Source organism: Metopolophium dirhodum, chromosome 2, assembly GCF_019925205.1.
Source record: "Metopolophium dirhodum isolate CAU chromosome 2, ASM1992520v1, whole genome shotgun sequence".
In the NCBI taxonomy this organism is placed as follows: Eukaryota; Metazoa; Arthropoda; class Insecta; order Hemiptera; family Aphididae; genus Metopolophium; species Metopolophium dirhodum.
The window spans coordinates 15,621,749-15,693,837 of record NC_083561.1 but is presented as its reverse complement, the minus strand read 5'-3'; the positions used below and the strand labels follow the sequence as shown (position 1 = coordinate 15,693,837).

At 32.4% G+C, this 72,089-nt stretch overlaps 3 protein-coding genes across 11 annotated transcripts in view; 1 reads left to right on the top strand and 2 right to left on the bottom strand.

Annotated features, from left to right (window-relative positions):
- The window catches only part of LOC132938256 (uncharacterized), an 11,738-nt gene extending 5,769 nt beyond the window's left edge, over nucleotides 1-5,969 (bottom strand). Inside the window, exons 1-3 of one of the 4 annotated variants that reach the window (XM_061004983.1) lie at nucleotides 5,807-5,969; nucleotides 5,367-5,649; nucleotides 4,641-4,845 (exon numbers count right to left, since the gene is read on the bottom strand). In XM_061004983.1, coding sequence (XP_060860966.1) covers nucleotides 4,641-4,845; nucleotides 5,367-5,623 — 462 coding nt within the window. In that variant the 5' untranslated portion in view covers nucleotides 5,624-5,649; nucleotides 5,807-5,969. Of the gene's footprint in view, nucleotides 1-4,640; nucleotides 4,846-4,915; nucleotides 4,939-5,366; nucleotides 5,650-5,806 lie in introns of those variants that run through there. The other 3 variants (XM_061004982.1, XM_061004985.1, XM_061004984.1) reach the window with 3 other exon arrangements.
- Nucleotides 5,970-9,152: 3,183 nt separating this feature from the next.
- LOC132939305 (uncharacterized protein KIAA1143 homolog) lies at nucleotides 9,153-12,245 on the top strand. 2 transcript variants are annotated; one of them, XM_061006395.1, is made up of 5 exons: nucleotides 9,153-9,266; nucleotides 9,486-9,732; nucleotides 10,440-10,566; nucleotides 10,771-10,946; nucleotides 11,871-12,245. In XM_061006395.1, exons 2-4 carry the CDS (start codon nucleotides 9,625-9,627, stop codon nucleotides 10,926-10,928), a joined length of 393 nt encoding a protein of 130 aa, XP_060862378.1. In that variant the 5' UTR covers nucleotides 9,153-9,266; nucleotides 9,486-9,624; the 3' UTR covers nucleotides 10,929-10,946; nucleotides 11,871-12,245. The 2 variants fall into 2 exon arrangements, with proteins under 2 accessions (XP_060862378.1, XP_060862379.1); XM_061006396.1 differs by having other exon boundaries at nucleotides 9,181-9,732; nucleotides 10,771-10,933.
- Nucleotides 12,246-20,830: 8,585 nt separating this feature from the next.
- On the bottom strand, nucleotides 20,831-71,683 carry LOC132938646 (uncharacterized). 5 transcript variants are annotated; one of them, XM_061005595.1, is made up of 7 exons: nucleotides 71,457-71,683; nucleotides 51,671-51,702; nucleotides 31,305-31,456; nucleotides 23,651-24,917; nucleotides 23,102-23,559; nucleotides 21,922-22,066; nucleotides 20,831-21,067 (listed from the first exon to the last, which is right to left on the bottom strand). In XM_061005595.1, exons 3-7 carry the CDS (start codon nucleotides 31,450-31,452, stop codon nucleotides 20,998-21,000), a joined length of 2,088 nt encoding a protein of 695 aa, XP_060861578.1. In that variant the 5' UTR covers nucleotides 31,453-31,456; nucleotides 51,671-51,702; nucleotides 71,457-71,683; the 3' UTR covers nucleotides 20,831-20,997. The 5 variants fall into 5 exon arrangements, 4 of the variants coding, with proteins under 4 accessions (XP_060861578.1, XP_060861577.1, XP_060861575.1 ...); XM_061005594.1 differs by lacking the exon at nucleotides 51,671-51,702 and adding an exon at nucleotides 46,909-47,084; XR_009663925.1 differs by lacking the exon at nucleotides 51,671-51,702 and having other exon boundaries at nucleotides 21,851-22,066.
- Nucleotides 71,684-72,089: the final 406 nt, after the last annotated feature.

Sequence of the window (72,089 nt, the reverse complement as noted above, 5' to 3'; positions counted from 1 at the left end):
TCAAAATGGCTTGAAAAAAATCGATAAACCCGAATATGATATTAAAATTACGGGTTGCCATTTAAAAAAATATAAGTTTTATTGCGCATGCGCAAGATACATGAGTTAAAAACATTGTAAGTCATAGAAATTTACGATCCATTAGTTTAGTTTAATGTCCCGCAAACAGAATTGAAAAATATTTACATGGTAATGAGTGGTAAAGTGGCCCCTGATTTTTGGGACACACGGTATATAGATGATGAAAGCATTCTAGATAAAAATTAAAAGTTAATTTGTTTAAAATAATCTAGAGGTAATAAATATAAAATAAAATTAATTTTGTTACATTATGGACAGTATCAGCACAATAAATAGCTTTTTTGAATACAAAACAAATTATTTTGAATCATTTTCAGAGTTTAAAATTAAATATAATATTGTACAAGAACGATTCCTAAATATTTTGAGTTGTAATATTAGAAGTATAAATGCAAATGTAGATGAATTATTACTTTTACTTGAAAGTGAAAAAAATATTTTTAAACGAGATATTATAGTATTAACTGAAACCTGGCATGATACAAATTCTTGTAATATATTTTTACCAGAATATGACATGTTTTTTTCTAAAAAAAAAAGAAACCAAAATGATGGTGTTATAATTTTATACAAAAATAATTTATGTTTAGATTGTATTGAGTTTGATGTAACAGAGGCAAATATTGTAAATAGTATTATAATTTTTTTCTGTATCTATAGATCACCGGCTATGGATAGCTATGACTTTTTGACCACTTTTAAAAATATATTATTAAATGAAAAAAATGTAAATAGTTCATCTACAGTAGTTCTGGGTGATATGAATATAAATATAGTGGGAACGCTTTCAGTAGATAATGATTACTTGGATATGTTATCTATGCGTGGTTTCAAATCTTATATTAATGTATACACAAGAACTCCTTTAAATTCTAGACATTCATGTTTAGATCATATTTTCGTAAAAAATAATAAGTTAGTAGAAAATATTGAAGCTGGTGTAATTCAAACAACTATAACGGATCATCACTCTACGATACTAGCAATTCCATTAGTACAACAAAATAACTTTAAATCCCAATATAATCTTGAATCAATTAATTTTGATAAAATAGCCAACAATTTGAAAAATTAACAATGGATAGATCTATACAACAGCAAAAATGTAAATAAATGTTGTGATATTTTTTATAACAAATTAAAAAATAGTATATCCTTGGCAACGGAAGTTTAAAATATAAGTTCTAAGTACAAAAGAATAAAACAATGGATGACTGCAGGGCTACTGTGTTCAGCACAAAATATATTTATAAACAGAAAATTGCAATGAAAGTTAAAAAACATCCAAATAATACAAATTTACTAAAGTATTATATCAATTATAAAAATAATTTTACAAACATTTTAAGACTCACCAAAATAAATTTTTTTAAAACAAAATTTAAAAATGTTGCATCAAGTCCAAAATTGACATGGAAATTAATTAAGGAAATTACAAACACTGAAGTAAACTCATTGAACGAAATAAAATCTATATTAATAGATAACAAAGTCGTAAATGCCTTAGATGAGCCATACGCTGTTTCAAATTTTTTTAATAGCTTTTTTACTGAAATAGGGAAAAATACATTAGATAATAACACAAATTTTAAAAATAACGAATTTTAAGATAATAAAAGTGATCTCTCATTTGATGAAATTTTTAGTACAACAATTACAGAATCAGAAGTCACAAATATAATTAAGAATTTAAAGGATGAAACAGCTGCTGGAATTGATAAAATAATGGTAAAACTAATTAAGTACATTGAATCAATTATTATAGGACCACTAACTTATTTATATAACTTAAGTATTGAAAAATGTACTTTTCCTGATAATTTCAAAATGGCAATAGTAACTCCTTTATACAAAGGTGGTGATCATAAATACATAAATAATTATAGGCCGATATCAATGTTAAATAACTTTTTGAAAATTCTTGAAAAAATAATCAAAAATTGACTCATTAATTACTTAGAAAAATATAAACTACTGTCTAAAAATCAATATGGTTTTAGACCTGGCTTAGGGACAGTAAATGCACTTTATAGCGCCACGAGTCACATATATAATGCCCTTGATCATGGTGAAAAAACCTTAGCTGTTTTCTTAGACCTAGCAAAGGCACGAAGAAGTAATAAAGACTCTACCTAGTTTTGGCATAAAAATAACTAGTTTAAATTGGTTTAGAAATTATCTAAAAGATAGGCAACAAATAGTTAAAATAAACAAAACATTAGGTCAAAAAAGGAAAATTATGTGCGGAGTTCCACAAGGTAGTGTTCTTGGTCCTTTATTTTTCATTTTATATATTAACTGTATATGTAATATAAATATAGATGGTAAAGTTGTAACATATGCGGATGACACTTGTCTACTCTTTACAGATAGCTCGTGGCCTTCTGTGCAACTTAAAGCAATATCTGAGCTCAAAAAAGTAGTTAATCTTTTTAACTCAAAGAAATTATCTTTGAATATAAAAAAAACCTATTTTATGACATTCAGTATTTACAATTCGGTTATTCCTTTTCAGGAACTAACAGCATTGATTATAAATACTAGTATTTGTAATGGTACATTATTGTAAAAATGTCGCTGAATATAATGATGATATGTGTAAAAAAATTTCAAGGGTCCAGTCCACCAGATATTTAGGTATAACATTTGACAGTAATTTTAAGTGGAACTTACATATAAATAATATAGTAATGAGGCTACATTCTTCACTCCACAAATTTTATAAATTAAAAAATATCTTGCCTGTAAATATATTGCGCAATATATATTTAGCTCTATATCAATCAGTGTTCCAATATGGATGTTTAGTGTGGGGTGGACTATCCGAAATTTATTTAAAGCCATTACAACTTCAACAAAACAAAATTATAAGAAACTGTTTAGATGCAAAAACTATGGTAGGCTCAACGAATCAAAATTATAAAGATTTTAAGGTTTTGCCTATTAGATCGGTTTACAAAAAAATTGTAATATTTTGGTTAGATACAAACAGAAATACATGGTTCAATACAGAGTTATACAAAAATAAAAGACAACACAGGGCATTAGACGCATTAGTTAAGTATGTAAAAACAATGTGTGGTCAAAAATTCATAGACTACCTTGGGCCTACTACATTCAATTCATTGGATTATGATATAAAACAGAAATTACTATACTATAAAAACAAAAATAAAAAAAATTAATGAATGGTTATTGTGCAATTTACCCTAAATCAAATTCTTTTTATTTTATAAGGTAAGAAAATAATTTTAATCTATATTAGTTTTATTTGTGTTTGATTATGTTTGTTTTTATAGTTTTCTTTTTATCATGTACAATTTCTAAAAAAAAAAAAAAAAAAATATTTGTATTTGTTTATTTAGTTTTATATGGATTTAAAATTTTAATTTAGTATAATTTCTTTTATTAATAATTGTATTACATAATTTAATAACTCTCTATCTCCAACACAAGCTTTGCTTAAAGGAGATAGATAATCGAAAATGTTATCTATAAGAATAATTTATGTAAATTCTTTCTTTTGATCAATAAAAAAAAAAAAAATTGGCTTTGATATTCCAGCATGAATTGTTGAACAACATAGGTATTTTTGAATATATGAAATAAAAATGTTTACTATGCAAATCCCAATTTCCATCAAATACCCAAACCCAAAATAAATCATTCAGGTACAAATCTTTGATCATCAACATAATATATGGTTTAATCTTCAATATATTATTATACAAATTATTAATAATAAAACATTCATAGATGACAGCAAGACACTAATAATTTTAAATTCAGATTTTCAAGCCCTGCACCGATAATTAAAGCATCTCAGAAGATTTTTAGTGACTGAATCTGAATCTAACCTTTGAATAAAAGGTGGTTTTTACTATCAGATACAGTAGTAATGTGTGGGTCTATGTGTAGAATAAATTAGACGCTATGGAAGAGCATAAATTATTTTTATTCAATGAGAGTTAAACGTTTAGATTTTAACAATTTTGTATGCAACATCACAAAAGGGTCCAAAACGATATCAAAAATGACATATTATACAATATTAGTTCATTTTTTTTCTTATATAATTTAATATATAATTACAGTTGTATATTTAATTATATCTAAACATAGGTAATAGGTATAGAAAAAAATTATAATATTTGATTAAATCTAGTTAGTCCTATTTAGAGTTATACTGGTCTTATTTTAGTTAGCTGATCGCATGGTTTTATACAGTTTTTTAATAGATAGCATAATAGTCTTTACATTTCATCAACACTAGATCATTTAAATTAATTATATTGACATATAAGTAAAATACTAATTGTTCAGTAATTACTTTTTAAAAATGTAAAAATAATTGGTGGGTTATGAATATTTAAAACATTTTATTATTTACCAGGTTATTTACATTGTATTAATAAGCTATACACTTTTTGTATGCATATATAATATATATAATGATACTGATAATGGTTATTGTTTATTATAATCATGAATGAAGAACTTACCTATTATAGGTTACCCTATATACTTTCATAATTTAACAATAAGTAATTCAAATTTACCTTTTCTGAATCAATTTTCAATGATAGTGCAATATAAGCATTGGTGGCACAAGCAATATGGTAGTAAGCATCAGAGTACTGTTCATTTGACTCGTCAAATTTACAGGTTTTCATAAATTTAAGAACGCTTTCAATTTCCAAATATGATTCCTGATAACTTTTGTTATTATAAAGTTCATAACTAGCTACTAATTGTAAATAAAACCTAAAAAATAAAATAGTTTCACTCTAGATATTTTATCTACATTTATATTTATAATTATGTAAGTGCATACAGTTGCATGGCGAACTTCAAATTTTTTAGAGGCAAGCTAATATACTACCCATCCACCAAAAATCCAATAAGGGCTCACAAGTCATTAATCTAAGACAAATAAAGAAGTTTATCATGAAAATAATATTTAGTTTACTATCATATTTTAGTCGTCTGTCATATACTCGCTTCTAATCACTCAGTAGCCACATCTCAATAACCCACTTCGCTATGCCACTGTGTGCTAACAGTTTGATTTATAAAATATTACGGTTTTTCTATGTTATATTCTTAAAATAAATCATTCACAGTTGTTTATAATAAAATTAATCTAAACCCAATGTGAACCCATCATAAAATAAATAAATTTTACTACCTATGTGTGAACCTAAATTGTATTCTGATACCTGAGTTTTTATATATTAATAAAACAGAGAAATGAAGTTTTACATAAATAAATCTCTGACAGTTACCTATTCAAATTGAATTCATCATCCTTGTCTATGATCATTTCTTGTTTTTCATGAACCTTATCAATAAGGGTCATCATAAGATTTTGACTGATACCTGTTAATTTTTGAATGTCCCAAGAGAAAATGGATTCAAATTCATTTTCGATTTTTCTTAACTGTGTCCGAATACTGTTGTCCAATCCGAGTTCATTCCAGTGGTCATTGTCGAAGGACAAAGTACCCATCGCATCAGACAACTGATCATCATAACCAGCCATTTTTAAGTGTAAAAAACACGAGTGTACTAAATTAATAACAACATAAATATTACTAGTGCATTCGTTCAACACAGGTATATAAAAATTATGACAATGGCTGTCATTAAACTCGAGATAAAATGATAAATATAACGTTTTCAACAATTTGAAACTACCAAATAGTTGGAAATTTGGAATGCTTACTCACAAGTTAGCCAATCATAGATGAAAAAACAAGAGCGCACAACAAAAACTTCAATGTATCTAAAAAATCATAAAACAAAAATAAGAAGGAGGTACAACCACAGAATGGAGTACAATGTTCAACCGCCGACCATTGCAGATTGCAGTCGGGAGTCGGGACAGTTCATATTATAAGTATTTTGTGGAACAAAAGTCCATTGGAACAAGTGTTTTGCGGAACAATATGAAATGTCCCATTTCAATCATGCTTCCATTATAGTTCTATCCATAGACCTATAAATTAAGTTGATAGGTCTATGGTTCTATCACAGAACAGTTAATATATACTTCTATATGACAATAATAACGAATAACAATACTATAATTATAATACGTATAATACTTAACGAAAAACGACATTAAAGAATTATTAATTATTTTTTTTTTTTATTGGGTAACCCGCGGCAACATAGGCCATTGGGTGGGGAGGGCACTGTAGGTTTTTATATTGGGTAGGTTGGTAGGTTGGGTAGGTTGGTACACGTGTGTGTTGTGTTTGGCAGAATTTCTAATGGGGCACCCGTAGGTTTCTGCCGTGCCCCGGGGTGGGGGGATGGCGGCACTTGTTCTCCGGACACCGTGACTTGCACGGAGAAAAATGCCGCCCAGTGGTCGAGGATCGAACTCGGACCGGCTGTGCTGAATCCGTCGCGTTAGACCGCTCGGCCACCTCGTCCCCTTATTAATTATTATACCACGTCATATAAATCTGTGAGATAAGGTGACTCCGCTCCGGTATCTTTCATTGATAGTATTGATACGATATTGACGCAAAAAATCACGGCATTTTGGTAGTTCAGAATTTATCACTAGAGTACGCCACCATTCGATGTTCTTCAATTAGTATCTTATTCACAATTTAAGAGAACGTTTCACCCACATTGGCCACATTTGTTGCTCTGTCTACACACGTACGGCATAGAAAAACTGTTTTGTGCGGGAAAGAACCGAGAAGGCTACAAATTACAATCATAACTAAGAAACGAAATTTTCACTACATAAAAAGGAGAACTTTGACTGTGCAATATCGTTTTTATTTGTTCGTTATCGGAACTTCAAAAAAGTTAAAAATAGTTTAAAAACCTAAATAATAATGGATTTTGAAACAATAAGAACTTTTTTCGTATAAGACATTAAGATATAAGTGATATCAAAAAAAATATACAGCCAAAGTTCTCCTTCATATATGTTGTGGAAATTTCGTTTCTTAGTTATGATTGTAGGCTTCTCGATTCTTTACTGCGTAAAACTATTTTTGCAATGCCGTACGTGTGTAAGACGGAGACCGGGAGACAACAAATGCGGGAGAAACGTCCTCTTAAGTCTTAAGATGTACCTTATACCTTAAATCGTGATCATGTTCGATGGGAAACTGGAAAAATGAATCTAGTTGATGCACTCGGGAGGTCAAAATGTTAAATCCCCAATAGTTTCAGTGTTGTTAAAATTCCTTTTATATAGGAATCCGTTCAATTCCTCGTTCCTTTATAGTATAAATAGGAATTTGTTCAGTTCCTCGTTCCTCGTGGTTCATGAATCATGAGTTATCAGTTATTATCATAATCACTAATCAGAACACAAAGTCAAATGATTTTGCTTTTTGTACACCTACGTGATTAAAAATTTTGAAATTGTTATAAAAAAATTGCATATTAAAAATAAAGAAACTCGTCTTTTTTCGTTTTAACGAAATTCTATGTCATCGATCCATAATCGTTACAAAACCCGCGTACAGTGACATAAGATACCTACACACTTTATACTATTACCTAATGATGAAATTATATATAAATCGGAGTTATGGACTTGTTTACGAGTTAATCTGTCTGACTCGAATTTTTGTTGACTATCTGTAATTAGCGCCGTTCTGTGCTAATTTTTTTTACGAATGTGCTGAGTATACATTCAATATACCTATGTATAATATCTGTCAGAATTTCTGAATGTATACTTATATCGTCGCTGATACTGCAACTAGTGCAACAACACGTATCTTAGTTTTCATGATTTTACAGTAAAGCTATAAGTTATGTTATTTTACACAGCGTTTGATACATGCTGCGCTATAAATTGTTTTGTTATTTATTGTTTAACCAGTTGTCTATAAGTAAAAAAAGTTTCAAATAAAATACTTCCGTACCCATACAGTGTTTATCTACCATTATCAACAAAAAAACTCATTTTGTCATTTTAATTTCGGTCGTCGCGCTCAAAAAATGTAACTTGAATTAATATTATACAAAAATATAATTAGTTATAATTACATGATATATAGCTACAAAATTGCTATGCAATAGAATGTCAATACAATTTTATTTGTTGGGTAAAAAAGCTTGAAAATGTAATACAAGGCTCCTAATATATTGTTACAATGACATTTGAAAAATATTAAAATCTATAGACAACATTTTTTTGTAAGCATTTAAAATTCAAATCTTGACGAATTACTTAAAAATTGCAAAAATGTGCAAATTATTTTTGAGTTAGAAATTTATAAATTTTTTTCTTTATAAATCTATGATTTGAAAATGTAATACAAGATTTCTCATAAGTTTGTCTACTTTTATATAAAAAAAAAAAATGACTAAGAACTTCAAACTTAATTTTTATGAGCGTTTGAAGTTAAAATGTTTACAACATTGCATGGACATTCACCACAGATAGGTGGTATATACTACTATACTATTTATAGTACTTATTATAGTATATTATATCTGTGATATTTACTTGATTTCTCTTATAGCAATTTTCATATTTTGACATTTTGTTGTAATCACAAATGTATTGGTAAAACAAGCTAACGGTACGCGCATAATCCTCAACTCGCATACTCGGAAATCGGAATATATAGGTATAAATTTATCGAAACTTGATACGCTTTTATAGCTAACTATGTATACGTTGGTAAGTACAATTTCTACTAATATTATCAAATACATTTAAATACACTACACTTAGGACAAAATGTATGCGAAATGCCGGGAAAATAAATACAATCTCCCGGACTCGACCATCAGTACGATAGGCGTCGACAGCGCTCCCAGTGTTAATTTATTTGCCAATAAAAATAATGGTATTTTTATATTAATCCGTAATCTGTGGTGGTTTTAATATCACAGAATAAAATGGTAATTATATACATGACAAATTAAATTAATTTGTCATGATTATATAGACTTAAAGAAAGTCTATGGATATAATATAAAAATTATTTTTTTCATTGAATATGATGGAAATATCTTTAATCGTGATAACAACCATGGACTTTGGTACTATAGATAATATTGTATCTATATCCGTGATAACAACTAAGAGCCTCCTTCATAAATAATTTAAGATTACTATATTATTATATATACATATTTATTATTTACTGCCTAATCAGATTTTCAGTTATTTTATTAATTTTTAGTTATTATAGGTACAGTAATTTATTTGTAATACAGTAGTTAATATTGTAAATGTCAGTGTGTTACACCATTGTTTTATTTACTATTATGGTTATGTACTTAAATTTTAATAAACAATTTTAGATAAAATATTTATTATTTAACTGTAACTTTTCATTATTTTAACTAGAGTAATAAATTATTGACAAAATATTTGTACCTACTTAATATTGTGTTCTGTACTTTGGTAGATCGTTGTTCTTGGTACATAATTTTTTACACGTTTTTGAATTGGAAAGTTCAATATATTTAGAAGCAATTTGTATTGAAGATAAGGAATTTGAATATCTACATCATATATTTTCTTGTATTAACAAAGTCAGTTTTGAAATGTCAAAAAGAAACAAGATTTCGTATATCAAACCACGAGAACCATCATTTTTGACAAAATTAAAACAAGAAGCCAACTATAAGGAAGGACCCTCAGTTGATACAAAAGTGGGTACCTGTTATTATTATTATTATTTATTACCTAAAATTTAATATTTTAAAGTTTATAATGAAGTGTATTTTTATATAACAATTTTTTATAGAATAAACCTTATTAATTGTATGAATAAATAGTTTTTATAAGTAATGCTTATGGTACGACTTCTCTCTTTCTCTTTCTCTCTTTTCTTAGGAAAATTCTCTCCTAAGTGAATATGCATCTATGTGCCTAAACGGCCACTAAACCTGAAAAAAAAATAAAAATACTATTAAGTAAAAATACCGTAAAATTGGTTAACTCCAAACAGAATTTACAATTTTTTTTCTGAATATTTCTGAAAATAATGAATAAAAAAAATTTCAATACAGCCATACATGCAAGAAAATAACAATAAGCTCCTCAAAATTATATTCAACGTTTTTTAGATTTTATATAAAGTTCAAGATTTATTGAAATAGATTGTATAGCTTATTGGTTGCTTTATATTTATTTGTTACTATTATTAATATAAATATGATGTACTTTATTCGTTTACTGTTTTTATGATAATATTATATTTAAGTATTTTTGATTTACTATAATTTATCTTTACTGTACTTGAGCCTTATAGGCGTTTATAACAATAAACAAATAAATAAATTACATAACAACTATTCAGTTAACATTATGTAAAACAACAAATATTTTAACAGTGTCATACTTTATTTATTTTTAGAAAATTGAACTTCCAACTTATGAAGACGATGAATCATATGATGATGACAACCCTACTGTGGTTGTATTAACTGAAGGTGATTTAACTTCTGAAGAAGCATCTAAAGAGACATTAGCCAAAGAAATAGGTATAAAATATTTAAAACATACAAAATGTATATTTTAAGTAGTTACTTATATCATTGATTAAAATATATACATATGTATAATAATATGTATGTTTGATCAATAGTTATAATATGGTTGATATATTATTTTTCATTTGGATATCTGCAAAATTTAAATATTAAATATTTAAAATTATTTAAATACATAATGGATATATTTTTCAGAAGAAAACAGTAAACCAGCAGATTTGTCTAAGCGTATAATCTTCAAACGCCCAGCTAAAACTACACCACAATCTGAAGAAAAGCATAGAGTGAATAAAAAGAAAAAACGAACAGAAAAATTAGTTCTATCTTTTGATGATGAAGAAGAGTATTCTTAAATCTGGTTTGCTTAAAATGTATTAATTTATTAATATTTGAAACTAGTTTTCATTAAGTCCATATGTAAAAATATGCTCCACATTTTTGGGGAGAAGCTATGATGTTTTGATGAAATCGGATAAATATCATATTTATGGTAAACATTTTACATCATCTTATCAGTTTTTCCGGGGGTTAAGAGCTTAACAATTTTTAGAAGTGCTGCTACTCACAGTCCTATTTGCACCTATGAAGTCTCCATTTATTTATTAGGATAGTAGTTAAATATTGATAATTTAACTTTAGATCAATTTAATTTATACCCAATTATAAAGTGGGTGGCAAAACCTTTTGATACCAATTTATTACTTGGCTTTCTAAATTAACAACTTACGTTTCTGAAATATTTTTTTCATCAGTAATTTCCTATATTAGTTCTTAAATAACTGATTTCTTAACAATCTTCACACTATACATACTCTGTTCAAGTTAAGAAAGTAGTTGGCGACGACCAGTTTTCTTTGGGCTGTAGTCAGGCAACACTCGTTTGTCACCCCCACCCAATAAATTATCTGTATACTTGAAATGTAGTATTACTACGCCCCTGTGCATAAGTCGGGCCGCCGACTACGTTTCTTAACTTGAACAGAGTATAGGTAGTGTCAGTCAATTACAGATCATCAGAAATAATTCAAATATTTTTTAGTTTAATTTAATTCTTAGTCTTTATTAAATAAATTATAAATACTAATTTTGGTAATTATGTTTTAAAGCACTTTATAGTATAACACAATACTTTTTAATAATTAATAAGGAGCTGAGTAAAATTCTTTGTTATTAAAGTATTTTCTGTCTTTTCAAATTGAAAATAGTAATGGTCATAATTATTTATTAATAATTTAATTTAATTATAGAACTAAATTATTTTAAATATTTATTAACATATATATTTTTTTTTTTAGGATACTACAAAATTACTTTTTGTTTATCAAGCCATGGTTGAGTGATAGCTGATTGCAATGGTAACTTTTTAAAATAAACATCTATTATTGTATATGATATAGATTTATTTTAATAAAGCATGTACATATATTATAATGTCATATACTTTTATAATAAAAATTACTTATTTGACTGCCACATTAATTTTGTAAACTTACATAGTCTCCAACATTTTTTGCCAAAATGCCAATTAGATTCAGTAAAATATTTAAGGTTAAATTTATTTTAAGTTTATTTAAATTTTGTATATAACTCGAAAAATGTTACCTAATTGACCATATTATTATAAAATCTATCCCAATTATTAATATAAATAAACAATATTATTTCTTTGGCTCGTGCATTTTTATTTTTAACTAGTGTTATAATTAATAATTATCAATTAATAATGAATACCTAATTACTTAAAACTTGTTTTAATATTTTTATAAAGTTTTACATTACATGTAATGATTGCCATTATTATTACATTTTATAATGACTAAAGTACCTACCTAATGAGTAAAAAAAATTAATTTAACCATTATTGAATTCATTTTCTCTTAAGTTTTATTAAAATTACAATAATGTTTATTTTTAGGGCTATGAATTTAATGCTTTAAAAAAACCTCAAAAACTGCACTTAAAATCTTGAAAAAATGCTGAATAATTATAATTTAATACTAATTAAGTATGACCTGGACTCAGAAAGTGTAAAATATTTATAAGACAAAAATTAAAAAAAAATTTATAAAATATGTAAAAAAAAGTTTTAATTGATGGAATTGTTAAAACAAATTAAAAAGGCCAAAAAAGACCTATTAAATTATGAATTCAAAAAATAGCAAAGTTAGTCTAAAAATTTATTAGTACCTAATTAAAATTTCGTGTTAAAGAATCTAAAAGAATTTACAGTATGCTAAAAAAAATAATGCACTTTTCTACAAATTCACAGCCCTATTTATTAAATAACCATTTTCTCTCAAAGTTTGTTTAAATTAAAAAAATATAATTTATTAAATGACCTTTATTTTTTTATATTATCGGTTTAATTTTAATTGACAATGATCGCAAAATAAACGTATTTTTTGAAACATTTCAAACAAATTGAAATGTATATAAGATATAACTATAAAAGTTGTATGTTGTGTTAAAGTGTTAAATTAGAAAATTTATAAATTTTTTATCATCTATGGTCAGGGGTGGATTTGAAGCTTGTTTAGGAGTAGGAATATTTTTTATAGTGATATATAAAGTACAATGAAAATTGTATTTCTTTATTAATTAATAATTGAGTTCATATGAGAATCCAAGTTCAGTTTGAATACTCTGGCACATTGATTAACAATTATTGTAATTAATAGATTAATTAAATAATCCTTGTTACAGTTTACAGATCTGACTTTTCTGAGTAAGTAGTAAGTACACAAAATTGTAAAGTACATACAATGTCCGTAATATTGTATTATATTGTAATATTATCATCGGTGACGATGAATATTGTATATATTAATATTAATTATATTAGCTATTAAGTACAACAACAATAATATTATGATAATTATTAATTATTAATGCTGTTGTGGTGCAAAATTATTGTTAAACAAAAGGCTCTGTTTTTGAAACGCCGACACGAAAGTTTTTGTACGTCGCGGCTGTCACATACAATACACGCATAATTAATTATTGGAACGAAGTTCCTTATCGCGGGTTGGCGAGGGGACCTAGTTATTATACGTACCAGTTAAACGCCCAAGTGTAAGGGTTATCGTTACCGGCGCCGCAATACAGTATAGTAATATTATTAGGTACGACGGATACGAACGGGCTGTGCGAAAAGCGTAATCCGTTTCGCGGAAACAGACTTGGCATTAAACGAGGTTGTTCAGCCGTGGCTCAGTCCGCGCCGGGCCACAGGAGTTATAAAAATAAACGTGGCGGCGGGGCCAATCGGCGCATGTATAGGTATCGCCGTCGTCGTCATTATTCGATATAGGTACATAACTACCTATAGGTATCGTTATATTATATTAATTTATCGTTGTATTGTCGTTATAATTTTAATTTTATTTTTAACGTTATAATGTCGTAATACGGTGCAATTGAACACAACATACCGGCCGCTGCAGCTATCGCGACCTGCCGCATTTGATCGTCGCTCACCGTTCGAACGATCATGATGGCTGACGCGCGGTGCCGATCCCACGGAAGTGATCATTATCGTCTGAAGACGACGTCGACGACCGCCACCTCCGCCGTTTTCATCGTCGCCGTCGTCGCATCGGTGGCCGTCGCGGCGGCACGCGCCACCATCACCTTCGAGAGTGGCGAGACGGCCACAGAACCGCCCGACGACACTGTGTACATGATCGAAGAGGTAGCCGCGTGGAACGCGACGGCCGCTGCCGCTGGTGATTACGATTACGATTACGATTCGTCCACCGCGGACGCCCTGCAGATGCCCCGTGGCCGCTATTCGTCAAAACCAGAAAAGACTGTTGCACCGCGCGTGGACGCCAGCACCGCGGTGCCTGCCGCCACCATCACCGTGCTGATGCCCGCCGCCACCGTCACGGAAGTACCCGTCACTTACGCCACTACAACTACCGCCACTACCGCCGCCACTGTCACATATACCGCCACTACCGCCGCCACTGTCACATCTACCGCCACTACCGTTGCCGATACGACGGCAGTCAATTCTACCACGACCATGGCGGTCCGGCCGTCCACGTCCGAGACCACGGTCCTTACAGCCACCGACGCCGCAACGTCCCGGACGGCCACCACCGAATCCGGGGTGTTGATGCAAATCGCCAGTCCACTGGGATATGGAGTGACGAACGTCACCACCGTCATCACTACTCCCGCACCGACGACTCCGAATTCTTCGGCGCCACTGCTGCAGTGTCGGCGGTGGACTGCAACCCTATTGCTATCGCTTGTCCTCGTCGCTACCGTTGCGTCATAACAACGACTACCACAGTACGGTTCGCGCGTAGTAAAACGCTATGACTTCATTTAATATCTAAGGTACGACCACTCCATAGGCGTAAATATGGTTAAAATTATTTAGGGGAAGGGATTAGAATTATAAACGAACGCGTATTTACATAGTTTATTATTCTCACGAGTTTGAGATAAGAAATATTTAGGGGGAAGAGCCAAGCTTCTCCCAAATGTACGCCTATGGACGACTCGTAACCTGCCTCGTACTAATCGTCTCGACTAGCGATTTAAAATAATATAGACGAAGCGTATATTTTCCGAACATTGTAAAGTCGGTATGTATTTTGAATACCTATTATTATAATTTATAAGGTTCGAACAGCCGTCTTTTAAAAGTTTCCGAATTCAATACACTTCTCGTTATGCCGATCGTAGGACTTTTTTGCTCGTATACAATATACTATACGTATACTTCATGCTCGAATTAGTAAATAATATTTTTCTTTTTCAAAAATCACAAATCCCAATTCGCAGTTTGTGCTAAACAATTAAACGCGTTGAGTCCATTATTATTATTACTTTACTTTCTGAAGTCATGAAAATAATTCACACTCTCAAGAACGACGATTTAACTTATCGAGATTTTTACTTTTTCATTACTTGTCGTACCTACGGGTTACGACCTACCTACAGTCGTATTTTTTCAATTTCGTGTTTTTAACACTGATTTAAATATCAAACCATTCAAGCTGCATCTGTTTTTTTGTAATTAATACATTATTTACTATTTTATGTAGATCGATGAACTGGGGATCAATTTTATTATTGCATTCACATGAACTAAAACCTACCTAATATTATATTTTGTATATTGCTGTACTGTCAATAGTTTTTCGATTACATTTCAAGAGTTCTGTCTTCGATTAAAAATCCGAATATAAAATGTATTTCACAATGTTATCATTCGATCTTTTTTTATATGCTTGGATTGCCTTTAGCCAAAACGTGAGACTTTTTTCACAATCTCTAGCCAAAAGTATTACAACACATTTTCGCGCGAATTCCTTTAGCTCGACCTGCAGATCTCCCCTCCTTCAAACCTTTCCCAGTACAGTAGTACACATATATAATTTATACGTATCTTTTGATTTTTTATAATTGGCATGGCATTCTTCGACGGAATTGAATTCTCACCAAAACGTCGATTTTGTTACCTATATTATAATTATTATAATAATTATGTAATTTATTTAACTGTAATATTTAATAATATAATAGTTGTTAAAAATGTGTTTTTGTAATGTGTGAACCAATGTATAAATAGTTGTAAAATAGACAATGATTATATGTTTTTTAAAATTTGCAGGTAAACTGAAAAAATGATTATTTTATTTAAAAAATTGAATCAGTTTATTCTTCAATATAGCTACAGCCTACACCATATTATACAACAAAATAATAATGTTCTTACGTTTAAACTTGACTGCTTTTTTCTATTGAACAAATTTAATCTGTACATTTGTTTACAGGCTGTGTGACATTCGTACTGATTATTTACAAAAATATTGTTTTCGTAGCATATCAATAATTTGCATAGTTATGTGAGCATCATAATTCATAGGTAGGTATGTTGATTAACAATTATTCTCACTCGAGAAATTCACCAAAAAAATTAATTTTTACAATATAATAATATGTACTTACATTTTAATTTTAAAACAAAAAAACATTTTATTTTCAAGTTTCAAGATTTATGGAGAACGAATAATTTGTTTTCTTTATTACATTGGAATAATAAGTAATAACACGGGCCATGGCTCATGCGTTTACGTTATTTTTAAATGGTGTTTTACCTACTTCAATTCTATTGAGTATTTTTTACGTAATTATTTACGTTAAAATTAAAACTTAAAAAACATTTTGGTTTCTTATTCTTTCATCACACAGTTTTCTTTAACGTAATGTTACTTATATAATATTCCACGGCTTCGTTTATTTCAATATAACTGGTGGCCAATCAAATGTAAGAAATAACCGAATAAATGCTTATTTTTCGAGTTTTTTGTTTAATGAAATAATAGGGAAATCTAATTAAAATTATGTAACTATATATATAGATACAATATATAATAATATCATTGTACGCTAAGAAAGCAACATTTTCTATTACTTGGTTTTGAAAAATCCAGTACTTACCTAAAAATACATTTTTATAAAACAATTTTGTGAAGGAAAAAAACAATTTTTGTTTAAAACTATATTCAGTATCATATTAATTTATTTTGAAACATGAGTATCTTATGTGTCTTAATCCATAACAAAAAAAAAAATTGTTTATGTAATGATGTCTCTAGCACGTGCATGACAAATTGTTTAAAATGTTTCGTTATTGAAGCGTTGGCAATAATTGACAACTACTCTAAACGAAGCACTTATATTTTAAACATAATAATAATAATATTGTGTTTCCATTATTATTTATCGTGCGCAGATATGAATTAATAAACATGAATATTTAGCGGAAAGACTAATAACAGTACCTAAATACGTAATATATTTATATCCCTTTCGAGACCGTACATATTTAAATTCTCTTATAATATTGGCTTCATGCTTAATCCGGCTCTGATAATTTGGTTGGAGTTCACACCCACGGTTCTCGAAGCCTATTAGAGACCTATGAACATTATAGAACATTAAATTACATTTTCTGTTTGAGGACAAACCTAACCTAACATATAACCAAACCTTTAGTGATAAAGCGACATTTCACGTCAGTGGCAAAGTCAATTTTTTCGATATAAGCAATAAGCATCATCATGATACCAATTTTTTTACTATATACGATTACTAACAACATGTACACGTGTATTGTACAAGGTACAAGCTTATACTATAATAAATAATAATATGAATTCACCGCTCTGCTAAAAATCTAAAATAACAAACATTTTATCTCATAAAGATATGGTAATATAGGTACGAGTGTACGACATTTATAATATTATGTAATATTATATTCTCTAAACGTTTATAATTTATTATTACTACCTAATAAGTTTTAACCATTGGTAGGTATATCGTATATTTTTTTTATCCTTATAGCGTGTACGTGACTACTACATTTTTAATTCGTATTTTTGTCATAGTCACCTAAATGAAATAAGGTTTTTATAAATTGTCTATTTTAATTTGAAAATTGCATCACATCATACTGCAATTACTCAAAATTCTAATTAATTCACATTGTCGCACTAGATAACTGTTTAAATTTGTAAACTGTTGTTATACGCGTATAAAACGTATACTTTACACGCTTTTAACATACTACCTACAATTCTTAAGTGTTAAACAAATGTATTGTTGTCATTAATGTGTACAATATTGTACATTTCAGCATTTGAATAATATATACATATAATAAATATATAGTAGAAATTAAAATGTAAATTTAATATTTAGTAAATTTTTTTTTTAAATGAAAACATTTTATTAGAATTTAATAAAGAAAAATATGGAAAAGAAGAAGACGAATTGTTGGAAATTGGAACGAGTGAATGTAAACTCGGCCGGTCAATTTATAGCAAGCAATAAAAAGGTCGCCATAGGACGTGGCTTAAATGCAATATATAATATTTAGCAAAATTCCGATAACTCAGCCTCTAAGTACCTACCTACTACCCGTATAATACACGATACCTGCCTACATAGTTCAAACGTTAGCAGAGGTACGACCATGTAAATCCCAACGGACAGCAGCAGCAGCGAAATATTAAATTTGCATACGAGGAAATTACGACGAACGTCAACGACCACTGCGCGTTGTGGTTATTTATTCATTATTTTTTCGACAAGATGTACCCAGACAATTAGCGACGGCTTCCGGAGACGTATAATAATATACATACCTATTACGTACTATAATACTCGTAGGTATAGGTATAAATGCTATTATATGAAGTCGCATCGTTAAGACGCGCGCGTCGTGTTTCCATCTAATGAATAGAGCGAGATACCGATCGTGCGAAATCCGGATTGATCTCATAGGTATAATATTATAATATAATAAAACAATGCGACTGCCCATACCTGCCTATAACTAATTTGAGAACGAAAAAAAAAAACCGGCAACATCGTCTCCATATATAAAATACAATAGGCTCATATTAAAAAATAATATACGCGCTTGTATACATTATCTTAGATGTGTGTGTGTGTGTGTGTGTGTGTGTGTGTGTGTGTGTGTGTGTCGTAAGTGAATATAACATGCACTACAGATTACCTGTACGCATTTAATTAAAACTGTTGTATAATGTAGGTACGTACCTACTATTGATTTCATTTTCAAGCGTACTTGCACCGAGACGACTTCGGGTAAATAAGTTGTGTGCACGAATATCGACGAATGAAAAATATAAAAATAATCGACGTCGCATTCGCGTACACGACTTATAATTATTACGTGTGCATTTCGCTTCACCTTGTGGCTTGTGTGCCCAACTATGTGGTATAGGTAGTGTGGTTTATTGTTTATACCTACACTCCTACACTGGTTACACTATTTTGTAACGGTGATCTATTACATTTTCGGGACAAACGAATCAATATAGTAGGAAATTCTTATGAGGCCTATAGTCCTACCACATTGCACACATTTACATTATAGATATCTACCTAAAATACTACTCGTCATTGCGCACATTTTTACGAACAATATAGTTACAGTTTAGACTAAATATTTTTTGTATACATTACCTGCAGGTACCTATACTAATACAAAATATTGATCTATAGTCGAAAATACACACGTACAGTTCCTATCAGAAACTCGCCTTACAAATAAATTGTAAATTGTATATAATACTTAAAACATAATTTAATTTTTTTTCCTTAAAATATTATTATTTGTTTTAATACTATAGGTATGTATAATGCATGAATATTTATAAAATGTATTGTCAAAGTATAGTTTGTTACTAATGTCCAAATGCCCAATGCCGTGGATAGTTTGTTTAATACAAAAAAAACATACGTCATGATTTATTTAACCCCTGAGCTCATGTACCTATTTAAAGTATTTGTAAAAAAAAATAAAAATATTGATTATATACTTATAAATGCGGATTACAATTTAATTATTAAAAATTATCTCATACGCCACCTAACATTTTCCCTTATTCTTTAAAACGCTTGGGACTTTCTGCAGTTTATAATCAGTAAAATCATATTTAAGTATAAGGTTGGATGGGTTGAGGAATGTGGGTATCTACTATAACCTTATATAGATAGATTGATCGACATTCTGTCATAATTATTATTTATAATCACTAGTCACACTAGCTTTACAACTTTTGTAAATTATATAGAATAAGGTCTTATTGATTACATATTTTATAGTAAATTACTCATTACAAATGTGTAGGTACTCGTGCGACTCGTCACATACATTTTTCTAACCTACTGCAGAAACTTATATAATATGTAACTCCCGGATAATATAACTCAAAATCTATCGGACATAAATTGGACGCGATTGGGGAACTAACATGTAAAGACTATAAATGTTTTTTTAAATATTTTCACGTGAGGTTTTCGACATTACATATTATAGAGACGTCAGACACTATATACCTATGTTCAAATCGTTACACACACATTATACATAGGTGGACTTGGGATTTTAAATTTTCAGGGAGGCTTTATACTCTCATACCATTTTAAACGTTTCAATCAGCTTCTTGTTTTCTAGTCTCGGGTTAGGGGGATCTGCTGACAAGGCAAAATAAGTTTACTGCAATGCTTGCGGATATTATACTGCCGTACTCAATAAATCGTTCAACTGAAATTCTCAGATTTGGGGGGGGGGGGGCGGGTGTTCATGCCACCTGCAACTCATACTTGCAAAGTCCGGCTACGTACCTACTTAGTTTAGGATAAATATGGTTACACATCATTATAATATACGAAACGCATACGTACAAATGTACAAATATCAAAAACAACATAATATATATAATATGTATGTACAGGTACAATGTAATATATTAGACTACAATTTGTCACATACAGTCGTGACAGTATAATATATAATATTTGAATATATAGGTATGTACACAACATTTTTAATAATAATAATAACAAAAAATACGCGCGAGGTCTTCAAAAGGTTTGAGTAGTGTTCGTCGTCGTCGCCACCGTTATCATGCCATTGTTGAAACTGCGATTGCCGCTGCAAAAAAAAAAACAAAAACGGAATTAGTCATCAGACATCACGTACTTACATATCACATACGTCACACAACAAATAATTGAGGCGCAAAGTGCCAGAACAGCTTAAGGCCTTTCACAAAAATAATTAGTCAGTTTTGTTTGAGAAAATGTTCTGTAGAATAATATACATTTTAAAACCAACATTTTCCCAACCATAGACACTTGTTTAGAAAATTTTCCCGCTAGACAATGCCACATAATTTATTGTTCTTGCATTTGTATTTAAATAACTATTTTCAGTGTTACACTACCACATATTATGCATAATTTGTTCGCGGGTTAAGCTATTCTAGTCTTCTGGCGCTTTATAAACAATGCACTATAGTACATATTATATGATGCATACACCATTTACATCATGTTCATGTATAACATGCTCTGGAGTACCGCGTTAACAAATTTTCCCATTGAGAAGGTAAATTTTATGATGCCATCCTTTATCCATATTAGCTAGCTTACCTATATCCACACATAGTTGTATTTTTTAATATTTGATTCACAGCTATATAATTATATTGTAATATTTAAACCTTTTTTTGTGGAAATAATTTTGTAAAACATAGTTTACTAATATAGGAAATTGCAAAAAAAAAAAAAAACCATCCAAAACATTTTTACCCTTACAAAAAAAATCCTATCTGTCCATGTCTGTCCCCGCCCCTTACATAATAACACGGCACTTCGCAGAGTCCTACTTTACGAAATATCACATATGACTAACATCGGTCGGCCGTATACCTACAATATTGTCATTCGGATTTCACTCGCGTACCCAAACAATGTTATAATACGGACGTCGTGCGCACAACTCACTTCGGTCCACAGGCGTCTGGAATTATTTTTCTCCGGCATACTTTTATCTCCAACGGGCCCTGGCGCACTTTTTTAAAACAATTTATGGCCAGCGCGTGCGTCATCCCGCTGACGGATTCGCCGTTCACACACAGTATCTCGTCACCTGCAAAACAATAACATACCATTAAACTAAAACGAATAATGTTTAATAATATAATATATTTATTATCATCATCACACAAGTGGAATGTGTCACGAGCACTGCAGCTCACTCACTACTGCAGTATATAGAGGGTGTATCGCGGAGATCTAATGCGTATTAATTCAACGCAAGACCGTCAGACATTTGTGGAACACCCTGTACAACCGTGACGGTGACTCGGGATTGTGTGGGGGGTTGACGAGTGCTTTCACGATTTCGAATTCCTCGTGTTCACTCTCGTATAATCTTTCTTCCCCCTCCCTCCATTGCTTCCTCGCTGCCTACCTACCTGACCTATGGTACCTATTTATATTATTATTCTTTGAAACAGTTTTCTTTCATATTGTGTTTGAACCATATAATATATTATACTTTATATATTATATACCCATTCATATTAATATAGAGTCTCAAACGAGTCGCTTCGCTGCCCCCCCCAAGTATATTATTATGGCGGTAGATTTACCACTTGTTGAACCCGACATAATATATTATTATTATACGAACTTTGACCGTTGGCTGTGGAATTTATTTATGACCTATTGGCTATTATATAACCTATTATTTGAAGAAATATCGGTAAATATTGTACAAAAAATTAAATGTCTATAAACATTTATAAGGGAAGTGTTTAACGTTTTCATTTTCGATCATATATATTATAATATGACTGTAATATAGTACGGTCGTGTATCGGTTATTATTAGATTTTATAATAATTTACAAAACCATTCTACTCTACTACTCTAGGTAAACGTTTTCAATACGAAATGTGTCCAGCTTATAATTTTGTATTTATTTATTATTATTATTATTTATTATACTTTATGATAGACGATAGTATTATATAATATTATTCTCAATTTGTTTTTTAATCAAAATCTGAACGGTTTATTTAAAATTATAATAATAAAATAAATGTTTCATTAAATTCTACCGGTCTTTTCTGATATTATTACGTCATATTTTTATCACACGATTCTGTAACACACATACCTTCCATCAATGACCCGTTTTCCGCGGCCTGGCCACTTGTGAATATGGTCTTAACAAATATTCCCATCTCGCCTTTCGGCGAATCGGACCCGCCCACGATGCTGAATCCCAACGATTTATGACCGGTACCCTTGTAGAAGGTCACAACCATGTATACAGTACTCATGCTCGGAGTCGGGGATTTTGATGAGTGACTGTTCATTTTGTTGGCCAGCACTCGATTGATGACGGAGATCGCGTTTTGTTTGGACGATTCGGCGGCAACGTGACCGTGGTCAAAAGCCATCACAGTCGAGTCTGGCGATTCGGACCTGGACAGTACGATGTCCACGTAATACTTGTTGGCTATGGAAAAACTGTGATTCAGTATTTTCTCTACCTCGTACATGTCGGTGATACCGCGCAACAATTTGCCGTTGACGTTGATTATCTCGTCGCTGACTCTAATCCTGCCGTCTCTAGATAAAGAAATAAATAAAAAATAATATAGTAAAAAACGTTATCGACTGCGTCCAGAGTCGACATTCTCGCGTCGACGCGTTCTCATACCTGTACGCTATCTTTCCCGGTTCTAGCTTCATCACGACGAACCTGGTCTCGTTGTAATTCGCTACGTGTTTGACGATCATTTTCAAGTAAATGCCGATGTCGTCCTCGTACCGCGACTTAAGCAACCGGACCATTTGCATACGGGATCGCAGGTTGTTGAGATCGGCCGGCAACGATGACAGGTGGTCGGCGGCGGCGGTGCTGCTGGGCGGCGACGAACGGTTCTTGATGAACATCCGACGGTGGAAGTTGGGCGTGTCCTTCGACGACTGTCTGTCCGACCTTATGCGATCGTTGATCTCGCGGTTTTTCTTGTAAAACAGACACATGGATGGCACGTTGTAATCCTTGTCGCTGTGGCGCCTGGACGGCGGCTCCAAGTGTTCCTCAAACTCGTTAAGGCTGTCCGTGGCCAGTGACTTGGTGTCTCCGAACCCGCTGTCCTCGTCGGCTGCCTTTTGGTGATGGTGATGGTGATGATGATGGTGGTGGTACGTGTCGGGCGTTCTGCCGGGACCGTCGCTATCGTATCCCGACTCGTTGGACGAACTCATGTTGCTGAACACGCGCCGGTATTCCCTGTCGCTGTCCATCTCCCTGAACAGCTCCTCGGTGACCACTATTTCGTGCGCCGACCCTGCCGTGCTGTTCCGCTGTCGACCGGCTGCTCGGGCCGCCGGGTGGCCGCCGACGGCGTTGCCGCCGCCCCCTGCACCGCCGCCGTTCTCTTCGGGGAGCACTGACAGCCTGGACCTAAGGAACGCGTATGGGAAGTTTGGCTTCTTGGTGGTGCCTAGCTTGGATATGTTGTCGCAGCTCCTGGTCTTCAGCGGTACGTAACCCGGCTCGGTGGGCGACTCGATCTCGGCACCACGGTCGGCGGCGGTGCGCGTCCGGGGCTCGCCGCGATCCAGGCAGTCGGCCGGGTCATCGCCCTTCATGTACGATGTGGCCAGGTGGGACGTGGACACGCTCCGGTACAGCTGGCACTCGTCGTGTTTCCTGGACTGCTGCAGCTTGTCCCGGAAGCTGTTGCTGTACAGCCGCGAGTAGCTCAGCATGCCGGTGGACCCGATACGCGTGAAAAAGCCCTTCAGGGCGGACGTTGACGATTTGTCGCCGGACGACGGCTGCCCCAGCGGCCACACGGCGGGCTGATGTTTGGTCGAGCTGTCCCTGGATGACAGGCTGTCCAGAGAGTCGCGGGACTCACTCCTCCGCAGCCCCTCCAGCCGCTTGCCCATTTTCCTGCCCCAAGTGATCAACTCTGTACAACGATAAAAAGAAAATCAAAATGCGAATATATGCAGTGTAACCTATGGGTACGTATATGATGTACAAGGCATAGTCATATTATTATATCATATCATTATGATCGTTTATCAGCAGCTCGCGGTTTCCGGCTGACTGAAAACGACATTCTTGTTATGTATTAACTCATACGCATAATATATTTTATATTACCAGAGTTTTTTTTTATTTTTTTTACATTTCCGGGGGGTGGGGTTGACTGCCAAATTTTTTGCACCTATATATTACATAGCAAATCACTCGCCAAGGACTGAATTGCCACGACACCGCATACACTCTTTATTAATGTTTTATATTACACGTCATATTATTATGTCATAATGATATACTATATTAATATTATATTAGACAAATACCTAGTGAAGTATTAGTAGTAAATACTATTATACTATTATATTTTATACACACTATATTGTACGAGTACACTAGATAATATAAATATATTATAGGCACCGTCTAAGCATGCATGCAGGGTTCTGGACGTTCCGGTCATTCTTTATACTTAAGTATAGCAATTATATATATTATATACCCCTTTAGACGTCGAAAAATATAACAGAATAAAACGACATTTGAAGTCCGTATTACAAAGAATTCAAATACAAAATTAATATTTGAAAATGTCGGGATTTTGTATAGTTTAAGTTTGAACTGGATAAATGTTTCAAAATAAATTTAACCAAGTATATTACTATTAGATATCTATGTTTATTATAAATGTTGCAACATAATGACAATTACATATGAAGTTCTAAGGATACCTAACCAATCATCATAACAGGGGGAGTAACTCAAAACTTTTGGGGGATTAAGTCCTCAGCTGAAGCAAGGGCCACACCACGATTTCCGTCTATATGAGTGCATAATGAATACTGCATATTACAAGTATAATATGATAAACGACTGTTAATATTATAAAACCATGGTATAGACACTATATATTTTAAGAGAAAAGACAAAATATGTACGATAGGTATACGGATTCTTCTTCTAGTATAGGTATTTACCAACCTTCGTGAATATACCTAACTACAGCGTTACTACGAGCTGTCAATTAACGAACGCGTACTAATCGCCTCTCAAGATTGCGCGGTGTAGGTAGGTTACGTATGCCCACAGTGGCGTATCTATGTGGTACGGCGATATCGTGACCGGCAACAATCGCACTTAAGAAACCTTTTTTCTTTTTTTTTTTACTCAGATTCCTTTTTCGTAACGCTGCTGCTAAAGTCGTCTTCTGATTTTTCCCTCGCGTCCGCCGCTCCCACTGAGATCAACCACTCGAGTACCACTCAAGGTTGTCCGGTTTACGGTACGTCCAAAATTTCATTACCGCCGTGTCCCAAGGTCGTTGGAACGAGACGACGTTATTGTGCAGTGTGTTTCTTTCAGACCACGAGTGTATATTATATACATATACGCGCGGCGTGCAGCTACCGCCGCTGATGTATATATATAATAAAAAGGGTTAACGTTTTGCCCCCGGGTCGAGATTTTTATTTAAATTAGCGTGGTTTATTTATAGACACCGGCTGCAGGTATATTAAGGACGTTTTGAATTAATTATTTTATTCTTGCGAATATATTGTGATACGGTTTTTAATCGCAATGCTGCAGCACGTATACATATTATTATCATAATATTCGATAACGCGTTTATGGGTTCGTTTGATCACACACGGTTTGTTTGTTTGTTTAGAGTAAATTTTTTCACGCACAACGTTGTCTACGATTGCAGTCGTCGTAAAACTAGTTTCGGTGGTCGTATATTTTGTGAACATAATATAATATAATATATAGGTACATATTGCGGACCAAATTTTTTATTACGACAAAAAAAGGTGGGGTTTTTTTTTTTACAGCAGTGCACGATTTTGATTATTCAAAAGTGTTAGCATTATAGTTATTATTTATAACTTATTATAATGGCACGTGGATAGGTGTATATATAGGTATAATAGGTACACATGTTTATTGTACCAGACGCCAGTGTTTTAATTGAATAGTATCAATCTTAAATGCACGATGTATAGAATCGGTCGAGAATTCACAACGAATTTGATCGCGTATTATTCATCAGCTATAGCTATGCCCTATACATAATATTCACGCATAACTTGTAAATGAATCAGTAAAAACTAAAAACTAATATGTATGCGTCTTACTCGTATTTTTATTCGCAAAGTTAATAATCACATGTATAATATGACGCAGTCAATAAACGGATTTTACTATGACATTTTAGTATATAATATTACAAATCGTACTAATTAAACCGATATGTTATATTTAAAATATTCTAAATGTATAACTTATCAATGTTATTTTAATTATTATAATATTATAATATGTGTGCACAAAGCTTAATGATACGTGTTTAGAATGTGTATCATATAATTATATGACGACGACGACGTACAATGAATACGTAAAACGATACGATTAAAATCAAATGGGATAAATGAATCATTAATATTTGCATAAAATTGATAAAATTAATTTATACAAATTATTTTTTTATCATTATTAGAAATATATTGCATTTTCTTTTGTCTAGTAACACATATATTCTCGAAATATGTATTTGACACAAACATGATACGACACGACATTTATTATAATTTAATATAGGGGATTAATGGCCATGAAGTCATAACTAACAATTGTCGAGCCAATAGGTCAATACTCGGAGGATTATAAAAAAAAATAACAAACATATAGTAGGTAGTATAAAATATAATATATTAAAGAAAAATAGCGACTATATTTAAGGATTGTCGATTTTCAACACGACCTCGGGTTCAGGGCTGCAATAACTAATAATAACAAGAATATATTATACATATTATATTATATGTGGAACCGAATCTCTAAGTGTTTTAAAGTACGCATGCAACTTGTTTTCAAACCGTCACTCAGAAAAAAATATGTAAATATAAGTTTAAAAATCGTTTATAACTGTTTTTCCGTCTCGCCTGGATATCGATCAAATACTACAATGTGACCCGTCGTCAAGTTATACGAATTACGAACTACACTACTCGAATGTACAAACACTGAAACACGAATATCTTATATTCCATATAATATAATATTATATTATATTATAAATTATATATGTGCGTACAAACATAATATGTAATATAACTTTTAATCAGGATTGCGTTGGATCAGAATGTTCAAACAAAATCAGGTTCTTCAGTTTTCCAGTCAGCCGTGTAGAATAATGTGTTTTAATATTTTAATAGTGGCTTGAACATTATAACATAATAATTTGCATGTTCTTATTATATACTATGTTTATATATGGTTAGAAAAAACTACGTGTCTATTTCTGTATATAATTATGAAATAATTCGATGTAAATATAGGTAGTAATATTGACAAATTCTTACGGTTTTAGTATTAAGATGTTACTGCACTTTTGAATAAGTAATTAGAGAGAGGTGAAGGAAAAACATGTTTATATTAATTTGAAAGGCGGTTGACTGTGTGTTATAGAGGCGCATGCGTTTCAGGTGGAGCTTTATACCACATATGGTTATCAAACGTGTAACGATCGAACGCCGAGATTGTGAAACGACATAATCAAGTAAATATATAGGAAATTAATTACGGGGCTCCGTGGCTCACTCTTATATTTGACACTTGAGTTGTGTAATTTTTATCGGCACTCGTTCGATCTTCAGGCCTGTTTATTTCATTGATCGTTCCGAAATCAGATAACCGACTTGTGATCAAAAATTATATATTACTCACAGAAATTATCGAGAAGTGTATTAATAGCTGGTATTAGCCATTATGTACCTATGCGGATACCAGCAGGGCGTACACGAAACTAAAAATGTACATCAGACTACATTTTAGACGCGAAACGTGCACGACGTCATGTCACAACCGGCAAAATGTAAATCACCAGACAGACAGACTCATTATAATATTATAGTGTTCGCCGTTAGGTATGTTAAAAATGCTATCGAGAGCGGTGAAGGATGTTTACACAGGGCATTTTGAAATGTTGTTAAATATTACGATAAATATTATGTAAAACGTTTGAGTAAAAAAAAAAAAATACAATACAACAAGCATATTTTATATTGACTGCAAGCGTTTTTAACGAGTTTATCTCTTCATATTATACATAACAATATGGTCCATCTTTTCTCTCTCCTTCTCGTTCTCTGAAGCAGACGTCTGAAGTCTGCCACTTGCCAGACTCGTGTGTATTCCCTCCGAAACTAATATATACACATGTTGTATATGTATATAATATATACGATTACGTGTGCGGTGTGCTCATGCATGCATATTGATCTACAGCAATTAAACGGCATTGCAGTAGTAGTAATTAGAACGTGTGCATATAATGTAAAACGTGAGTTACGTGGCGTGCTGCCTGGTGTGTCTCTATACCTTGTTTATACATAGGTGTGTGTATATATATATAACAAGATATATACTATAGAACACGCTATATATATAATACACACACACATACACTATAGGTACCTACTACCGTCGTAGCCATCGTATTCTATATGTATATGATATATTCTTTCTTTCTTTCTTTCGTTTTATTATTGCCATTTTTTTTTTTGCGTCCAGCCACAGCACTACAAACCATGTAATACCAGTAACCGAAGCCATAAAAAATGTTTAATGGTCAAGAATCGTGTTTTAGAGATCTACAGTCTAATGGCATTTAAACGCGCGCGCACACGCACACGCGCACACACACACACACATGTATGTGTACACAATATTATTATAGTCGGACATAGTGCGGCTGCTTCCAGTGAGATACGACGAAAACCACGTCAAATAACGAAAAAAAAAACCGATCACCGCAGCGCTTGTTACTTATTTGTTTATTTACATTTCTTTTCACGCCACTACCCACTACATTACACCACACCACACCACACCATACCACACCACACCACACCATAATAATATAATATTATACACACACTGCACTATGCGACGTAGACGTATAATAGTAGTGTAAAATAATGTAATACACTGGTATATTTCACTTAAAAATCTACACACAAAACCGGAATGCTCGGAGGACATTGTAACCGATGGTATTTGAATGATATGTAGTGTACATATAAAATAAACACGTAAAACACACACACACTTACACATATAAATGTATAATATATATTTACGAATATTTTAACGATTAGGTTAAATTGTAAATTTAAATGCCTATAAATATGTTAAATTTTCGACCATTCGTTACCCCGCGATATCCCATATACCTCTATAATATTATAATACGTACAATATGTACATATTGTATATCTTTATGCACAGACGCACTTTTAAAATATATTTGGACAATGCGTACCAGCTGTACTAAAAAATGTATAAACCTTGTATATGCTTAAAAAGGTTTCTAGAGAATCTTAACCTATAAAGGTTTATGCCAAATTCGTATAGTGTACGTGTAGTATGTGCACACAACCGCACGGGGAGCTTGCCAAGCCCATATAATATTGTGACCAGTGAATGTATTCTAAACGTGTTTGACGTCCCCTGTTTAGCGTTCAAACCACGGTCATTGTTACAAATAATATACACAACAAATTGTTGTATAGCTATACAATATATAATATAGGGAAGACATAGCGGATTGTGTGCGCACTACATTTTATTTTGAGTTAACGAAAACATTTTGCATCGCTGACTTAGGTACCGTCTTGTTTCGACAAATATATTGCTAGGTATTGTAATTTTATATCTCTTCGAAAATCGATATTCTTTTTAAATGTAATTCATCTATCGTATTTTGCGGTACGTATTATTAATGTTGCAGAATTCAAAATTCAAATAGGTACCTAATAAAAATCAATATCATAAATAACCTCGGCGTACGGCGTGTGGTTAAATTACAGTATATTATACCTACACGACCGACCGCCTATAATATTTTTGCACGTAAAAACGAGAAGTGACGGTAATAATGCAGTGACGAAAAGTAATTGCTATGTCGAAACGTTGAATATGGATAAAAAAAAAAATAAACACAACACACCTGTGTTGTTCGGTAATTTGCAGTTTATTAACATCTAATTTATAGTTAAAATCGCGTATAGATAATTATATATACTTTTAATGGATATAGCCTAAAAGACCTTCGATATGGAGATCGTTCAAGATTTACTATTACTGTGAATGTAAATTCACAATAATACTAATGTACTATGTACATGTTCCTATATTATATAGGTACGAGCCAAAACGAAAATGAGTAAACACATTTTGCGCCTATACACTTATACTTAAATATATTATTATCTAGTTATATAATATAATATGTATACACTATACATACTTCTTTTGACTTCGGCAGATTTGGGGCTCTCTTCGAGAACGATCGCCGGTACGGCGGTAACCGTTTGATAGAAACGACCGTCCATGTCCGGTGTTACCAACGGTTTGCCATTTTTCTCCGCAACGTTTGTTTGTCTAAACATTCGCATGGTCCTATAAAAAAGAAAACAATAAATTAATAACGGCAAATATAATAAAACAAATCGATAATAATGAAAATTATATTATAATAACGGTAAGAATAAAAGATGAATATAATATTGTGTAATGAATAATGATATAAAAAAAACTCATATAACCGATAGGCACGGCGGCACCCATAACACATGGCACATACCATATATCTGGTAAATGTGTTATGAAATTGGGCTCATGGATATTACCAATGACGGTATATTATAATTAGGCATTATAAATTGTTGTGTAGTGTTATTAAAGCGGCGGCTATGTCCGAAATTCTCGCGAAGCATGTCTCCGAGAAGAAACCTGCCCCCCGAGGTGGGCTTTCGTAATCTCCTTGACCGGAATATACGTATGCATTTTGCCTATAAATCGCATCGATTCGTCGTTCGCTATACTGCCACCGCGTAAGTAATATGTATATATAATCGCATTACAAGTGGTTTATTTCAGTTAAAGTATCTACGACCAGAATATACGAGACTATACAAACCGATCGCCGGGTGAAATGTCAAAACTGCCGACACGCATACCGATAAAATATTTTATGAAATTTATACATCGAATTTCTGATATAGGTACAACGCGAATCGGAAGACCGAAGATCCGATATTTCGATTATTAGGTATATATTTTATAAGCGTAACTATAGGTAACCTATATCCACATTATTATTCGATTCGGTGTACCGACAATCGCGTACCTATGCTCGCATTCGTAATAGTGACCGCTATCGTTTTGTCGGGGTCTTCACGCTGTAATAATAATATGATATTACGCGCGATAATTCGATTATATCAAAATAGAGAAAATGGCCCGCGGGGAATGCGTGATGCGGTCTGTGGAGTATAATATTATTATATTATGTGGTTTCTCATTTTTTTTTTCTCATAAATTTGGAAATCTCGAATTTCATTTGTAAATCCGTTGTCTCGCGTTCGCGTATTGTACGTATTCGTGTGATCTGATATTTGTTTTACAGTTATATGTTGATCTAGTAACCACCCCTACCACTCGTTACAAAAACAAATGACTCGTGGATGTAGAATTTTAAGTTGGCAACTCAAATAATTAGCCGAAATACCGCAGAGAGCCCTTTTAGACGAATTCTGTCTGCTAACTGCTAATATCGAACACGATGACGGATGACGGTAAAGAGACAAGACGTGCTAGTGTACTACACCAGTTTTATTTCCAAGTATACACTATACACACACACAAATACATCTATTATATTTAATGTAATATAAGTATATATATATATCATAAATGCATATTTTAGTGTATATATAATAATGTATGGTAGCCGGACCGGAGGCAGGTGATCAACATCTGGATCGTGACTGGCCCGGAGAGAAGAAAAAATAAAAATAAATAATAATCGTTGCATTACCGTTCGTGTATATAATATCCGTACGAGACTCGCAACCCTCTTGAACCAGAACCGTTCACAATGTTCACATGATACGTTATAATATGTCATACTATATATCACGAACCGGAGGTTTAGTCTATAAGACCCATATACACATATATACATTATACATAAAACATGACGATGTAAAGTGTAGAGACACACACCTCCCCTCCTCGGCGACCGACAATACCGCTCTGGTTTGTTTATAATATAAATATACGTCGAACGAGACACGTCCGCCGATCGTCACTAAACTGTAGTCTGCAATAAAAATATTGTGACGTATAATATAGATAGCTGGTAGCCGGTTAGGTGGTTTATGGTGCGTATATAATATATACAATATAATATACGACTATATAAGAGAGCGATACACTTATCATCGGAACGGTACTATAGCGAAACTACGCACTAAACAGAACGGAGAAAATAAATATTGTTTTCACATAATATATATTTATATATATATATATTACCATTGAATAAATATACAATATATATACACTGATACTATGCACGATACCACTTATCAGTTATCATATAGGCGGAGATTTAATCAAATTTTAGGGGTCATAAAAGCTATTAAACTATTAAATGAATCTATTTAAATTAAATAGACAAACACATTTGTATAACCACCCCCATAAAACCTCTTAACTTTAAAAATGTTTTTTTACATTTTTGCATCCTTCATCATAAATATTATTTTTTTTGAAATATACATGAAACATAATAGTATATAAATTACAATTAAGTTTTAACAATAACCAAACATATAGTAGGTATTTGTATAAGGCCAAAAATATGGTTAATTTTTGAATTTCTATTGAACGCCTTTTCCGGGATGGCGGGATGAGTCTTTAGTACAAAATTGCTTTGGGGATGATGCTTGGTATAGTTATTTAAGAAAACTTAGCCTCTTTCTTCCATGATTTCCACTTATGATACCTATAGGCCTAAATATATTATTAAAGTAAATATAGTTGATTAATACATCATATAATATGCATATCGTAAACATAATACTTAAGTACATTATAATTAATTATAATAAACATTATTATGATTTACGAATTTACGATGGACAAATTATTCAATTGCCGTCTGCGCGCACGAGATAATATATTTCATCTAAAATTTGACAAACGTGGATTGATGTATTTGTCATAGTTAAACATCCGCTGTGCTGAGCTATCTCATCATATACCGGATGAAAAAAATAAATTTTTAAATTAAATCCGGTTTGATTTTTATCGTTTTTTTCACTATAATACGATCGTGGTAACGGTTTTTTATTAGAATAGGTCATTGCGAAAATTGAAATTTCTTGCTGAAACTAATTACCAAGAATTCAGGGGTTTATACCTTGGTCATTATCTCGCGCGCGCGTGTGTACGGCGTCGATCAATAATGCCGCCGATCACGTCGATATATTTTGATCGGAACGCGGTAAACTGCAATCGAATATATTATTTAGCGAATTGGCAATAATTTGGCCACAGGCACGTATTACATTATACAGACGAGTACCTATACTGTAAAAGCATACTTATAACGTTGTTAAAAATATCGATTGCCGGTAACACGAACTCCATTAGATATAGCCATATAGGTATATATTATGTATGCCGCGTTGTACTGCAAAACGAAAAACGTACACTTTATATAAATTCGTTTTCGGTAGTTCGAAATTTGCAAAAATGCCGCAATAATATATTATTTTCGTTCGTCCGAAATCATCGCGCGTTATTTCACAATTTTGTACATGATATTATATTATAATTGGCCGACCAGTAGTCGATCCTACAATAGAGCACAATGCCTTTTATTACCCAACGATCTATATATAACACGCGATCATGTCGAAGAACCGCGCGTATATAACACAAAATTATGCGTATTGTCAGTGCCGTCGGGCGTCGGGTACAGTAATAATTTTTAAGGTATTTCAACCTACTCATGCCTACTATAATATTATATAAGTACTCAAATGTAGAAATTCGCAGTGCGCGTCCCTGCTGCTATATAGGCCCCTGCAGTTATCTAATCGGCGATTGATAAATCGTCGGCGGACATCGATCTAAACGTGACCACTGACCACGTACTATCATGTGTATAGGTATATGATATAGAAATACTATAAAGCACGAATATTTACCATACATATACGCACGCGGCGTTTATAATAACACACGCATGAACGGATAAATGCACATCATAGCATGTGATCGCTGTAAATCGTGTAAATTAAATCTTAGAACGTCCAGGAGAACAACATAGGTAATTAAAAGTTGATTCATAATAAAAATAATAAAATACTTACAATCACGACACGGTTTAATCGAAAATAATTGAAGTAAAACGGTTATAACACCGACAAATTTCAAAATATGAATTTCTTCGTAGAATTAAAGCACGTCATATGGCTTACTATTTAAAAATACGTCAATTTAAAATATTATATAATTATTATTTTGAAATAAATAAACGAATCGTCCACTGTGTCCTCTGAAAAATGATCCTTAAAAATGTATGATCCAGTTTCTTTTAATGCGTATATATTATTATATACAACTTTAAAAATCGGGGTACTTACAGTGATAGTTTACTCGTAAAATTTTTACTACCTATAGGTACCTACATAATTAGACAGCTCTCCAATAGTCACATAATTTTAACGCTATGCACATACTATTTTCATCTGTATAATATTATAGTTGCGCCAGTGCAACAGGTGATCTCACAACAATAATTATAATATTATATTATTACGTCGCCCTAATAACTAGTTTACGTTTATAGAACGCGATATTACATTATATAGCGTACGTTGTACGGGTTACATCACGATACGGATTATTATGACTTATTTCCGTTTCACGAATCTTTACCTGGGCAATGTTTTGATCGTTTCGCCCGTTCCCCGCTGTTGCTATACGGACCGCTGCACTGGTCTATGCGTTTATTGTCACTCAGCGGATCGTATGCATTTTTTTTTTTATCTTTTTTGGAATACGAATACGAACTGACGATTGTCATCGATCGCACACGCACACACAACCCATCGCACACGCGTCGCCGTATTTAGGTATTATATTATTATGACGACGATGGCAGCAGACTTGACAGACGCGTTTATCGTCGTATCGCGCCGACATTGTTACGCGTATCCGCGAGAACCGGACGAATTATTTCGATCATACATATATATATAATATACCCGATACGTCTTATACATACTACCTCTATATAATCTCCATCTCCGTGCTGCAGTCGTCGAGCCAAATCGTTTTTATTATTATTATATTTAATACTCGTCAGTTTCCAAACGAGTTTGATTCCGATTTGATGTTTCTCATCATATTATTATATATACTTGTACATGTATAGGTATGTCCTGCAGTTGATTTATACAGGTGCGAATTTTTTTCCATCTTTATATATTTTTTTTTTTTCACTATTCGAATTGTTTTAAACGTACTCGCGCGACCAAGTTGACACCGCTGCAGTAATGCAGTGGCGACAACTATAGTGACTACCGTCGGCGGCAGCGGCGGCGGCGGTTAATGACTTGGATACAATACGCGTTTCTTTGGTTCCCTTCACCACCGCCACCGCCACCACCTACCCCCGTCGCGAAGGCACATACAATTCGTCCTTACTATACGCTCCTTACCTCGCCGGTCGCTGTAGTGTGCACACACGCACATAATAATATAATATAATATAATTCTTTTTAACGATCGCCAGCGTGTGCTATTTGAATATTCCGCGCACAAACTATGCAGTCGGAATGTGTTTATGAATGATCGGCCCCCGAGGTACACAGTCTCGCATGTGCGTACGTGTGTGAGTAGAAGTTTTCATCGGCGTCGACGACAACGTAACGCGTTTCTCGTTATGTAAACCGGAGCGGTTGTACGCCCTTTCCGCTGCCACCGCCTCGCTATGCCTACTGTATTGTATTGTATAGCCGCCGTCACCAACACGCCTTTTTCGATTCTGTCAAGTCGGGCGTCGTACATTTTTTCGAAAAATCATCACTGCAAAACGTCCTTCGACTAGCATTTGTAAAACGCGTCCCTCGAGAACACTGCACGGCATGTAATATTGCGTTTATTACACAGTGTATATAATATGATCAACAACTTTGAGAACGCGTTTATATCACCCGAGCCTCGTTGTGAACACTCTACGCAGTCGGGATTTTTTTTAGGGGCATTTTTTAAGAAGACGCTACACATGTGTCATCTCCGTCTTACAAACGCACAACATATTGCAAATTGTACGTCCACGCAATAATCCATTTTACTCTGTTACTATAGAATGAATTGATCTATTATTAAATTAAGAGGTAAGATTATTATACAGGCCATCTATTGTAGTATTTTATTAATATTTTAATCACAAAGTATTCTAAAACTGCTGCAAACAATTTGTAAATATTAAAATGCTCATAACTTGTTTCAAATTTTAAAAATTACAATATAAATTTGAATTACCGATCTTACCTTTAATTTATACGATATGTCAACTAACTCTTTTTATAAAAATAAATAACAGAGGAAAATGGACTTTATTCTCTCTTATTTATTAGTCTTCTTTATTTTATATTTAATATGGCCATAATATACACACACTCCTCAGTCTTCATATTGTAGTCATCAATCTTCATATATTATAATAATATCAAATATTTCGTAAAAATTGTCTGGGTATTAAGTACCTACCTACATATATTATATTTTGTATAAACATGGTTGGGTATAGGGGGGGGGGGGCGTTGAAACACCCCCGGCTGCGCCACTGAGTATGATATGCGGCTAAATTATTGCATGGTTAAATTCGATTTGTTTTTCCGGAAGTCGACGAGTGAATCTGCCGGGTCACGCCACTCTACCGCCACGTCGTTACGAAATCAGATTCGATTATGACGTATATAGATAAATGATAATATAATTATAACAGGCGAGCGGTGAAATTAAACGAGTTGCATATTACGCGAGCGTAAATATAACGAGGAATCGCATCAGCGTGTATAATATCAATTATGATGTATATAATAATATAATACAAGTGCAACAAGATTCTTATAGTATAGATAATGTATTACATATTTTTTTATATAGGTGGGCGTATATAATATTTCAATTGCGTCGTCGACTGCAGCAAAGACAAATTGAGTGAAGAATTCCTGGAAAACGCGAATTATATTATTATACATTCATCGTATACTTATTGCATTTCATCAATCCACCATGATGGATATAATATATTAATTCGATTCAAGACATAATAAAATGTTTGTGGTGACAATATCGTTTTGGCCTGATGTTTTACAAAAGCATTCGCGGCTGCAGGAATCGCGAGCCCGCTGTTATGATAACATTATACCAGTAATAAAGTATTAACTTACGGGCATCTAAATAAAAACAAACTCTGAAGGTGATAGTATAGTATAGGTGTAGAAAAATATAATTTAATTCTGATGGGTAATATGTGCAGGGAATGCGTTGTGAAATCCATATATTGTATAATAAAAATGCAACAAACTGCTGCAGCAGTATTGTGCGTGTAGGGTGACCATTATATGCACGTTTATTCGTTGTAGGTATACAAATATATAATATATAAATTAAGTTATGGCTGAATAATATGCAATGCCGGCATGCCGCATCCCACATATACGGCGAGTGCGCAGTGATTTCCCTTGACCTCGTGCGCGCAAACGATGACAATATTGTTTGTACCTCTACTTACCTATATAATATATTATTGTCATTTGTCGCTATATATATATATGTACTAAACTACGTACGGTATATAATATATAATATTAGGTGTTATGTTTAAGATCATTTCATTAAATTTATAGCGACGGCGCAGTGTTAAGGCTTCAATCGCTGCAGTAGACATTTAAACAGCTATATCGAATTACTGGAGTCTACCGGAAGGGACACCGTCCGTCCGTCCGTCCATATTGTTAGGTACCAGGTATGTATAATGACTTGACCCATATATTATATATTTATATATTTCCAACACGCTTGTTATAGTTGTTTCAATAACGTTCCGAAGTCGCGTTCTTTAAGTAAGTAGCTAAGAATAAGTATAGTCTTACAAATAATTTAACGCCAGTTATATCATTATACAGCCATATATATATATATATATAATATATAATATAGGTCATACTCATACAATGCATGTGCAATGTTAGTACCTATATAAAAAGTGACATATTATTATCAACATAGCTAATAAGTAATAAGTAGGTACGCGATATTATAATTTGGAAGCCGAATAAGATAAGTCCATCATTGACCATTTGTGTTATAGGCTTATGCCACCAATACGGACGAAACCGTTTTTACACATTCTGTTTTCCTAATTGTATTTTTGTCTTATAAATTAAATCGCATCTGAAAAAAAACAACTACATCGAGGACACGTGACATTACTATTATATAATTACAATAGATTAATCTTATTTCATTACCACGTTAAATGTAGGTACCTACCTATATTATATAATATGCATTATTATAATATTATACATATTTCATATTATATAGTTAAAAATGCGCGTTTGCTGTTTGGTTAATATTATTATACACTCGTCAAATTGTAGAGATATTATATTATTTATTATTATTATTATCACAAGTGAAATTCTACAGAATTAGAATTTTCACCTGCATTTGTGTACATACGAGATTATCGTTCTTATAGGTATGAGTATATAAAATAGTACTCTAATATACAAAAGCGTATGAAGTTATTACATTTTTTTACACGTATACAAATGGACAACTGAAACTAAAAAAAAAATCCTCAATACAATCCGTTATTAAAATATAATTTAATGAATAATATATAATTATACATATATAGGCACGGCGTCGTTATGATATAATTTATCGCTGCCACGTAGTGACGTATAGATACCCGACGCTGTGCGTATTAGTTTTTCTATTAAAACATCAGAACGAATGCAGGCAATAAGTCATAATAATTGCAGAAATGAAAAAATAATATGTGCTACACCCGACTACCCGAGGCGCTCCGATGTATAATTTGGGTAGGTGCCTATACCTATGTATGCGAGTATGTAAGTACCTATATATTGCGAATCGCTGAAATGTGAACAAATCTAATAATACATTTGCGATACAGTACCTACTCGATACACTGCTGGACTCGTTATTTTGAAATCGATACTTCAATTATTTTATACGCCGTGCAGCAGTCTCGGTATTCTATACGGTGCACTTGAGGCATTTTGTTATATTATGCTAAAACTTGAACCGAATATTCCAAGCGGTATTCCTATACAGAATACAGCGCCCATTTTACTATGGATTTTTCAAATAACAATGACATTGGATATTCTTGAAATTGTCACCTATATACCAACGACGGTATTATATCAACATAACATTTTCCAAACGCGTATAATACTATAATGTATAATATATATAGATATATATATATATATATATATATATAAACATAATATAGAAAAAATAATAAATAATAAACAAATAATATTTCACCATTCAGACAATGCGTGTTTTAATAAACAGCGATTTGTTTGTGCAAAGACAATATTTTTTTCACTCGACATACCTAAGAGTTGGTACGTTATAAACTTATAAATAATATTATAATCGTTTTGAAATAATAAATACCTATTATTTAAACATACAAGCGGTATAATTTGAAAAATCTAAAAAATAAAATAGAATCGACTCCATTATTATTCTTACATATTATTATTATGTTCCTACTATCCGCCGTAACTAATTATTACTTTCGGTCATTGACCAATGACCATATTGTGTGTTTATAAACCTACGTGGAGAACTACGTTTTTACTAAGAAAACAAAATATTTATTGTATTATATATACATATTATTATACATAATAGTATTACTCATTCGCGATATGTTTTAGTTTGAAGCATATTATATAATATAAAAACAATAATTAAACAAAATTATGTTATTTTTTTACCTAGTTATCAAACAATTTACCAAGTATATCGGATACCTACGATATTATTCGAATAATTTAAAAGACATCGTTTTGGTTTCGTATTTCTGACGTTTTTCTTGGTAAATCGTAAATATAATATATTTTATATCTGCATTCGTAAAAATGATTTCACGATTTTATTGAAGTTACAAAGCGCGTGGTTTATCGTATATAATAATATTCAATTATATTATGGGTATAAGACTATACGTATTATCATAATATTATAATATGATATTATGATAATTGATTATTAACGCTTAGAAAACCGAGTCCCGCGAAAACAACTGATCACATATCGAGATTATCAAGAGAGACGAGACCAGGTATAGGTAGGTCCTATGAAGTAATTTTGAACCGAGCAGGGTATTCAAATTCGATCGGGAAGTATAAATAAATAAAATAACTATAATATAAGGCTTATTTAATCGGGTTTACACCTATTGGCTATTATACCTATAAAAGACGATGATTTACTCCAGAGAAATGCATTGAGCTGTTGCAGCATCACAATATTATTATTATATTTTAATATGATACCTATAATAATATATCTAGTTCGAGCGACCGTGATCACATCGCGCCGTACAGTCGGCCGTGATAAATTCGATACGCACGCCGTATAGGCATAATATACTGCAGAGCCGATTTCTCGAATGATATCGTTTATAATTTATAATATTAATCCGATCGATTTTCGAAATTGTTTTCGGTCGTGCTCGTGCTCATCGCGACCATGGTCTCGGTCGTCGGGCATTGTCGACTCCCCGACTTGGGATGATGACCGCCGCCGACACGTCGTCGCCGCGACTACGCTTTTCATACTTATACAATATTATTCTTTACATGGGCCACACCTATATTGGCTATTATTATTGTTATTTAATATTGGTATATTGTCATTATTTTACTATTTACCCGCGACAACAATACAATGACGGACACTGCACGAGAAGTCGAGAACACATCTTCTGATGTCGCGCCCCGGACTTGTTCGCGCGTATTATATTATTATTATTATAAGCAGTATTACATAATATTAAATATTTATATATTATACTGTCACACCAACCGCACGTGCCCGGTCGCGGACTAGAATTATATTGAATAGTGAATACGATATCATCACGGTCTTACCGAGGTGTCACGTGATTATTATATTATTTTTCAGGAAATATTTGCTTACAGCAACAATACGCGGTGTAATGTCGGTGAGCCATATTATTATATAATCATAATAATTTATTTTATCAGAATACAGTTAGAACATTCCTAAAATAATAATAATAATATATAAAAATAGGTATTACAAACTAATAACTATTATGATAAAGGGACGGAGTGGCCGAGCGGACTAAGGCGTCGGCTGTGTCGCACACCGGGGCTGGTTCAAACCTCGGTTCACGGGCGGCATTTTTCTTCAGGAAAGTCATGGTGTCCGGAGAGAAGTGCCGCCATCCCCCACCCGGGCATGGCAGATACCCACAGGTGCCCACTAAAAAATCTGTCAAACCAATAACACACGTGTGTACTAACTTACAGTTCCTCCCGTAATACAAACGAAAAACAAAAACAGCTAATGGCCATAATCAAATGGCTTCACGATCAATAAAAAAAAAAACTATAATGATAATAATTAAAAATTAATAATATTAATATTTTTACCTAATTCACCATTGATGCCACCTCGCATTGGAAAAATTGGAGAATTTTATCAATTATATAGTATTTATAATCAATGATATAATACATAGCAATAGTAATAATAATTGAATTATACAGCCACGGCGCCATCGGTTTTATAGTACAAAACGATTTTTCTCTCCAGCAAACGAACGCAAAACAAGACTATACCTAGGTAATACTAAATATACGTTTTTGTACAACTATACTATTATTTGTCACATGCAAGTAGGGCTGCTGCAGTAGCCGCCCGTTTAAATCTTATAATAGGTTTACCGCTTTATATACCTAGTGTATTTGTACAAGACCAATAAAATAAAAAAAGCTAAAAAGTTATGTACGTTTAAGCGACTCGACAGTAATTGTGGGTAGGTATATAACATTATAAGTACATGAAGTTGAAATACGTCATAATGCCGATATTATTATTCTGCTATGCAATAGTATAAAAAAGATGCGTTTCGACTGCAACACGATGCGGCAGCGGCAAATCTTATATCGGTGGTCTTATAATATGCGGTACGTATATTATATATTATACATTACATTATTACGTATCGTTTTGAAACAATAGTGTAACGGCCGACAGGAACATAATAATAATAATTGTTTGTTTCAATTCGAATTATTTTAATTTGGCGATTATGCGCGTGCGCATTGTCTGCAGTAGTGCGGCTGCAGGTAGGTATTTAATTTTCGTGTCCACTTTCACTGCACCAAGCCAGTATAGTCAGTCTTACATTGAAGTAGGTACAAGAAAAAAAATTCGTAAACTCGAAACGCGTACCTATGTGTAGGTACAACGCGTGTTTCGTAATGGCCGTGTGTTTGAGCTAATAACGACACTCTTAACAACACACTGAATAATTAATTATAATTGCTATAACAGTGTAATTAATCATTTCAGAGAGCTTCTTTTTTCAAGCTGTTCGCGAAGGAGTTATGCCCGCAGAGACCACTTGTTGTGTTTAAAGCTGGTTAATATAAATTATATTCGGTAAAGCTAAGACAGAATTTTTTTTTAAAATAATTTTTATAATTGTATAATAAGTCTGCGAAGGATTAAAAAAAAAAACCGGTCGTCTATATAGCTTTAATACTCTTAATTTTTTTTTCATATATTAAAATAAGGATTCTTATTTTATTTATTTATTTTTTGTACATATTTTTGCGTCTCATACGAGCACGCCCACTTGCCTGACCATTACTGATAAAGTCTTGATGGACCTATGAATGCATTTTATGAGACGAAAATTACCATAGGTCGAAAAGTCAGTGTAATATAATAAGTGCTTTTTTATTGTCTGGAAACGGCATTATACATTAATAGCGTCCTGCCGGAACTCGGAGGGATACAATTTGTTCCACACTTCACAGTGAAACATCGTCAAGAGAGCCAATGTTATATACCTACGTAATAATGACTACGTTAAATACTCTCTAATTCTAATGATTCCATTTACTGCTATATTTTCTTTATTATGACATATGTTAAGTATTTTTAATTAGAGATGTCGTTTATATTATAGACGATAACGATAAATATATCACGGACATCAGATTTGGTTATCATATTTGTAAATATGTATTACTATAAATTATAATATTCTACTGAAGTACTGAAGTACCTACTTAACATTTTATTTATTCTCATTGATATTAATTGTTGGGATAAATTAAGTTTGCTATAAAAATATTATTATGATGAATTAGTGTTATTACTTATTTGAATTTGATGATAATTTATATTTGATAACAATAAAAAAACAAAATCAATGTTCCCTAATCTTTGAAAGTATAATTATGATTATCACGGATAAACAATATAACAATGAATGACTTTCTTCATAATAAAACAAAGAATAACCATTAAAATATTATGTTAAATCGTTCAAGTAGTGGAATCAATTTAGTTAAAGATTAAACCCATTGTTTGATTATATTAACAATGTTAATATGTTTATCCGATAATAAAATATTCTTCATACTGAGTTCATAGTAATATGAATATTTAACTATTCAAAACGTCATTATGAAAACATATTTCATTAAAAAAAAAAGAGCGTTAAGATTTTATAAGATCTAAATAGCGCGTGCCGCGTTGTAGTATTAGTGTAATAGTAGGTAATACCTACTGTGGAATATTATAATAATATAATATATTAAACAAATTGTAATAACACAATTAATAACACAATATGCTACAATGCTACATAGTAACAATAAAAGTAACGTAATATCATAAAACTTAAGACGTAATAATTTACATATATAGTATTATGTTTTCTATTCATGAACATTTCAAAATCTAGTAAGTATATTATCTCCAGCGTAGGATTAATTTTATATTTGACAGAGCATGAACATTATGTTTGCGAAAATGTTTGCAATACTTATGCATTGTAAAAAGTGAATGCACTATTAATAATTAGGTATGTTCTTAATACCAAATTATACTAATTATATTTCTATTGTTTCTTTTTTTTTTTTAATATGTATTACATCTATAAACTATAATATACTTATGTGGAATTAATTTTCTGTCATATTTTACTATCCGTAATTCGTTGAAATAAACATGTTATAAACCCCTTTATTAAAGACTAGACAAGAATATTATTATTTTTTAATTTAATTTTTTCGTTTATTATTATCATAATATATTTTATAATGATCAACATGCAATATTTTAAATAAATAGTAGGTATGTATATTTTTAAAGTATTAAGTTAGTATTACGGTAGTAAAACGAATATTATAAATCTAGTGTTAAAATTAACATCTGTACCAACAAAGTATGAATAATGGATAACAAATGAGATTTATAATAACAGTTAATAAATGACGATCCATGAATATTACATTATTTATGCTCGATTAAATAGCCCTATATGTGTATGTATTTCATAATAAACTCGTATTTATAGACTGTAATCTATAACCCTTAATTATAAACGTACGTGAACAAAATACGTAAACATTTGTGATGTTGATGATTTTGAAATGTGTTTTAAAAATCGAATAATTTGGTTGAAAAGGAGGCATATTAATATTCATATATCGGTATATATTTGTACTTGCGGAATTCTATATGCACGTGATTTTAAATGTGTTCATTATCATATTATAGGTACATTGAATACAATTGACTGTAACAGCGTAAATATATATATTATAGGTATATAGGGTAAGTACACACTACACATAAATTGAGGTGTATAAGCATATTTTATTGGTTTTGAGACCTAAAATAATATTATATAGGTAACATTATTAATTTCTTTAGAAAAATATGAACTTTATCTATGAGTTTTTTAAAAGTTTATTTTGTCTCGTATTTTTTGTTTGTAATTTTATCGGGATAAGTTTTGTTTAACATTGACGGGTTGTATAACATATAAAATCCACTTATTTTTAAAGATAAATATTGGTATACGATGGTCCTTCAAATTTGTTTAATCACAAACAATGAAATCTAAAAATAATAAATAAGCGATTTTAAAAGAATATCGGAAAGTGGTGCTTGAAAATATGAATATATCTCGAAACATATTGTATAAAATTAAAATATTTATTTAAAATATGTTTTTATACATTTTAATTCACTAGATTTTTTTTAAAAACTAGTGAGATGTTTTAAAAAAGGATATTCTAAAACACGATAGTTCAGTAACATCTTCAAACTCATTCTAATGTAATTTTTTTATGAAAAAATAGCATAAATATTTTCTAACATTTAAAACGTATAGTTGGAAAATTACGGTGGCGATTTGGTTTTGTATATACAAATATCGAGTAGTGAAATCGCGTTTTCTTTTATACGGTGACATGGCGCCATATATTATATATATCATGATATACATAAATACCGCAGCCGGAGTGGCTCACTGGGGTGGAAAAAAGACCATATCCGACATTGTACTGCAGTGGCCTCAGACTGTACAAAATATTTACAAATGCGATAAAATACGACGAATTTCCCTTCTGGGTCTTGCAAGACCACACGCGGCTGAACGAAACTCGTAACTCTGCAGTCCACGACAACAAAACGATGATATAAATACAGTATAATCACGTTATGTCGTTGAACTCAAAAGAACAGAAAAAAGTTCGAAATATCAAGTTCTATCGTAATGGTAATAATTATTTCAAGGAGATTTCAATCGAGTTCGAGATTACGCGAAATATCTACTTACGTTATAATAAGAATTTACTGTAAAATACCTATATATTAAATTATATAACATAACCCTATATTAGCGTAAAATAAATATAATCATCGAATACCAGGATAAAGTCGACTGTAGGCTGCAGATGAGATCGATCGGCCGCTAATAACCATCGCATGATGTATTGATGTCCCGCGTCCGGATATCACGATCGAGGTTCGCGGTGGCGTCGTGTTTCCCACAGAATCCGACTGGCTCGTGTGCGGATCACACTGCGTTAGTGGTTGTTACCGGCTGCAGCACAAAATATATCCCGCATAATATTAATATTACTTTTCGTTAATCGTCGTTGACACGCGAAACTGATGATGATAATAATATTATAATAACTGCGGACGCACAAACACACACGCAGAGATGGAGAGAGAGAGAGAGAGAGAATGTCTGTCCGCAGACGAGACGCGAGTGCGTGGCTGAGGAAACGCGCGGCGACTGCGATTCGAGGCGGCGGCGACCGGCGCAGCGGTTGTCGTGATAAACGATAATAATAGTAATAATAATAATTCGAACGAGTGTGCTGTATGCGGCTCTCCAGCCGGCGTGAAAACTTACAAGGTCCACCCACGCACCACCCCGCCGGCGCGTCGTGGGGTAGGGAGACCCGACATATGTAGTACGCTGCACAACAATCCGTTCGGTTATTTTTTTTGTTATTCCTTTCCCGTTTTGGGAGGTTTTTTTTATAATATACTTTACGTAACGCGTGCGCCGCGGTCGATCGGTCAGCGACTCGCCGCGGACACACACTTCCGGGTGTAATAGTATAATATCGACTATACAATATTATGTATACGCGTGCGGGTCTCGCGGCGACGGCGGCGCCCGCGGCCCCGAAATCGAATAAAACACGTGTTGTTATTATTATAGGTATTATACATATATAATATTATACGATATAGTATAAAATGATATACCTACCTCTATAATATAATACGTATATAATAAATATATTATTATTATTATTATATTACGCTACAGCGCCGGTCGGATATAAACGCGGTGGCGGCGTGGGTGTGTGTATACGATATATTATTTTATTATACACGAATTTATATAATAATATGAACGGAAATCGAATACGCGCCGCACTATGACGACTCGCGTCCACGCCGTCGTCGATAAATAATATCATAACCGAATAGGAGGTGTTCCTACCTACACGCTGAGCTATGGTACTACGGATATACCGGGTTTACCGCAAACGGTTTCCGGCCAATTATGTCCATATATATTACCTATGTGATGTATTTAAAAGGTTTTTGGTTTTTTCTGCGTATATGTGATATACACGTCGTCGTGATACCTGCTATTGACTACGTTACTCGACCGCGATGATGTGGAAGTATCGATGTTGGTTAAGCACTTCAATAGTGTACACTGTACAGATAGATAGGTCCACCACCACAACGTTTGCATTTCTGTTTGTTAAAAAAAAACTGTCTAATCGGTGTGTGTGATCGCTATTCATTATAATACTAGATGTACATATTATATTTAATATATAGAGCGAATGAAATGTATAAGGAACACGTTTATTTATTGTACTTATTTCCATATTCTAAAACGCTAATCGATTTTCAGTTATAAATATTAATAGTTTAATATAGGTAGGTATGCCATTATACATGACGGACAAAATATTATGTATATGTTATATAGGTAGAAAAAAAACTGTATTAAAATATGCTCGTACATATTATATTATTACAAATATTACCCATACAATATACATTGTGTGGTTGTGTATTTTACGATTATCAGACCATCGCGATATTAAATGCAATTTTTTGTATCGTTTTTTTTCTACATATTATCTGCATTGCAGAATATAATATCTAAACGATATAATATGTTACATGTATCTGATCACCGTTTTATATTAGTGTTTAAAGTACTCGCGTATCGTCATTCGTTATATTATAATTGTATGTTTAGTAAATATATACCTATTGCAATACTTTTGCAAATTTATATATTTATGAATATAATATATATTATATCTCAGCGAATCTCGAAAATAATAATACTTAAATTTCAACGATAAATGTAAAATTTAATTACGTACATTTTTATTCAATCAAACTATTATATCATATGGGCTATAAAACCTTCATAACAAGTGAGTATTATGCAAACGATGGGTGTAAGCTCTATTCGCTGTAAACAGTAAACACGGATGTCTTGAAGACATTTAACCATGATCAAAAACACTTTTATATGGGTCAAAATAAAATTGCGTAATAAAAATAGTTAAGTATAACTCGTATACCTTTATATATATTAAGACTTTTTTTTTTTTTAATAGAAATGTTAGCTCTTATTATACAACGGTAATTTAATTAAATACATTATAATAGGAATGATAATAAAATACAGTACCTAGCTATAACATTTATATTGACACAGTAGGATCTTACAAATTGCAGCAGTTAATTTTTTTAGTGCCGTCTACTGCCTATAGCTAGGCTAGGTTAGGTACCTTTATATACCTTACAGCTACTTTTAACTTGGTTCTTTGGATAATGGTCACCCCTTAATAGCATGGTAATTTACCTCAGTCTCTTCTACAATCATTATAATAAAAAAGTTCGAGTAAGTTTCACTGTAGATATATACTATATTGTATTAAGCTGCAGACATTTATTTTAGTACGCTGAAGTTCAAAGTTATTACTTATTATACGTTGATTATATTAAATATAATATTCGATATATCGTGCAGATAACTTGGAATATATATCTTTTAAATATTTAAATATAATTTATAATTATTAGTTTTTTGTTGTTGAAAGAATGTATATCTGAACATTTAAATATACTGTTATTTATATCTTTAGTTTGATACGTAGTCTTCCGAGCCTGAAGCTATTAAATTCTATTATCGTATATGCCACTTTTAATTCTAAATAACAGTATGGTAACAAAACAACTGAGTTCAATTAAAAAAATAATAGTAATCTTATCAAATCGCTGTGAATTAATTTTCTACAGACTGATAAAATAATTTAGTAATAATTAAGGAATGAAAAAAATTAATTAAACGCGAAATACGATGCGTTTTGTTGCATGAAACTCTTGTAGCAATACTGTTTGCAAGTTGCCTCACTATACTATTATTATAATTAAAAGAAAACTCAAATCGATTTCTTTTCATTGTTATTAAAAAGTGAAAGAATTAGACATATAATTATACACAATTTACTCCAATGAATAAATTACATTTGATTATATTTCGATAAGTTTTTGAAAGTATAACCCATCGCAATGACATAAAAATGATATCAATTTTAAACACTACATTTCGTGAGTATATTTCAATATACTGTACCCACAATATGGAATGTGATTGTGACAAGAATGTAGTTACACACTCACACACACATACACACATATTATATATACATTATTATACACTTAAATAACTTGTGGTTCGTGGCGCTGCTGCAGTTACAAACTACCGCTGATAGTTTCGGATAATAATGTATTTCGTTATTAATTGCCCGGTAAAATATTAATTACGGCCATTTGCATAAACGGATAATCTATTTGAATTGCTTTTCTAATCGATACGCCGTAATAATAATGTAATGGCGCGAAAAGAATGCAGAGAAAAAATTAAATAAAGTAACGTGTCTATACTTACAGTTGCTGCCCTAATGCCTGAATATGTACTGTATACACAAACATAATATAATAATAATAATAATAATAATAATATAGTCGTATACAGTGTGTCCCAAAAGTCCCGTATCACCCTTAATATCTCCATGTAAAATCACTATATTTAAACGCGGTTTTTTTTACAGTACTAAGTATGAAAATTCTGATTGAATGGCATAAAATTCATTTATTTTTTTCTTTAAATTCAAAAATTTTCAAAAAAATTTTTTACGTATTTAAGAATTTAAAATTTTTAAGATAGCCATTTTGTTGAGCATATTTTTTAAAACAGTTCAAAAAAAAAAAATACTAAAATTAAATAAAAATTAACCAAGTTAGAGCAAGTTATGTTTTTGAATAATTGTAGTAAAAAAATAAATATTATTATTAGATATGAAATTAGATATTCATTATTGAAATGTGAAATAATAATATTTATTTTTTTACTACAGTTATTCAAAAACATAACTTGCTCTAACTTGGTTAATTTTTATTTAATTTTAGTATTTTTTTTTTTTTGAACTGTTTTAAAAAATATGCTCAACAAAATGGCTATCTTAAAAATTTTAAATTCTTAAATGCGTAAAAAATTTTTTTGAAAATTTTTGAATTTAAAGAAAAAAATAAATGAATTTTATGCCATTCAATCAGAATTTTCATACTTAGTACTGTAAAAAAAACCGCGTTTAAATATAGTGATTTTACATGGAGATATTAAGGGTGATACGGGACTTTTGGGACATACTGTATAGTGTATCGGTGTGCGTATTTTTAACATATAAATGTACCTATATTATATGTCGGTAACCAGTTTTCCGCGTGCGCGATAATATTATAATACATTAGCGCTCAACTGTCTGCGACTAACAGCTCCGAGTGTCAGACGGGTAAGACACGACACAATATAATAATGATAATAATAACAACAATCATATTGACTAGTGACTAATAAGTAATAAGACAAGTAATAACTAATAAGGCTGTGAAGATTTAAGTTAACGCAATATTTCTTATTGTATATAAATATATAATAAAGTTTGAATCGTATGTATATCGAAGTAGTGGACAGTACCTATCTACCTATGGGCTATAGTTGACTTTTTGACATTTTGGCTATTAGGTACATAAATGTGTGAATTATGTGTTATCGTAAATCGTTACCTGTAGAATTATTTCACATTGGCTTCATCAAACTAGAGGGAAAAAACAAAAAAAACATTTCAGATGATAACATCAATAAAATAAACTTTACAAAATTATGAAAATAAATTATATAAAATGAACAAACACATGTTCTACTTTTTTTGAAACTTAATAAGTATTATAGGTTGTAATTATTCTTTTCCTTTTTAGTTTTAAAAGATTTTTAAAAGGTTTTTAATTTTTCAGTATTTTAAATGGGTTTTAAAAGGTTTTATAGTGCCGTCATCACACCCTAATAATAATAAACCGCATTAGAATATGCCGCGCCTATATTACACGCATACAATATCATTTCGGGATTAGGTTTCTAAGACCGAAACTCGAGACGAAGATAAAAGACAGAGTTTTACAAAAAAAAAAAAACAATTTACGCGCCTCTGAAAACCACCTGTGAATTAAACGTCCGTCCTGGCCGTCCTGGCCGTCCAGCATATGTCCAGCGCCAGTATCCCGAGAACATTCTGTCGGCCGACGTGCCACGAACGAACGCGCGTTTTGCAAAGCCACCGAAATAATTAGTGCACAATTAACGTCATACCGATCGCGTAATAATTTAATACCTAATAATAACAATAATATGGTCCAGACACGCCATCCGCAGCGGACGTGGATACCTGCAAGTACAGTATACCATATACCATGTATAAATATATAATATAATAGTATGGACACACGCACAACTAATATACAGCAAACAGCAATACAATATATATAATACGATTCGTCGTGCGTTGACAACGTATAATTTGAACGGATTACGTTTTCGTTGCGGAGAATATAATCAAACATTATTCTGAGCGGAGCTGCTAGGAAAGTGGTGGCGGGTGATTGTATAATAGTAATCACCCGAAACATCAAACATGTCATGCAAAAACGCATCATAGCTGTTAGTAGCATTATAGTAGGTACCTATTTGGGGCGTGTTTCCGGAAAAGCACTTAATTTTTTTCAACCTAGTCATAATACAATATTGTCAGTAAAGTTTTTGAACCTAAAATATCTAACTGAATTTGGCATTAATTATTTTAACTCTTAAAACACTCAAAACATATACTTTTACAGTCTTACTGGCTACTGCGCGTGGTACGGACGACCGATTTCACAGATCATAACAATACGGCATCCCACTGCAGACACAATTAAACAATTCTTTTCAAAATGTAGTAATTCTGCAGAGCGTTTTTAAATAGGCAAGTAAATCGTAAATGGACGCATTTAAAACCATGACTACGCCACTAGACATACTTCTCTCAGGCTCTGAAATAGGAAATACCGCGATTATATAGCGAACTCATGTCCAACAAATAGTATGCGTAATACTATACTTACCTACTATATGTACAAATATATAACAAAATTGAAATTTAATAGGTAGTATTGTCCATGCACATTGAATGTTACCTTATACTTCTACATTTAATAATATAATATATTATTATATCTGTTAATAAAGTAAATAAGTTAACGTAGTAAGATTTTTTTCACCAGCTTCAGCTGCAATCACTGTCTTTTTATCGACGATCGACTAACACTTGTACTTTGCGGAACCCATATTCAGATTGACTATGTTTTATTCGATTTAAACAACTGTTTAATTTACATATTGCACTATTGCAGAAGTTTATTTTGGTAAAATTATACAAATAAAGTCGAAAAACCACCGACAGACATTTCAAATTATCGAGAGGACCAAAATACAATATGAATTTTCTTCTAATTATAGATGTTTTCTCAGGGGACCAAGCGTTTGGTACGATATGTGGAGTTTTTCGAATTATCGAGGTTTGAATTATCGGTTGATGACTGCAGTATACATATATTTAATTTTTGCTTTGTTCCAAAAAACCGATTTTGCCAATTCCACGCAGAATCGACAATAATAAATGATTGCTTATTTGAATGAAAATATCAAAATTGTAGACTTGCGTCGAGAATTGTGCTTTGTTAGTTATTAAAACATATAACTTGACACTGCTACAACGCATTGCCATCATAACTCATAAGCGTGATTCCGTAAAACAATGTAGATAAATACTAAATATATTATTATCTATATATAAGTTTAATGCATTTAGGTCTAGGATAAAAAGTAATAGGTAGAGAATAATATATAATATTATAGTTGTACAACATATCGTGATGCAAGCGTGTTAAAAACTTATTTGCAAACGAACGACTGTTGCAGCAGTTGTACGTATAATAATAGGAATATGGTTTAAACTTTAAACATATTTTATATCATATTATGATAAAAATGATTTAATAATGGCGTGTGACAAATTCACGTTGATATTAATAGGTTCGAATTATTTACATAATTGTCATCCGAAAACGATTTTATAATTCTCGAGTGTTTTATACACATGTACACAGCAATATTAAATAATAAATTGAATATATAATCCTCCTGACGTTCGTTCAATGACACTATATATATATATATGTTTTGAAATGAAATAATTGACACGAATCATTATTACTCAACTGTATACAATTTTAAGAATATCGTTTCAAGTGCACGCAATCGTATTTAGAGCAATATTCAGAGATTTTTAAACGTACATCATTGTGGTTGCACATTAACTTCGTGATTAATGATCTAGTACGCACTTGAACATTGCCTACATTAAATTATGTCTAGCAACACTTTATTATATCGCCTTTAAAAATTATTATTATTATTATTTTTGAGAGTGTGTTGTAAAATAATTCAGTTGTTTTAGGTTTAAATCTCACGCGCCTTAAAAATCAAGTTGAAATGTATGTCAATGACAAATTGTTTGATTTACAAATAATGGTCAGTTGTCTTATTCAGATTAGAATTAAATCAATGTACGTGTGTTTTCACATTTTTCCTATTACGAAACGATCGTAATAGCAATAATTCAAATCAAATAATATAGCTGTGTCTAGTATAATGTTATGAAATGAAAAAAATATGTTCAATATAAATTGTAGGATTTACCTCTACTTTTAAGTTGAAACGCCTTGACAGCAGAATAATGATTTGGGAGTAGCTGCACTTTGTCGATTATTATTATATACAATATAATATAATAAATGTAGTTAAAAATATAGGTACGTAATATAGGTAATTATATAGATTGTTGTCTGAGATTGTCCAACAGCGGGTTTAAGAACCCAAAAACTTTGATACGTCTTATCAATCGATCGAAACCCCGTTTATCAATACAATACTTGGCTACAACTCTAACGCATGTGATTATAATTTATAACAGACTTATATATTATATTATTATAGATACGATTGTAAAGCTAACACAACAACAAAAAAAATCGCGTAATTTTTGTCGCGCTCTCTCTGGATGCCTGTCAGTCACAGCCGGTATATATACCTACAACAATATGACGTATGTACTGCAGTGCGACGGTTATCGTTTATTAATTTTTTTCCTCGTCGATATTGCAGCTGCACGTGCACGCCCGTCTCGTCCGTGTCGAAGTGGGCTGCAGTGGATCTCGACTGCACCGGACGCAATGCAAGACGACAGACGAAGATGCGACGACGTCTTGCTGGAAGTCGCGTTAAAAAAACTTCGATGTTATATTATCATTATACCGAAGAGCCCAGAGAGTGGAGGGAAGAAAAAAATAGGAAATACCATCAACGTTTCAACTCGCGCGTGTAGGTATATAAAATATATACAGCCTCATTTTTTTTCCTCCATACGATCGCAACTCTGCTGTCGTACATAATAAAGAATTATATACACACTCGCGACACGCGTATTACACACACATACACCTATATAGATATACAGATAGAGAGAGAGAGAGAGAGAGAGAGAAGTAAACGACACGCATTACGAAAGAAACGATATAAAGTTTATGGAAATGTGTTTATCGGCGGCGGGATAGTTCATTACAGGTTCCGCCGCTACGGTCGTATGAAACCCCCGACGGTGGCTGCACTACGGTCTCTCTTGGCGACGGTGGAGATCGCTTTCGTATAATATAAATGTACCTATAGAGATATGTACTACGTTATGATGATGTCCAGACGAGAGGCTGTTGACGCGCGGCCGTCCAATTAAAAGGTCAACAATATGAGCGAAACATATTATTATTATTATTTTTTTTTTTTATAACGTTGATCGGCACTTGATTTATGTACAGCGACCGAGTTGTGCACGCTCGCGATTGCTCGGGTTATTTTACTCTGCATCTGCGACACAATAACAACCCTATTTTCTCGTCGACTTTGACCGATCCGCCGACCAGTTTTTTTTTTTTTGCCATCCCAGTAACGTAAGCCAGCATTATTACTACTATATACTTACTACTATTGTACTTAATACTACTACTTCTACTACTAGCATACTTATTACAATGCACCCACTACTATATGTACCTATATAATACAATTCATATCTGTATAGTATAATATTATATGTATTCAAGTGTTTATTGTAGGTACCTATATATTATATTAACTCATTTTTGTGCTTTTGTGCTTTCTCGATGAAATAATGAAAACTTTAATTTGTACTGGTAGAAATCAGTTATAATTTGTTATGTACAATTCAAATTTAAACGAGCAATAAAAAACTTAAAGAATTAATCATCAAAGATAAAAAAAATAAATATTAAAAACTATGATTTTTTTGATAAGCGGTGTACTATTCTAATGACTTTTAAGTCTTCAGTAGCGTTCGAATCAAATTTAAAAAATTTTCCTCCTAAAAAATACCGTCAATTTGAGTCTCGTGAAACATATCACTATGCACGTTATAATAACACGAAAAAAAGACGGCGACGATCGACGCGAGACCGGCAATTATGCGTTTTATTTTCGTTTTTATATATTATGACCGAAAGTTTTTTATTCGGGAGTTGTAGGTAACACGATACGGGAAACCGATTAACGACGTTTCAACAACGCTTCCTACATGGATGATGGATATACGTGCACTGTTAAATAAAAAAAATTAAAAACATGGTAATGAGTTGAGCTACTCGAATGTCGAACGGACGTACACTATGGAGAATAATATCATTGTTTCTGCGGTCGTTATTGTAACCAAAGAAGGACCCTTTAACCGGTACATAAAGCACAATATGGCGTTATGTTGCACTCGACCGCCCACGCTCAACGCGTGTTTAATAATATTTAAGGAAAAACTACACACTTACGTTTTTTTTTTCATCCACGAGGAATCTGTGACCGAACAATTATTTACTTACATTAAATATAAAACAAGAGACGCGATGAGATAATGAGGAAGTCGCGGCCGATGAACCGTACACACAGACGGATACCTGCTGTCCGAACGCCGAAATTATCTCAGAAAACATTATGTTCCTGGTTGAACACCAGGTAATTCGTTACTATTATATATATATATATAGCTTGTATATACCTACTATAATATACTATAATAACTATATACTTTAATGACTATATCTTATGATATGTATTATAATCGTTGAAGCGCTGTGACCACATTAAATTTGATTGAAACGATCAACGAGAAAATAATTGACACCCAGTATTATTATTGATACGCGTATTCCAGTTATGTAGATCAATTTTTTTCGAGTGTCTATAAATAAACTTTATAAATACAATTACTGTAATAGTAAACATTTTTTTATTTTACATTCCTCAGGACCTGTTGTGTTATTTATATTCTATATATAATATATATATATATAGGTAGGTTCACGGTACACGTAATTATAACATATACTTGGTTTAGTTATAACTAATTAGTTACCATCAACGTCACATTGTCACTATATGATTTCAACATATAATTCTAATGTTGTTCGATATTGAAAGCAATACTTATTTACATTCAAGAAATAAGAATAACAATACACATTTATTTAAAGAAATTTACGGTTTCTTAATCTAGAATTAATTTATTTAGAAATTTGAATCATATATTTTGCATGACGTGTATAATACCTTTACCGAATAACTGAATTATAGTAAGATGGTTTTTGTAGATGTACCTATCTTAATTTTTACTATAAATTGTATTCTATTAATTTATAGGTAATAATTATTACAACAAATCGGAAACACGTTTGTTGTTGTATTTTACGATCGCTTATGGTTATTACTTATAAGGTACATAATGTAATATATATTGGTATTCAATATTCATCGTATCCGAACATCGCCATAATAGATTAAGACACGAATACTACTTTCATTAACATTGGCATACTCGGGATTGTTTTTGAATGACAAATATTCGTAATTTTATACATAAATTACACGGGTTCGTGGTATGCTAATGCATGTATTTGAATGAACATAATCTATTATTATCGAGAACATTTTTAGATTCTATAAGTAGGTATACCTACGTAACTACGTAATTTACGATTTATGAATGTTAATTTGAAATTTTCTAAATCGCACTTGTAAAATGTAAATATACACTATATATGCATGTAATGAACTCGAATTGAAAGGTTAACAAATTTTATTCAAATTTTTTCGAGTTATTACCATTTTCCAATGTAAGTATTTGGATTCAAAATAGGTGGTTTTTTTGTTGTCATAATATTATAATATTGAACACATTTATAGTAGGTATATACTGTGTATACTATATGTAGTTATTTTTATACTACATATAGCCTTTAATTCGTAACGCCTTATGATTAAACACATTAAAATCACATATAATTTATATGCTTGCATTTTGCTATGAACATATAGGACATAGGTATCGTTTTTAATCTCAATTACAAAAAAAAATCCTAAGGACATTAACTAAAGCACGACTGCAGCCGTATCATCTATTCGGACACACAGGCGTAGGTACACGACCTAATTACGTAATGATGGCGTCTGAATGTAAAACGAATGGTAGAAATTGAACAAAATAGTTTTTATTTTTAGCTTTGGATTAAACGTGTATTTTTCGAGTGATTGATTTATAATGGTACTATTAAGTTGTTACGTTATACGACGTGACTTATTTTTTAGAAACATGTAAATAATATGTCATTATAATAATATCAACGAATGACAACTGTTTTATTTATATTTGCTATTCATCTAAATTTGTTCTCAGTATATTGTACATATATTATAAATACCTACTGTACATTTCACATTTGTAACCATTATATATTATTGTCATGAATCATGATATAGCAATCAAAAATTAAAATATTTTAGTAGGTAGGTATACAATACATTTTACAAACAGTGTTCATTTTTTAATAACATCTATAGGTATAATGGTAAATGGTTCATTATTTTAGACTATAGAATTAATTTTCGTATTGATTTTTGATCACAATTTATCGGATTAAATATGTACTTAGCGATACAAATAATATTTTTTATATATAATATTATATTCTACGAGAAAAGTGAAAAATATTTTTGGTAACTAAACTTCAATAGAAAATAGATAGGTACCTATATAAATAAGCAATATAAAAACAAGTGGGTAATAATAATATATTGATTATTGTAGATACTTCTAAAAGTATGATATAAAAACATTTTGTGAATAAATAAAGTTTTTATTTTTATTAGCTTCGTTTTTTAGGTATATTAACACTATTAAAATTAATAAGTTTTTTCTAAACACATATTCTGTGTATTCAATATTCATTAACTTCAGTGGCGTATTTAGGGGGAGGGGGATGGGAGTAAATTTCCCCGGGTGGCACTTTTTTGGGGGCAAACAATTTTTGTGGGTTCAAAGGAAATGTGACTAAAAATCAAAATGTTAGTGTAGTTTTTTTAATTGCCACTATGTAATGGTCATTAGTCAAGGGCTCATAAGTTCATGCATTTGCATATCAATCTTACTAAGTTGTATTTAATGCTTGATGACATAAAAAAACCATTACAAGAGAGGTTAAGTACCTATGTGAAATTTTATTTAGCATATTTTTGCATATTTAGAGGTTTTTACCCATTTGGCATATTTATGCATTTTTCTATTTTATTGGGCATTTTATTCATGATTTTGAAATTTCTATAATGATATAATGATATTATTATATTAACGAATATTTGTTTTTGTTAAAATACTATGAAAAAACCAATATTTTATGAAAAATACATTAATTTATATTTTTCACTGTATAAAATGTATGGAAATCAAAATATGAATGGATATTTCTTACAATTTCAAAAATTGTCTATGATTTCTTTTTTTTTAATTTGTGTATTTTTAGTGCATATTTTGCCAGTTGTTAGTGCATTAATGCATTCTTATTTAGGCATTTTTTAGGTCGTGAAATTGCGAGCCCTAGACTCATTACTTTTACCGAAACAATTATTAGGTATACAAGCAACACTCACAAATCCAACGCTATATATATATATATACAGTATATAGTACCTATACACGTGCCCGAGTAGATCGTTACTGACAAAAAACTAATGTTAAAATAACGTGAACCGCATCTCACGCGTAATACCAAAAAGCCCTCAATATAAAAAAAATTTGCAATGGAATTTTTTAATTTGCAATATTCTATTAAAAATGTTTTCAATAATTCGACGTTTCGCGTCTGATATAATAATGTGCCCATGAGTATAATATAATATAACGTATATTATTAAATGGCGCGGCGTTTACAGAAAGAAATAACAACAATAACGATATATTATTATACGGTACAAATTGTTCCAGACATAGTGATGAAAATTACATGCAATATAATGGTTCTTATAGCTCGTGCTACGGATTGTAATAATATTTTCCATCAAATCGATTCTAACCTGGTTTGTGTCCCATAATAATAGTCGAAGTCAGACTTCCATTCAAAAATAATATATATATTATATACATCATACATGTACGATATTAAAAACCGCTTTTGATTCTAGTGTGTATGTGTGTGTGTGTGTGTGTGTGTGTGTGTGTGTGTGTGTGTGTGTGTGTGTGTGTGTGTGTGTGTGTGTGTGTTGTGTTTACCTTGTGATTAACATTATACCGGCTACCGTACATGCATCCAATGCACACACTCGCGCGCGTATTTATAAAATATATATATTTATAAATTTAAATATACATAAAAAATAAATATGTATAGTACATACACACACACACACACACACACACACACACAAACACACGACACACACCTTAGGTATGGTGTGCATATGCAGCACAGCATCGCATCAAGCCACCAGTGTTATTGTTTTTACCTCCTTATTATAAATATATAAGGTACACATACAGAATATTTCTTTCCCTCTTTGTTTTTCTTTTTATATACCTTATACGTATTATATATATATACACTGCACCTAAATAGCGGCCCATAATTATCATCGACCTTGGGCTCCGTTGGGTGGTCTCTGCCGGACCGGTTGTTTCGCTTTTGCCTTCTGGGGTCCCCCGACCTCTCGACACAGAGCGGGCAGGCAAGCTGTGTATAGAGTTGTGTTCCTGTGTGTGTGTGAGTAAGTTGTGTGTGTGTTGTGTACGCCATACAGTGTATATTGTATAATATACATGTATACATAGAGGTATTAACACCAAACATCACATACGCGAGGACGCTTCGTTTGCACGTCGGATTCGGATTTTGTGGTGTGCGGATCATTTGCGCTCTTTTTGGCACGATCATCAATTGCGAAATTATTAATCGGTCGGGAAAAGCGTTTTTATTCTCGAAACCGCCGTGTGGTGTCCGTGTATATAACGATTGCAGGACATCCCATCCTGCTATGCCCCTGCAGGCGCAGTGGCAACGACAACAAACGAAAATAAAAACGTGCACCGCACCAATAATAACACGCCGCACCGGTTTGTTGGCTCATAAAACACACGAGCTAGTATTCCGATGATAACATGCAGCTCGTCAAACAATGCGTGTTAGTTACTCGGAATACAAATTACACTATGCGTGTAGACGCTGATGAGCCAGTCGGAAATTTTTTATACGTATTATAATACACATATACTTACGCGTATATACCTACGTGTATGTTGTGCCTGAGGAATCCGCTACATTGCGGGCAATCAGTGGGCTTGTGACGTCAGTGTTACGGTAGGTATAACATATACAAATATTATAGATACCTAGGTAGGTACATTGCAACGGGCAAAGACACGAGAGGAAAATCGGAAAAGACATTTATAGTTCATCGGCATCTCCTGGTACAGCAACTGGTGCGTTGACAAGATAGTGTTGTTCAAAATCATTAAACATTTTATAATTATAGGTTTTCAGAATATTCGCTCGCAGGCTATATGAGTTTAATTTTCACGTTTAATGTGCTATTCAAAAGTGGAATTTTCGTCGTGATTATTATAACGTAAGCATCTATAAAATAAAATATATTAAATACGTAATAGGTACCTATACTCGATTACTTGAAACGTTTATACGCGTTTAGCAGATGATCAATGGCTGGCTCACGGCGCGGCGTGTCAATAAAAATCAGATGATGGTATATTGACGATGCAATAAACTATGGAAAATTATATTTATAATCGTAATAAAATAATTGTATGGTGTGATTTTCTATCTGTGGTGATAAAAAAGTTCTTCCAGTGTAAAGTCTAAAGTCTATAACCAACTGCATTTCACTATACATAAAGTCAGCACATCTTTGCTAGGTGAAAGTTAATTTTGTGTATTTACTTTAATTTTAAAGCTACTAATAATAAATAGATGCGAAAATTATAGTCGTGATATATTATATATTATTACAATCTTGAAATGTTTTCTTATAAACTGTCAACAATAATACATAATAATTGTATCTACACAATTTGTTCATGTTTTAATAATAAATGTTATGTACTTATATAGAAATAAGTGATGAGTTCAAACTTAAGCATCTGTCGGTTTTAGATCTGAAGAACCATTACGTTCGAACTACAAATATCTAAACATCTTCTTACGAACAATTAGCTAGTAAACAACAATTCAACGACATATTATCTCTTTCCGATAAGTCTCTCATTAAAAATAAATGAACTGCTCTTTCATCTCTGCGTAATCATTACGAATTTATTGAAGTCGGTAGGTATATAAATATTATAATTTATCTTGTAAGAATTATGTACACAGTAATAACCATAGTTGGTTATTAACCATAGTTGAAGTATAGTGTTTAGTTAAATAAAAATATATTTATATTTCTTCGAAGATTAAGTCCGATGACACTTGATGTTCGTAGTTGTTCATATTAATTATAAATTATTACGAGTGATCTTGATTCTTAAAGAGTTTAAGATAACGTTATAACGATTGCAGTAAAAAAAAAAGTAAAATAGTTCATCACTTTTCAAATATTTACGAGTTCGAAAAAAACTGTTTTTAATATCGTAGGTAGGACTTAAGAGTTTCATGACGTATAAATAAAAAAAATTTATTTTTGAGAAATGTTTTGTTGTAAAATAAATTTTTAATCAGATGACGTATAATATGTATATGTGTATATTATAATAATCTAACAATAAGATTTACTCGTTGAACGCATTTTACTCCTGCCAAAAAAATGTCCATCCTGCCCATTGTAAGAACATAATAGAAATATATTATTAAAATATTATTAGAGGGTATATATAATATGGCATATAAAACAGCTTCCGGGGTTGAAGGTAAAAACAATAAGAGATATAACGCGAGAACACGACGTGTGACGCGATAGTATATTAATATATTATTATTTTCTTTCGTCTTAACCCAAACGCCGCACAAAAAGAAGGAAATGCGATATTATTATGGTTCAGTGATTCTGTCATATTGCAATTATATGCACATAAATAAATAATATATATTCTACGCGTAACAGCGTGTGGTATACCACTTTCCAGGTACAAAATAATATTGTATACAACACAAATGCTTCTCTCTGCGGCTGCAGTCGACCGTCCCCTGCAAACGACCACTATACGAATGAACGCAATTACCAATAATACCATATTATATATTATTATAGGTACCTCTTATATATGTGTATAGGTACGGCCGCGTAGTTCGGTGAAAACTTCTAAAAAGCCAATAACGATCGAACGTGCGAACCAGTGGACACCGCCGCGACGGTCGACAATAGAAAGCAACACGAGCACATGAGGTGAATGTTTTTTCTTCTTTTTCAAATGACCACCGGTGAAAGTTTTCTCAAATATATATATATATATATATTGGATATAATATTATTATGTGTGCGGCGGCGAATGGGACACTTTTATTACGGCGGCCGATTATTATTCCATACACGCGTTATCTCACGTATTGGGTTGCGCGCGCGGTTCGACTACGACTGCCGCTGCAGCGATAGAATAGAACGATAGAAATAATAATATTAAAAAACATCGACACCGTCGAAAAACCGAAATTATATTATAACACGACGAAATACCTGTATATCGTAACCACCAGTGACAAGACGTTAACGCAGTTACGAATAAAAATATAAAATAATGCGGTTAATACCGTTAATACAATGTAACGTCGGGGGAGGAGGAAGAGAAGGAAAATAAAACATCGACTAAATAAAACCCGTTTTTTCGATCTGTTCTATTTCAATATCACTATAATATATTATAGGTGCCTACTACTATTATAATACTCGTGCATATACCTACATATATTATATATAGTATTTCTGTTTAATTAGCCGGTGTATTAATAATTGTTGTCCGCCGTATATTAAATAATCCCTGGCCGGCTGCCGTCTGTAATAATAATAATAATAATAATAATAATAATAATTGCTTTCGGTGGCTGAATTATGTGGCTACCTGAAGTTACGCCCGGTATAGACGGTAGTCCCGAAAGGTGGAGCGTACCTATATACCTATATACCGGCCCCGGGGGGAGATGCTCTCCAAGACGTGTTTCTCCGCGGTCGATAGTACACACGAGCCGACGGCCGGCGAGCGGATTAACGTGCGTAGTATAATAATAATATATAATAATATTATATTATCATGTTGTATACACATTGCCAGAATATATGAACCAGAAGATTTATCTTCGATTCGGGTAGTGCGTTAAACCGCGAAGTATAATGTTTGGTGCGGCAGGCAGGCAGGTACCTCGCGCACAAGACACACGGAAAACGAATTTGTTTTTCGTACAAAACACTCTGGAATCGGACGGGCGAAAGGTGAAAAAAAAATAACCCGCAGATCCCCAACCGCTTGTATTATTATAGAAACGTCGACTCATGCAGGTTTCTGACAAAGTGTTTTTTCAACAAATTGTATTGCGATGGTGTACGTACCTTATATAATAATATAATAATCGTAAAATACTATACAGGATGATTCACCGAGCATATTCACCCACTTTTTCTCTTTCGAGATAATGCAGCGGTTATTCAAATTCTGATTTTCAAAATTCTTAAATATACCTACTTAAATACCATATTTTCAAACCTGAGATTTTTCGTACTGCTTAATTTTTCGTGGATCATTATTCTGAAAATTATGGTGTATTAAAATTCAGATTCGAACGAGTATAGTTGTTGAGTTATTAAACTTAAAAAATCACAATAAACAAGGGGGATTCTTATTTTGAAATACATAAGTTTGTATAGAACACTCCTCAAGTATAGTGCAATAAAATCTCAAGAATCTGAATAAATTCATTATTCCATTAAAAAAATGGGGTATAAGCATATATGCTCGGTGAATCACCCTGTACATTATATTAAGTATGGTATATTATTATTTGTATGAGATCAACTGATGCTCGTGTGCTATATAGTGCGCTTTTTCTCGAGCTCCGCGCGCGTCTGTGTTGTGTGCACTGCACATATTATTATTATTATTAACGTTGCTGGAAATATTATAATATTGACGACCGCGAACGGCCAACGCGCATTCCGTTACGGCCGACAACGTTGCACACACCTTATAAGAGCCGCATGTTGCAATGCGCGTATACAGAAATCAAAATTTTACATCGATATATGCCCCCCAAGTGTCTATATCATATTATACTAATATAAGTATATTATATTATATCGTACTATAATTGTATATTGACATTTGACGCCCAAAAGGGCAATAAATAATGTACAATATATAAGAGTTCGAAAAACCTATGTGCTATGATCGTCAAGACGCATCGTTCATCGTGAAATTGCATCATTATTAATTATCATCAGTGGGTAGAGTCTATACCCAGTAGACTACCTCTATATGGAATAAAAATAAATACACCGTCCGCGTGCAATGCATACTGCATATATACATGGATATATGGTTAGGCGGGAAATATAATGCGTTGGACGAGTTTGAACGAAAATTACCGTGGGACGTGTGGTAGCTGCTGTGATAGATGCATAGATTATAGATATCTATCGGCGGGGGCGTCGATTTGAATCCGTATTAATTTTGGATTTAATAGCTGTGACTCCAGTATAAGTACTCTGCATCATAGTACCTCATCTATATTATATAGTGCGTACACCGTAAAAAGCGTTCGCTTTCCGACAGAAATCGGATCGTCGTGCGGTGCTCGAGAATGAAAATAATATAATATGTTATAAACGTATTATAATATAAAATTCTATCTGTGTGTTGGATACATATAGCTTTCGCCATTCAGTATAATATTAAACGCGCTGCTGCAGGTGGCAGTAAAAACGTTCGTGTACAGGTACGTTCCCCGAGAATCGACGTCGTCCATTGTCCCGTGTCCGATCATTAGTGGTCACGGCACAACGGTGTATAATAATATTATGTACCTAGTTATATATTATTATGTTCATATATGTATGATATCAGAAACTCAGAACTCAGAAGGTACAAGTCTTCAATAATTCGGTATAAAACCTATACAGGAAACTCGTTACGTGTTTTAGTGTTTATATGGTATAATATTATATACCTAGGTATTCGATCGATCGATTACGGTTGTAGCATATAATAATGGCAGCAGCGCGTTCCGTTTAAATACATAGTCCAAGAATAACGTCATTTTTTAAGTTTTAATTCTGCCACACACACACCAGCTAAGTACCACATACAATCGCGCGCGTTTCGCGGAAATACGAAACGTGCGTGAGTACCTATGCTGTCCTCGCACCTACATAGTACGGACAAATGGACAATCGATGTAATACGCAGGGGAAGTTCAATTCGGCGAATGTATTTTTTTTTTGTCCCTGTCTTGTATATAATAATAATATATAGCGTTATTACTTTAGGTAATCTGTCAAACAAAAACGGGCCGTGTTTTACGTATTTTTTACGCAGCCATCCAGCGTATAATGTCGTCGTAGTCTAACCTAACCGTGTTTCCGACTAATCCAGAAGCTACTTATTTTTTTTCTACTACGCGCCCGTCGACCGATCACAGAAACCTACATACGTGTAGTTACACACTTACACCGGTACACGAGACGTGATAACGACAAAAACGACGAGAAGAAGAAGAAGAAGAAAAAGGAGTCGGTGGACCGTGCGATAGACGGGGAAAAAAAACCGTCTCGGCCGTTGTAGTCGTCTTGCGTGGCAATAGATAATGTTATTTAGGTAGGTATATAAATCAAATTATAATATCGTCTCCAGTTACAGGGTCGACGTGTAATAATAATAATAATAATAATATCTTCTCGCCGCCGAGACGCATCGCTGGAGTTGTGGGAGGGACACATACGCGCGTACATCACGCTCGACACCACCGAGGGGTAGGTCACTATATATACTACATTAAAGTACATATATAAGACGTATATAATAATGGAAATCGGTTATTTTCGTTGTCCGCGGCCGCGCCGTCACAAGCCGGTCGTGCAGTCGTCGTCGCCGGTCGGGCTAATGACGACGACGCGGTCGTTACCAGCGGTGTTATTATATACCTAGGTATATATAGTGTTCGCGCCGGGCGACGTGTGATCTATAGCGCGCGGGGTGTATACGCGCGCGGAGATCGATCTTTGACCGACCGTATCCGCCGACGTGCACACCGTATTATATATTGTGTTATAGGTACACGTTATTGAGTAGGTATGTACACTGTACAACAGTCTGGTTGCACCACCGCGATGCGGTTATCGACGCGATTATACCTCGCCGCAAACGCTTAATACGATATTATATATTATATACATAGGGTAATATACACTATACAGCATGTACATTGTACATTGCAGGCACACAACAGCCGTCAGTGCCGATCGTGATTCGTGGCTTACATGTTATTATTATTATTATTATTATTATTATTATGAAGGTAGGTACCTGCGCACGGTCGTAATAACGTAAAGTAATACCGCCCCCATAAGTGGAGATGTGCAGTCGTCTATAAACAAATAACGGATTTGACTTTTGAAAAAATGGGATTTTTCATATTCCCTTTTCTTTTCTTTTCTTTTTTTTTATTAAATATCTGCTTTTGTGGTTACTATCTTTTGTCTTTTTTATTTTATACCTACACATAATATTACTCTGATCTATTATGATGATGGAAAAATTATTTATACCTGATGTGATAAATACCAAAAAGCTACTTTTGAATAATATTATAACGAACCATAGGCACCGAGTAAGCTCTTTTTCAGGGCTCGAGCACTCATGCAATTTGTTTCCACAGCGTAGCGCACTAGCGCATCTGCCTTGCATTTATATATTTTTAAAATTGAACATTTTCTTTATACTATACAGTTAAATTAAATATATTATATTATTGAAGTAATAAGTATATATAGAAAAGTAAACACCACTATGTACATTTAATTACTTGAATTACTTATATTATTGCGTTCATAAATTTATAATGACTTTAGATTAATTATTTACGTGACTAACGTTATCTTGGGACTGTATTGTTCCTTCAATACATACAAAAATATAAAACTTATAAGTTCTATAGACTTCATTAAATTCTACGTTCAACCATTTTAAATGGGTACCTGTTAAATTATGAGCATTGCATATTAACTACATTAAACCTAACAACATTTCTTGAGATAATATTATAAATTAGATATCTTGGGTAAATTAGGTATTAGCTTTACACAAAAACTCAAAAAATGAACAAATATGCTCTAAATAAAATATCCCGAAGACGCTAAAAATAAGCAAGAAAAAATTGTAATTGTTGAAGTATTTATCACATAAATCAATGAATGCATTTGGAATGCATTGGTTTAGAGCAACTAAAAAAATATATAATAAAAAATGCACTTTGCATTGAAATCCGGGTCCTAATAATGGAATATTGAATGTATATATTATTAAAAATTCAATGATTATAAATTACTTATTATATGCAGTGTAAAGTGGTTTATGATTCTATACGAAACTGTTATATCTCAAGTTACATATTATGTATATAGTAAATACCCAACTAAATTCACTTAATATATTAATATTCAATATCTACATGCGTATACCTTTATTCCTTAGATAGGTTGTAATATATTATGATATTACTATACTATATAGCAATATATGGCGTTGGAAAAACTAAATTACCAAACTACCTACTGTGGACTATACCTAAGAGCTAAGACGTAACATAATATGAGCGGTAATTTGGTGGATATTATAATTTATATTGCATTTTTTTTAATGCATTTCTAGTCGTTTTTTGCTGATGTTGATGTTAAAATGTTTTTTTTATAAAATAATTAACCGTCTTCACTTTTCTTTGAGAGCTCCTGCTCTCGTACTACATTATACTGCACCCTCTGATGCTGCAATGCGGTACAATGCGACGGGAAACAAAGATTCGATAACCTCCGAGTTATAATCGTATAATATGGGTATACCTCTATATATAAATAGTATATAATATGTGTATACATATTACGTATAATATATAGTACGTAGGTTGACGACAACGCCGCCGCGGTCGTATAAGTCGTTTTGCGGTTTTTTCTTTATTTTATTATTATATATAAATACATATATTTTTCCCTTCAGGGGGGCGTGGCGCGTTTGGAATAAAATCTTGGTTTATTTTCCAACCTGCTACATTCGAATTCCACCGGACCGGGTCATCGCGTTATGGGCCCACCTGTCCACCTGTTAAAAGGTGTACACACACTCGCACACACACACACACACACACACACACACACACACACACACACACACTCATATGGTAGGTACGTGAACATGCGCGGTCCAAGAGACATTCGATATGTTCGTCGAGTGGTACCACGCAGCAGCCAGCCACCTCGGCGATTCAGAGATGTTGTTACTGCACCGCGATAACGTTGCGGCTCTCGTAATACACTCTTGTCGGGGAAAAAAATCTCCAAACGCGATAATCATAGTAATAATAATAATAATAATGTTATGATATCAAATTGGCCTGGACACGGGTCCGTATATTATATGACGCAACGTGGACAGGAAGCGTCAATCCGCATTCTTAAAATCGGATGTACATATTTATTCGGCGTATATACGTATAATTGTAACCACTATATATATCGTCGTCCACCACAGTTTTACATCTCCGTCCGCCTCAATTTGTTATTTTTTTTCTTTATACATCTATCTCCTCGGCGTTAAATACGCGTTTATCTATACAGACTATATATACACCACGACCACTCCGGTATTGTAGTTAAATTATTATAGTGAGTACTATATTGACTATACACGATTATTATTTGGCGTCTATATTACCTATAGTTGACGAGTATATTATGCGCCACCGCCTTTGAGATTGACCTTTTTTTTTTTTTATCAAACCAATTTTTGGTTCTCGCGGTGAAAGACTCCAAACCGTTTCTTGAAAATGAATGAACGCAATTATTTAGAATTCATTAATCGTTTTGGAATGCATACGTGCAATACAAAGGATGCCGCCGAGAATTGTTTTGCCCACAGACATCAACGAAAAAAATTTGATCATCGATCAACTGACAAGTACAAAATAGGTTTAAAAAAAAAGAGCCAAATCACCGTTTGTATTTTATTTTTTTTTTAAATTTTGTATGTAAACATTTAGTTGTCCAGTAGTAAGTGCTTCTTTGTCGTAGAGAGGTAAGTATTTTTATTTTATTTTTGCTACTCTAAACGGTAGGTAGGTATTCAAATAACACTACGTCACACATAAATAATGTATTTTGACGGGGTCGTGCGTGTTACGCAATTACATTGACGAATATAATTAAGTTTGATTTTTTTTTTTTTAATCGAAAATGGGCAATTCAAATTTAAGTTTTTTTATGTAATCAAATTTAAAAGACTTCTTGTTTGACACACGTGCAGTAATTCGAAAGTGTAACAACATTAAGCGCCAATGTTGCGCACTGGTGCAAAGTAGTGCACATGTACATAGATTTAAATGTGTATAACAAATAATTAAGTCTACAGTAAAAAGGAAAAACGTACACAGACTTTAGTTATAAATAATTAGGTTATGTAGGTGTTATTACAGTTAGTAGTTTTAGTATGAATCAACAGGTTTACTAGACTCACAATACAATATTATTATACATATTATGCATTTGGTTGATATAACGATAAACAAGAGCGGGTATAAAAAAGCGGGTGTATTAAAATTGCAGATAAATTTGACTTTAATGTCAAGTATTATTATGTTACCGGGTTATAAAACCTTTAAATGGACTGCATATTTATTGGTTTGCTCGTAATCTTTAGCTTAGTGTCCTGGTGCTTCGTCAGATTATAATACCTACCTTATACTATTGAAGCTATTTTATTTGTTTATGAGATTATTTAGAAAACACAGTTTGCGTTCACGGTCAAATAATTATTCTAATAGTGCCTTTAAGCGTTTGGCTTGCCAATCGATTATAATATACTATGGTTAAATTATAAATAAAGGTACTACTTACATTTATGCAGTAGTTAGCTTGAGTCTTGGCATTAGTTTCATAACCAGCACATTGCACAATTTGTTTTTAAAATGTATTATTGCACTTCAATGATACTATTAAAAAAAAATATTTTAAATTAAAGCACTCGATCTGCGATTTTTAAATACCTCGTATTTAAATTGTTTATGTACAATAATGACACAGAGACACAATCGACCGTGACAGACGAACACCGCCGGTGCGTGTGGAAGACTCAGCTCCACCATCAGACGCACATGCCACCATGAGTACATAATACTATAGTTGTCGAAGTAACAACCTTCGCGCCATCTGACGGATAAAAATAATTGAGATTTGAGAATATTCTTTTTTGGCAAAAATCATCAATCGTATGGACACTTCAAATGTGTTAGTTTTTTTTAACCTGTGACTTATACAATAAAATTGTGTTTAAAGTTTAGAAAAAGTTAATAAAATAAAAAAAAATTTCATTATTTTTACAAATTATTATTAATAAAAGTACATACTACCTAAAAATATAAATATTATAATATTAATAATCATACAGTTCTCTTAAAATAGCCTAATTCATAAGACGCCAAAATATAATATGCGTATTAAATATATTAGTATTCGTAATCGCTAACTTAA

What these genes read in the sequence shown, in the direction of transcription:
- LOC132939305 (XM_061006395.1), top strand. Translation starts at nt 9,625, where the DNA reads ATGTCAAAAAGAAACAAGATTTCGTATATCAAACCACGAGAACCATCA. An exon ending in GACCCTCAGTTGATACAAAA is followed by an intron (nt 9,733 to 10,439) that starts GTGGGTACCTGT and finishes ATTTATTTTTAG; the next exon opens with AAAATTGAACTTCCAACTTA. An exon ending in GACATTAGCCAAAGAAATAG is followed by an intron (nt 10,567 to 10,770) that starts GTATAAAATATT and finishes TATATTTTTCAG; the next exon opens with AAGAAAACAGTAAACCAGCA.
- LOC132938646 (XM_061005592.1), bottom strand. An exon ending in ATCTGCCGAAGTCAAAAGAA is followed by an intron (nt 24,918 to 31,304) that starts GTATGTATAGTG and finishes ATCGTTGTACAG; the next exon opens with AGTTGATCACTTGGGGCAGG. An exon ending in CCGGGAAAGATAGCGTACAG is followed by an intron (nt 23,560 to 23,650) that starts GTATGAGAACGC and finishes TTCTTTATCTAG; the next exon opens with AGACGGCAGGATTAGAGTCA.